The sequence below is a fragment of the Equus caballus genome, chromosome 1, assembly GCF_041296265.1.
Source record: "Equus caballus isolate H_3958 breed thoroughbred chromosome 1, TB-T2T, whole genome shotgun sequence".
Classification (NCBI taxonomy): Eukaryota; Metazoa; Chordata; class Mammalia; order Perissodactyla; family Equidae; genus Equus; species Equus caballus.
In genome coordinates this window covers 83179274-83245175 of record NC_091684.1, presented here as the reverse complement: position 1 = coordinate 83245175, position 65902 = coordinate 83179274, and the positions used below count along the sequence as shown (strand labels likewise).

The window sequence follows — 65902 nt, the reverse complement described above, 5'->3', positions numbered from 1 at the left end:
TCAAAGAAAAGCCTGGTGAACTGGTAAGTGATCCAAATTTTAAAATACAAAAAAACTTTAAAAAAAAATAAAACACAAAATGAAGGCAAAAGGTCCATGGCACAATACCTAGTAGTCGAAAATATACTAACTTAAGTCCTAGAAGGAGAGAAAAGAGAAACAGAAAAATATTTTTAAAATAATAGGCAAACTGATAAAAACTATGACCCAAGAACTTCAAAGAACACTAAATCTGATAAATGCAAAGAAAAACCACACTAAGGCACATGACAATCAAATTCCTGAAAACGTTATGAACAAAAAAAATGTTTAAAGGAGCCTAAGAAAAAATCACAACACATATAGAGGAGCAAATATAAAAAAATACCTCAGATTTCTCATTACAAACTATCCCAGCCAAGACAATGGGAGGACAGCTTTATGGTATTAGAAGAAAACTACCTACCAACATACAATTCTCTACCCAGCTAAAATAGCCTTCACAAAATAATTCCCCCTCACAAACAAACAAAACCTGTGAGAATTCATCACCAGAAAGACTGTATTACAAGAAATATTAAATGGATTTCTCTTAGGCAATATGAAAATGATACCAGATGAAAATTTGAATATATACAAAGTAATGCAGAGTATCAGAAATGGTAAATAAGAAGACAAACATATAATACTTTTCATTTATAAATTTCTTTAAAAAGGAAGTTTAAAGCAAGTATAATAGTATATTTTGAGACGAACAAGGAACAAAGAAATGGAAATTATGATAAAAATAGTGAATAGGAGAGGAATAATTTACATACTTTCTTGTATACTGTAAATGTTAAATGTTCTGTTATTACTCAAAAGTAGACTTGATAAATTAAAGTACATTACAACATTTAAACAGACAGCTACACGATAATTTTAAAAAGAGGTAAAGTTAAGAAGACAATAGCGCTGATAAAATGGACTAAGAAAAATATACATTCAAAAAGAAGGCAGGAAAAGAGGACTGAAGAATAGATAAGATAAATGAAAACAAAAAGCAAACTAGTGGTCTAGACAATATGGTGGACATTCACGTCTCCCTGCTCCTCCCTGCAAAACTCTTCCTCTGAAATAACACAAGACAAATAAGAGTGAACTCTGAAAAGTGTTTAGAAAAAGGGTCACTGGCTGTGACCCCAGGACTGGAGGAACACCACTGTAACACGTCATCTTATGTTCCTCCACTCAACAGAAGGAGGTGACCCAGACTCAGCATTTCCCAAACCCTGATGTAGCAACAGAAAGAAGCCCTGACAGGCTCATTTCTCAATCCAAATTTTAAAAAAGTCCCTTTGACAACTGCAGGCAAGCCCGAAATCACCAGCAAAGGGGACTAACCTGGAGGATCTCACCCAATAGGCAGCCCAGGGAAGTGCTCCCCTCCCCAACCAAGAGACAGAGGCAGGTGAGCAGAAATGGCAGGAAAGACCCAGCCAGCACAGTACCTGGTCCAGGAAGCCTCTTAGCTTCCACAGACCAAGACTTCTCTCCTCACCAAGAGACCCTGATGCCCTTGCCTGGCAAAACACCTTTTGCCCTCTCAAGCAGTAGTGAAGAAACCAGTAAGAGCACCAGCAGCAGTAGATAAAATAGGCAGACCAGAAAGACTGTGAAAATTAAACTATCTTTAGAACCACAGCCCATACAAGTAATGCAGGACCCGTACACTAAGCCTAAAGATGTTTGCTGCAAAAATAAAAGATTTAAATAGGACTCACAATCTCCTAACATAAAAAGAAAAAACACACAGGATACATTTGAGAATCATCCATTATACTAAGAACCAAGAACACAACTTGAAAGAGAAAAGATAATCAAATGACACCAACACTAATGAATCAGATGTTGGAATCATCTGACAAATATTTAAAGCAGACATCAAAAATAATGCTTCAACAATCAATTATAAATTCTCTTAAAAGAAATGGAAAAATAGAAAATCACAGCAAAAATATGAAGTTAAAAAAATCAAATAGAAATTATAGAATTAAAAATTACAACTGAAAAAAAAACCTTGGTAGATGGGCTCAATAGCAGACATGACAGAAAATGGATCAATCAGTCCTCTTAAGGAAAGATCAACAGAATCCACCCAATTTGACTAAGAAAAAGGAAATAGACTGGTAAAAAAAAAAAAGAACATAGCCTCAGGGACCCGTTAGGCAAGAATAGAAGATTCATATATTTAGAGTCCTAGAAGAGTAAATAGAGAGAGGGGATGAAAGAGCATTTGAAGAAAAAACAGCTGAAAAGTCTCCGAATGTGGCAAAAGGCACAAACCTACAGATTCAATAATTTGAGTGAACCCCAAGTAGAATCAAGACAAAGAAATCCCAGCCAAGACACATCATAATTAAACTTCTGAAACTCAAAAACAAAGAAGAAAACCTTAAAAGCAGGCAGACAGAAATGGCAAATTTCCTACAGAGAAACACTAATTTGAATTACAGTGAATTTCTTATTTGAAACCTTGGAGGTCAGGAAAAAAAGAGCAAAACCGGTGTTGAACTGCAACTACGATATGCAGTGAATCTATCCTTCAGGAATGAAGGGAAATAAAAATATTCTCAGAAGACAGAAAACAGATGCTTAAAGAACTAACACTTCAGAAAACAGAAGAGGAAGGAACACTTTCATTTTATATTACCAGCATTATACTGATACCAAAACCAGACAGTAACATTTCAAAAAATTAAAACTACAGACTATATCTCATAAACTTAGTTACAAAAATCCTCAACAAAATACAACCAAATCCAATAATCTACAAAATGAATTATATATCATGACCAAATGAGATTTATTGCATGTACATAAGGCTAGTTCAACATTTAAAATAAATCAATGCAAACCACCAAGTTTAAGAAGAAAAATCACAGGAACTGGAACAACTGATGTAGAAAAAGCAGGCAACAAAATCCAATAGTCATTCATGATAAAACACTCAGAAAACTAGGGATAGGAAAGAATTCCTATAGATAAAGAGTATACACACACCCACAAAAGTTAACAGGTAAGATCATACTTAACAATGAAAGGTATTTTCCTTAAAATGGGGGAAAATATAAGGATGTCTGCTCTGAACACTCTTATTCAACATAGTAGAGGTTCTAGCCAGCACAATAAAGCAAGAAAAGGCATACCATTTGAAAGGAAGAAAGAAAACTGCCCTTATTGCAGATAACATGATTGTCTATGTAGAAAATCTCAAGAAACACATTAAAAATTCCTAGAATTAATAAGTGAATCAGACAGACTGTAGAACACTAGACCAACACAAAAATATTAATCACATTTCTATATATATGTGCAAAAACAAAATTTGAAAATACACCATTTACAATTACTCAAAAAAAACAAAGTTATACATTTAATAAAACACGTATAAGATCTGTATGCAGAAAAATAGAAACTACTGAGGGAAATTTAAGAAAGCCTAAATAAATGTATGCATACATACTGTAAAAAACAACATAGTAAATATGTCAATTTTTTACAAAGTGACATAAAAGTTTAATTCAATTCTTACTAAAATGCCAGCTGTAGACAGTATTGTTCTAAAATTTATATACAATTGCAAAGGAGGAAACACTGGTCAAGATGGCGCCGTGAGCAGACATTGAACTCGCCTCCTCCCACAAACACAACCAGGTTACAACAATTTTGGGAAGAATCACCCTGGATTGAAAACTGAAAACTGGAAAAAAAGAATCCCCACGACAAGGGACAGTCCTGACGAAGGCAGAAGAGGCAGTAACTCTGGCCAGAGAGGAAAAAAGCCACCTTTGGGAGGAGCGGAGTTTCTCAGCTGGCCAGGCGGGAGCCACCCTAAGGTACGAGCCCTCCCTGGAGGAGTGAGGTCTGGAGCAGGGGCAATACTGCTATAAACATCCTTTGGACTCTGCCCAATTGAGATGGGGGTCTTACTGCCTGGCTTTGCTGGCTATTAACTGCAGAGAGGACACCCCAGAAAAGCTATCGGCCAAAAGCCAAAAAGATCCAGGTCTTAAAGGGCCCAAGCACAAACTTAATCATTGCAGCAACCTAAAATCACCAGAGAGAAGGCTGACTGTCCTTTGGTGAAATGAGACTCACCTGGTGGGCTCTGGGGGCATCTTGGTGAGAGGAGGGTCCTCTCTGGAGACTGAGACATTGGTGGGGGCCATTGTTCTGAGCTGGTCCAGGCGTGCTGATACGGACACCAGTGGGGGCCATTGAGGTTCATCCCTTGGCCTGTTAGCCCGGGGTCTGCCACACCCACTAGAGCACAGATTTAATCCAGTTCAGCCAGGGCAGGCAACCCACCCTAGGGACTGGCCCCACCTAACAGCAAGCCCTCAGGCTACTTTTCAGCCTGCATTGACTGAGTGCCTTGATCCTCTACAGGCAGGCAAGGGTGTCTGCCTCTGTGGGGCAGGGCCTGTGTGAGGACCAGGTGAACTGTGGGGGGCATTGGGGGAGAAGGGGGGCCTCTGCAGTGTGGCATTGGGGTACACTCCAGGGGGTTGAGAAGTGTGCACGGACCAGGACTGTGTGGACAGTGTATGTGGTCCAGTGGGGGGTGAGGCTTATCAGCGGCAGAAGACTTGTGCTTCACAAATAACCATAAAAAGGATCAGCCCCATCTTCCAAAGCCTGAAACAATTGAGTGCCCCCATGCCAAGGGCTAGCCCCACTCAGCTGCACTCCTAAGAGAACTGACAACAGCCTTGTTGGCCTCAGGCCTATCACAACTGTAGCCCCTGAGCGTAGCAATCAGCTACACTGGGTACCAACCCAATAAAGAGGACAATTGCAATAAGAGTGTGCTGATAGACTTTGTAGCCAACAGTGCTGAGCCCCCCCCAACCAGATTTACAAACAGCTGGCCAGGGAAGGAAAGATCAGACTCCCTGTGGACCTGCAGTGGGCGCAACCCTGCCACAGCAGAAGAACACAAGTAAGGGGTCACTCCTGGTTCTTATGGTCTGGTGACGAGAGGGAGCGCACTGCTGGGCCTCATAAGGCATCTGATACATAAGGCCACTTCTCCAAGATCAGGAGACATAGCCAACTCACCTAATACATAGAAATAAGCACAGAGAAAGAGGCATAATGAGGAGACAAAGGAATACTTTCCAAGCAAGGGAACAGTACAAAACTCCAGAAAAAGAACTAAGTGAAACAGAAACTAGTGACCTACTGGACAAAGAATTCAAACAAAATATAATGAGGATGCTCATAGATATGTGGAGAAGAATGGATGAACACAGTGAGCACATCAGCAAAGAACTGGAAAATATTTAAAAAAAAAACAATCAGAAATGAAGAATACAATACTCGAAATGAGAAATTCACTAGAGGGACTCAATAGCAGAGTAGAGGAAGCAGAAGAACGGATCAGCAAGCTAGACGAAAGCCTAGAGGAAATCACCGAAGCAGAACAGAAAAGAGAAAAAAGAATTAGAATGAGAACAGTGTAAGGGAACTCTGGGACAATATCAAGCATGATAACATTCGGATTATAGGGGTCCCAGAAGGAGAAGAGAGAGACAAAGGGGCAGAAAACTTATTTGTTGAAATAATAGAGGAAAATTTTCCTCACCTGAGGAAGGAAACAGACATCCAAGTTCAGGAAGCACAGAGAGCTCCAAACAAGAGAAGCCCAAAGAGGCCCACACCAAGACATATTATAATCAAAATGTCTAAAATTAAAGACAGAGAGAATCCCAAAAGCAGCAAGAGAAAGGCCACAAGTGACATATAAAGGGAAACCCATCAAGCTATCAGCGGACTTCTCAGCCGAGAACCTACAGGCGAGAAGAGAATGGCACGACATATTTAAAGTGCTAAAAGGAAAAAACCCACAACCAAGAATACTCTATCCATCAAGGTTGTCATTCAGAATGGAAGGAGAGATAAAGAGCTTCCCAGACAAGCAAAAATTAAAGGAGTTTATCACCAATAAACCAGTTCTGCAAGAAATGCTGAAGGGACTTATTTAAGTGGGAAAGCAATGACCACAAATAGAGATGAAAGAAAAAAATTATCAAAAAAACCCAAAACAACAACAACAAAAAACAGGCAATAAAATTACTTGTAAGGTAAAAGTATAGTAAAGGCAGCAGACCAACTACCTGTGAAGATAATATAAAGGTTAAAAGACAAATGTACTAAAATCATCTATTTCAACGATAAGAGGGTAATGGATAGACACACACTAAACAAAACACAATATATGATGTGAAAAACATGTAATGTGGGAGGAGGGGAGTGAAAAAGTAGAGCTTTTAGAAAAAGGTCAAGCTAAAGAGTCTATCTACTCAATATAGACTGTTATATGCATAGTATATTAAATAGGATCCTCATGGTAACCACAAACCAGAAACCTACAACAAGCAGGAAAAAAAGTAAGACAAAAGAAATCAAACATATTACTAAAGATAGCCATCAAACCATGAGGGAAGAGAGGAAGAGAAAATGAAAGGAACTGAGAAGAACTACTAAAACACCTCAAAAAAAGAAAAAGTGACAAAATGGCAATAAATACATATTTATCAATAGCTAATTTAAATGCCAATGGACTAAATGCTTGAATCAAATGCCATAGGGTGGCCAACTGGATAAAAAAACAAGATCCATGTATATGCTGCATACAAGAGACACACTTCAGACCTACCGACACAAACTGAAAGTGAAAGGACAGAAAAGACCAGATGGACTTAGTAGATATATACAGAACATTCCATCCAAAAACCACAGAATACACATGCTTTTCACATGCCCATGGAACATTCTCCACAAATTACATATTAGGCCACAAAACAAGTCTCAATAAATTTAAGAAGATTGAAATAATACCATGCATCTTTTCTGATCACAAAGGTATAAAACTGGAAATCAACTACAGAAAGAAAACCAGAAAAGCCACAAAATGTGGAGATTGAACAAAATGCTACTGAATAATGACTGGGTCAATGAATAAATCAAAGAAGAAATCAAAAAATTCCTGGAGACAAATGAAAATGAAAACACGACATGCCAAAATCTGTGGGATACAGCAAAAGCAGTTCTACGAGGGAAGTTTATAGCAATTCAGGCCTACCTCAACAAAGAAGAAAAATCCCAAATAGACAATCTAAAAGTGCACCTAAAGGTACTGGAAAAAGAACAACAAACAAAGCCCAAAATCAGCAGAAGGAAGGAAATAATAAAAATCAGAGCAGAAATAACGAAATAGAGACTAAAAAAACAATAGAAAAAATCAATGAAACCAAGAGCTGGTTCTTTGAAAAGATAAACAAAATTGACAAACCCTTAGCTAGACTCACCAAGAAAAAAAGAGAGAAGGCTCAAATAAATAAAATCAGAAATGAAAGAGGAGAGATTACAACGGATACCTCAGAAATACAAAAGATAATAAGAGAATACTATGAAAAGCTATACGCCAACAAATTGGATAATCTAGAAGAAATGGATAAATTCTTAGAAACATACAACCTTCCAAAACTGGACCAAGAAGATGTAGAAAATTTGAATAGACTGATCACCAGTAAGGAGATCGAAACAGCAATCAAAAACCTCCCAAAAAATAAAAGTCCAGGACCAGATGGATTCCCTGGTGAATTCAAAGAAGACTTAATACCTATCCTTCTCAAACTCTTCCAAAAAATTGAAGAGGAGGGGAGGCTTCCTAACTCCTTCTACAAAGCAAATATTATCCTGATACCAAAACCAGACAAGGACAACACAAAAAAAGAAAATTACAGGCCAATATCACTGATGAACATCGATGCAAAAATCTTCAACAAAATACTAGCAAATTGAATACAACAATACATTAAAAAGATCATACATCATGATCAAGTGGGTTTCATTCCAGGGATGCAGGGATGGTTCAACATCTGCAAATCTATCAACGTGATACACCACATTAACAAAATGAAGAATAAAATCACATGATCATCTCAATAGATGCAGAGAAAGCATTTGACAAGATACAGCATCCATTTATGATAAAAACTCTAAATAAAATGGGTATAGAAGGAAAATACCTCAACATAATAAAGGCCATATATGACAAACCCACAGCAAATATCATTCTCAATGGAGAAAAACTGAAAGCTATCCCTCTAAGAACAGGAACCAGACAAGGATGCCCACTGTCACCATTCTTATTTAACATAATATTGGAAGTCCTAGCCAGAGCAATCAGGTAAGAAAAAGAAATAAAAGGGATCCACATTGGAAAAGACGAAGTGAAACTGTCACTCTTTACAGATGACATGATTTTATATCTAGAAAACCCTAAAGAGTCCACTAACAAACTTTTAGAAATAATAAAGGAATACAGTCAAGTTGTGGGATACAAAATCAATGTACAAAAATCGGTTGCATTTCTATACACTAACAACGAAGTAGCAGAAAGAGAAATTAAGAATACAATCCCATTTACAATTGCAACAAAAAGAATAAAATACCTAGGAATTAACGAAAGACGTGAAAGATCTGTACACTGAAAACTATAAAACACTGTTGAAAGAAATCGAAGAAAACACAAAGAAATGGAAAGATATTCCGTGCTCTTGGATTGGAAGAATTAACATCGATAAAATGTCCATACTTCCTAAAGCAATCTATAGATTCAACGAAATCCCTATCAAAGTTCCAACAACATTTTTCACAGAAGTAGAACAAAGAATCCTAAAATTTATATGGAACAACAAAAGACCCCAAATAGCCAAAGGATTCCTGAGAAAAAAGAACAAAGCTGGAGGCATCACCCTCCCTGATTTCAAATTATACTACAAAGCCATAGTAACCAAAACAGCATGATACTGGCACAAAAACAGACAACAGATCAATAGAACAAAATTGAGAGCCCAGAAGTAAACCCACACGTTTATGGACAGCTAATATTTGACAAGCGAGCCAAGAGCATACGATGGAGAAAGAAGAGTCTCTTCAATAAATGGTTTTGGGAAAACTGGACAGCCACATGCAAAAGAATGAAAGTAGACTATTCCCTTACACCATGCACAAAAATCAACTCAAAATGGATTAAAGACTTGAATGTAAGACCCGAAACCATGAGACTTCTAGAAGAAAACATAGGCAGTATGCTCTATGACATTGGTCTGAGCAGCATATTTTCAAGTCTCATGTCTGACCGGGCAAGGGAAACAAAAGAAAAAATGAACAAATGGGACTACAGCAAACTAAAAAGCTTCTGTACAGCAAAGGAAACCATCAACAAAACGAAAAGACAACCTAACAATTGGGAACAGATATTTGCAAACCATATATCAGATAAGGGGTTAATATCCAAAACATACAAAGAACTCATACAGCTCAACAACAAAAAAACCAACAATCCAATTAGAAAATAGGCAAAAGATCTGAACAGAGATTTCTCCAAAGAAGATATGCAGATGGCCAACAGGCATATGAAAAGATGCTCAACATCATTAGCTATCGGGGAAATGCAAATCCAAACTACAATGAGGTATCACCTCACTCTGGTCAGAATGGCTATAATTAACAAGACAGGAAACAACAAATGTTGGAGAGGGTGTGGAGAGAAGGGAACCCTTGTTCACTGCTGGTGGCAGTGCAAACTGGTGCAGCCACTATGGAAAGCAGTATGGAGTATCCTCAGAAAATTAAGGATAGATCTATCATATGATCCAGCGATTCCACCGGTGGGTATTTATCCAAAGAACTTGAAAACACAAAGGCATAAAGATACTTGCACCCCTATGTTCACTGCGGCATTATACACAATAGCCAAGACATGGAAGCAACCTAGGTGCCCATCAAGGGACGAATGGATAAAGAAGATGTGGTATTTATACACGATGGACTACTACTCAGCCACAAGAAATGACGAAATCCGGCCATTTGTGACAACATGGATGGAGCTTGAGTGTATTATGCTGAGTGAAACAAGTCAGAGGGAGAAAGTCAAATACCATATGATCTCACTCATAAGTAGAAGATAAAAATGACAAAAAAAAAAAAACCCACACAGCATTGGAGATTGGACTGTTGGTTACCTTTGGGGGAGGGGGGAGGGCAAAAGGGGTAATTAGGCTCACATGTGAGGGGATGGACTATAATTAATGTTTGGGTGGTGAACATGATGTAATGCATACAGAATTCGAAATGTGATGCACATCTGAAAAAAATAAAAATTAAAAAAAAGAATTGCAAAGGAAACAGAATAGCTAAAAACAATTATTTAAAAAAGTATATCAAGTGGGAGGAATCACTGAACTTTATTCAAAAATTTATGATATAGCTACAGTAATCAAGACAGTGAGGTATTGTCAATGGAACAGACACATAGATCAATGAAACACAACAGAGTTTCCAGAAACAGACCCACGCAAATAACACCAAATGATTTTTGACAAAGGTGGAAAATCCATTCAACGGAGGAAGGATAGCATTTTCAACAAACGATGCTGAAATAATTGGACATCATAGGCAAAAAAAATGAACCTCAACCTAAACCTTACAAAAAATTAACTCAAAATAGATAATAAAATAAAATGTAAAATAAATTACAAAACTTTCAGGAAAATATCTTTAGGATCCAGGGCTAGGCAAAGAGTTCTTAACTTGACAGAAAAAATATGAAGAAAAATTGATAAATTGGACCTCATCAAAATTAGAAACTTTTGTTCTGTGAAAGACCCTGTGAAGAAGATGAAAAGACAAATTACAGATTGGGAGAAAATATCTGTAAATCATATACCTGACAAAGAGCTACAATCCAGAATATACAAAGTACTCTCAAAAGTTAACAGTAGCAACAAAATACAATTAGAGTATGGGAAAAAGACACAAAGAACTGTTTCAACAAAGAGAATAAACAGCAAAAACACACATGAAAATATTTTCAACATCATCAGGGAAATGCAAATTTAAGTGACAATGAGATATCACTACACACCTATTAGAATTGTTAAAACAAAGCATAGCGATAACATAAATGAAAGTGAAGATGTGGAGAAATTATCACTCATACATAACTGGTGGGAATGTAAAATGGTACATTCATAGCAGGTTATTTGTTAACAGTCAAAAACTGGAAGAAACTCAACATGTCCATCAATGAATGGGTGAATGGTTAAACAAACTGTGGCCTGTATTTAATATGCAGTACTATTCAGCAACAACGACAAACTACTAATATACATAACAACTTGGATAAATATTCAGGGAACTAGGTTTGGTGCAAATAGCCAATCCCAAAAAGTTACGCACATATACATCTCTACAACATTTTTGAATGCACAGTGGAGGAGCACATAGGGGTAAGGAGGGTGTGGTTATAAAAGGGTAATACAAGAGGTCCTTGTGATGATGGAACTATTCAGTATTTTGACTATGATAGTAGATATACAAACCTACACAAGTGACAAAATTGTATTAAATACATACACACAAACAAATGTGTACAAGAAAAACCAGAGAAGTCTGTATAAGGTCCGAGGATTGTATCAACCTCAATATCCTGGTTGTGATATTTATACTACAGTTTTGTAAAATGTTACCAATAGGGAAAACTGGCTAAAGAGTACACAGGACTTCTCTGTATTGTTTCTTAAAACTGCATGTGAATCTGTAACCATCACATAAAAATTTCAACTGAAAAACTTGGCAAGATGGTAGATGTTAAAATAAAAATTTACTCCAATTAAAAGTACTCCAGTAGAGGGCAGAGATTATCAGACAGGATAAGAAGCAAGAGCTAATTCTATGCTCTTGAGAGCACAGAAAAAAAGTGAGCCAAAAAGAAAACTCACTTTAAATATAAAGACAAACATAGGTAAAAGAAAAAGATGGAATTAGCTACACCATGCAGACACTGATCATGAGAAGCTGAAGTGGTTATATCTAACCAGAAAAAGCAGATTTGAGAAAAAGGAATTTTGGCAGGAATAAACAGGAAAATCACACAATGAAAAAAAGACATAATTTTAATGTGAATGCTCTGAAATTAGAGCTTCAAGTTACATGAAAATCTGACAGAACAGAAAAACACAAAATCACAATTACAGTCGTAGACTTTAACACTCCTTTCTTAAAAATTGATAAAAAATTGAGAGAAAATCAGCACAAATATACAAAATTTGCAAAACATTATCAACCAACTCGACCTGACATTTTAGAACATCTTACCCAGTAACAGCAGAATACCTAATCTTTGCAAGTGCCCATGGAACATTCACCAAGAAAGAGAATGTACTGAGCCATAAGAGAAGCCTTGAACTTAAAACAAATGTAGTCATAAAGATTTATATTCTCTGAACACAAAGAAGCTAAATGAGAAATGAAAAACAGAAAAATATCTGAAAAATCTAATATTTGGAAATTACACAAGGCTTTTCTAAAGAATCCATATCAAAAAAAATCTCAAGGGGGCTGGCCCGGTGACACAGTGGTTAAGTTCATGTGCTCCGTTTCAGAGGCCCAGGGTTGGCAGTTTCGGATCCTAGGCGAGAACCTACACACCGCTCATGAAGCCATGCTGTGGTGGTGACCCACATACAAAATAGGGAGAGATTGGCACAGATGTTAGCTCAAGGCCAATCCTTTACACCAAAAAAAAAAAAAAGAAAAAGAAAAAGAAAAAGAGATCTCAAGATAAATTGGAAAATATTTTGAACTAAATGAAAATGAACACGTAACTTACAAAATTTCTAGATGCTGGAGCGAAATTCAGATTTTAAAAGCTTACAGTAGAATAAAAATAACTTCAAAATTAATGACCTACATTTCTATTTTTAAAAGTTAGGAAAAGTACAAACTAATCTCACAATAAGTGAAAGGATAAAAATACAAAGAAATGAACAGAAGTCCATGAAAAGAAAAATGACAAACAATAGAGAAAATCAATGAAACCAAAACCTCATTCTTTTGAAAAACACAATCAGTAAAACTGATAAAGTTACAGCAAGACTGATTAAGAAAAAGAGAAAACAAACTACCAATATTAAGAACGAGATGGGTGACATCAGTACAGATTTAGCTCATAGGCTTACTCTTCATGAACATTGACACAAGTCTTTAACACAATATTTGCAAATCAAACTCAGCAATATACAAACGATACATCACAATCAAGTGGATTTTATCCCAGAAATACAAGGCTGTCTGAACATTCAAAAATATATAAATGCAATTAATCACACTAGAAAAGTAAAAGAAAAAATCACGTGATTATTAGATTTTATGTTTAAAAGACCAATTGACAAAAATCAACATCTACTCATGATAAAACTCTCAGAGAACCCAAATAGAAAAAAAAAAAAAACCCCTAAATCTGAAAAACCTACAAGTGACATGAAATATGGTGAAAGATTCAATGCTCCCCTCTAAGATTGAGAGTGAGACAAGGATATCTTTTGTCACCATTTCTCTTCAGCATTGTAGTAAAAATGCAATAAGGCAAGAAAAAAGATGTAAAAAGCACGAAAATTAGAAAGGAAGAAGCAAGTGCAAGAGACATGATCATAGACAGAGAAAACCTTAAGGAATCAAAAAAGCTACCCAAGCTAAGTTTGCTAATCAAGGTTAAAGGAATTAACGTCAATACACAGGGATCAATTGTATTTTTATTTACTAACAAAACACAATAAGAAATCACAATTAAATAAACAATACTATTTATAATAGCATTCAAAACCAAGATATACTTAGAGGGAAATTTAATAAAACGTGCAATTTCCGTACTCCAGCAGCTATGAAACACTATTGAAAGAAATTAAAGATCCAATTGAAAAGAGAGATATATTCATGGATCAGAAGTGTCAAAACTAAGAAGTCAGTTTTCTCCAAACTGACTTACAAAGTCAATGAAATTCTAAAACAATATTAAAGGCAGCCTTTATCTTTTTTTTTTTAGAAATTGACAAGTTCATTCTAAAATGTAAGTGGAAATGAACAGGCCTGGGAATAGGCAAAACAATTTTGAAACAGGAGAACAAAGTTGAAGAATTTATACTATGTCATAGACTTACTAAATGTAAGGGAATACAGGTAGTGTAAAGAAGATATATAGGTCAGCGGAACAGAATAAAGGGTCTATAGGTAACCCCCACACACACGTACAAATACAAAGAATCAACTGGATTTCAAAAATGGTGGCAAAGTAATTCAATGGGGAAAGTATAATCTTCTGAACAAATGGTATTGAAATGATTGAATATGCAAGTGGAATAACATAAATCTCAACCCTTACCACATACTACACACAAAGATGTACTCAAAATAGGTCATATACTTAAACACAGAGTTAAAGCATTTAGAAAATGTGAAAAAAATCTTTGATATCATTGGATCTGCAAATATTTCTTTGATAAGAAAAAAAATAAGCTGGCCTTTATCAAAATGAAAAGCTTCTTTGGAAAAGCCACAGACTGGGGGAAAACATTCATAATTAATAAAGAATTCTTAGAACTCAGTAATAAGAAGACAAAAAACCCAACTAAGAAGTGTGGCAAAGGATTTGAACAGATGCTTCACAAAATAAGATACACGAATGGCCAAGAAGTAAGTGAAAGATGCATAACATCATTATCCATCAGGGAAATACTAATGAAAACCACAGTGAAATAGCAAAATACAATCATTAGAATGGCTACATTCAAAAGGGACCATACCAAGTATTCGGAAAAATGTGGAACAATCGATTTGGAAAAACGTGGAACAATCAGAACTGTTACACATTGCTGACATAAATGTAAAATGGAACAACCACTTCAGAAAAGTTTGACATTACACATACTAACCCTACAAACCCTGAAATTTTACTAAGTATTTATTCAAAAGGAATAGAAACATGTCAACACAAAAATGCACATGAATATTCACTGCAGCTATATTCATAATAATCAATAACTGTGAACAGGTGAATCAATGAACTGTAATATATGCATACAATGGAATACTACTCAGCAATAAAAATGCTACTGACACATGCTAAAACAGGGGTGAATCTCAAAATCATGCTAAACGAAAGAAGAAAGACAAAAGGGAACATCTTGTACAACCCCATTTATATGAAAGGAGATTTTTAAAAATTAATCTAACCCAGGGATAGAAAGAAGATTATCAGTTGCTAGGGGCCAGGAGGGAGAGGGAGGTGTCAGGAGTGACTTGGAAAGGAGCTAGAAAACTTTCTGGATAATGGGTATGTTGTCTATCTTAATTGTAGGAGTGATTACATGTGGGTATACTCTTCTTAAAACTCATCAAATTGGCTGCTTAAATAGTGCATATTTTATCATGTTTAAATAATACCTCAGAACTGATTTTTAAAAAACTTTCAAGCATTACCATTTTAAGAGTAAAACTGAAAAATCTGAAAACTTTGATAACAGGAAAATAGACAATATCGTTATACTTACTCATATATGCTTTATTAAAATGAATTGACTAGAACTAAATATATAAACACATACATATATCAAAACTATTCATTTGAAGAAAATAGCAAGTTGCGGAACACAGGTCCCCACTGATATAAATACTTACAAAACAGTGTAATTATGCACACACACACATGCAATAATGTATGTATGTTATTACTGTAAAAGTAATGAGATGCGGGATCAATATAAACCAAACTTAGTAAAGTATTGAATGTGGTAAAGGTTATAGGACGTGGAATGCGTTTGGGGATGTTATGCAGATGCTTCAACTATTCTTCTAATACCTTACTTCCAACATGCAATAGGTATACTGATGGTTATGTTATTGCTCATAATTTGACACACATATGAAGTATTTCACCAAAACAATACCAAGTTTCTGTCCCCTGAAAGGGTGGGCTATAATTGGGTCAACAGGCTTGGAGTCAAGAAAGTAAGCTATGATGAGCTTCCCGTAAATTTGAATATATGACCTCAGTATTGAGATCATATATCCTAGAATATTCTAGGCATTACTCTAGCTTTATTCACACATTCAATGGTGTTTGCGGTTCCTGAACCTAAGAAGAGGAGGCAGATGCAGCCTCAAGGCTGTCTGTGGCTGGTCTGGTGTTTACTCTGGTGTGGGGCTGGCCCATCCTGAGATCCCCTAGAAGTACATCCCAGGATGAATCAGACCATTAGGCATTATTTGCAGAGGTAATAGCGTAGTTGGGGGACAGACTAGGCCAAAACATGTGATGGTTCATGATAGGGAGGGTCATGCTGATATGTGTTTCTCCAAAAGTGGAATCAGAGGCTGAGAAAATTATTCAATTTATTTGTTTTTAAAAAGAAGGTTCAAATTCCACAGTTAACATTTTTATGTCTATTTTTTTTATTTCTACTGAAACATTTGAGATCAGAGCAAAACAAAACTTTAGAATAACATCATATCTAAAGGAAAATTTCTGTCCATATTTCTTAAACTGACAGACCTCCTTCAATACACTCTTCAGACATAATAAAGTCTGAATTTTGTTACATTCAAAACATCTTTACGAATTCATCTCAATATCAATTGTCTTGTTCAGTAAAATGGCATTTCTTGATATAGGCTCAACTACATTTGCTGCATCCTTTGGGTATCTTCTCTATTATTTCTCTGACATACAGTGAATACAACTTGTGTATGAGGGTCTCAAAAAACACAAGACGTTAACAATTTTTCCCAGGTTCTGGTTTATCTGATTGTTATTAATGGCCAAATTCTGGAGGAAGAATTTCCTACATCCATTTGGGTCACAGAGATTATCTCCTATGTAAATTTTTCATTTAATAAGCTCTAACTATAATAAAACTATTTCCCCACATTCCATACATGCATTAGGAGGGTTTCTTCTACATGTTTTCAGTAATTTTTAGTGGTCCTATTTATAATAGATTTTCAAACATTCACCACATTCATAGTATTTTCCCCTATGTGTATTCTCTTATTTAGTTTGGAATATGACTTATGGTAAAAGATTTGTCACATTCTTTACATTCATAGGGGTCATGTTCTGTGTGACTTCTCCATAGTATTTTGAGGTGAATGAATCACTAGAGAAAGATTTCTCTCATTGCTGTAAGAGTCTTTCCCCTGTAATTTTGGATGTGCAGTGAGAACTGATTTCTTAGAGGTTTTTCCCACACTCAATACATTCCTAGGGTTTCCCCCTGTGTGTCTTCTCTGATGTACTTTCAGGCCTGAGTTGCAACTGAAGGTTTTCCCACAATGATTACATTCATAGGGTTTCTCCCCTGTGTGTGTTCTCCTATGTTTAGTGAGATCTGACTTATGATAGAAGGACCTTCCACATTCAGTACACTTATAAGGCTTTTCCCCTGTGTGTATTCTCTGATGTACAGTGAGGACTGACTTCTCAGAGAATGCTTTCCCACATTCATTACATCCATAGGGCTTCTCCCCTGTGTGAGTTCTCTGATGTGATCTGAGGACTGAATTGCAAGTGAAGGTTTTCTCACACTGACTACAGTGATAAGCTTTCTCCCCTCTGTGTGTTCTCTTATGTACTGCATAGTCTGACTTATAATAGAAAATTTTCCCACATTTCTTACATACATAGGGTTTCACCCTTGTGTGAATTTTCTGGTGTACAGTAAGGTATGAATTTCTAGAGAAGAATTTCCCACACTCCTTACATTCATATGGTTTCTCACCTGTGTGAGTTCTGTGGTGTTTAGTGAGGTCTGATTTATTGTAGAAGGTTTTTCCACATTCATTACACTTATAAGGTTTTTCTCCTGTGTGGATTCTCTGATGCACTGTGAGGACTGATTTCTCAGAGAAAGATTTCCCACACTCATTACATTCATAGGGTTTCTCCTTTGTGTGAATTCTCTGATGTACTTTTAGGCCTGAGTTGCGACTAAAGGTTTTCCCACATTGAATACATGCATAGGGTTTTCCTCCTATGTGAGTTTTCTGATGTTTATTGACATCTGACTTGTGACAGAAGGTTTTGCCACATACCTTACACTCATAGGGTTTCTCGCCTGTGTGAGTTCTCTGATGTATTGTAAGGTATGAATTCCTAGAAAAAAATTTCCCACATTGATTACACTCAAAAGGTTTCTCACCTGTGTGTATTTTCTGATGTATTGTGAGGACTGAGTTGCTTATGAAGGTTTTCCCACATTGATTACATTCATAGGGTTTCTCCCCTGTGTGAATTCTCTGGTGTACTGTGAGATAAGACTTATGGTAGAAGCTTTTTCTACATTCCTTACATTCATAGGGTTTCTCTCCTGTGTGAGTTCTCTGATGTATTATGAGGTGTGAATTCCTAGAGAAGGATTTCCCACATTCATTACATCTATAGGGTTTCTCTCCTGTGTGGACTCTCTGATGTAAAGTGAGGAGGGATTTCCTAGAGAAGCATTTCCCACATGCATTACATTCAAAGGGTTTCTCTCCTGTATGTATTCTCTGATGTTTGGTGAGTTTTGACTTTTCGCAGAATGCTTTTCCACATTCATTACATTCATAGACTTTGTCTTGTGCATGTGTTCTCTGAGTTACATTAAGAACTGACTTCTCCCAGAGAGGTTCTCTCAAGTTGTTACATTCAAATGTTCTCTCTCCTCTGTCAGGAAAGTTTGATCTCCTGCTGAAATTACCCACTCTTTCAATACAATCATAACCTTTCACCTTCAAATGAGCTCTATGTTTCAAGAGACATGACTTCTCAAAGGTTTTCCCATATTCATTAAACTCATAAAGATTTTCTCTTTTTTCTGTTATCTTATGGACCATGTAGGTTGAACAATTACAGAATGTTTTATCACATTCCTTATGTTCGCAAGGACTCTCTCCTATGTGAGCTTGTTTATAGGTGATGACAACTGCTTTCTCATGGAAATCTTTCCCACTTTCCTTGTATTCAAAAGATTGCTCTACGTTTTTACTTTTCTGATATGGAAAGAAGTCTTCATTTTGACTGAGGTATTTCTGATTTTGAATGAATTCAAAAGGTGTCTCTCCCATATGAGTTTTTTCACGGTTAATATGAAGGAACAATTTCCCAAATGCACTGAGGTCATCAGGCTTCTTTCTTAAATAATTTTTCTTATTAATAATTAATTCTGAAATGTGTCTCAAACTCATACCACATAAATCACATTTACTGGGTATTTTTATGGAAGGAACTAGGTCTGTGCTAAAATTAAACATATTTCCTAATACATTACCTCTCACTATAGTCAGTGTTTTGTTGTTGAGAAATGGAGCTTGCCAGAAATGTCTGTCCTGGATTTTGTGACTCTGTTCCAGTTGGTTATCAACTTTGCAGACTTCTAGAAAGGAGAAAAATAACCATAAGTTAAGAATCATATTATAATTATGATGAAATTACACATATATACAAATGCCCTTTTATATAGTTGATTTAGTTTCTTAAAATAAGAATAATCCACCATGTTCACTTCCCCCATTCTTTTGACTTAGAAAAAAACAAACAAAACCTGATAAGAGTGAAAAAAGGTGACAGAAACTCAGAACACACACATCTACATTTGGTAACTTACAAATATTTACCTCAAGACTTAATATAGAGGTTACAAATAAATACAAAGCACAATGAATACAGTAAAACAGATTTTGAAGGAGGAAAAAAACCCAGCTGATCCAGTGAGATGAAAGACAGAACTAAAGAGACAACAAGATTTGTAGTTATGAGAGCCCTGGAAAAATATCAGAGGAATGATTCAATTTTTTGAAGGAAGCAGCTCAGACTTTACATAATTTTCTCCTTATACTTACATTATTGCAGCTAAATTCTATGATTTACATTTCCAGTTTCATTCTCCTCTTCTAAAAATCACTTTTATTTTTTATTATGTATTGTTTATTTTGTATAGTGTTAATATCAAATTAAATTTCTGAAACCACCAATTTTTCATGCCTAAGGAGTCCTGTAGCCTAGTTTCTAACTCTCCCTCTACTCATGTGACTTACAAAGAATACAAATGTCTACCAGGAAATGTAAAATCAAAGAGAAAAGAAAGAAGACTGCAATAGGACCAGATCTGTTAGTTGTTTTTAGTTGTGGTACATTCAGCTTATTCTCTCAGAGATTGTTCAAAAGTGAACCTATTCTACCACCAGATGCTAACTTTTCCTCATTTTAAACTTGCTTTGACACAATATTAATACTTTTTTTTCTTTTACACTCATATTTCCACTTTTCTGGGTTTTCTTGATATTTAAAACCATGGAAGACCTGACCTAAAACAGTCATTGATACTTATATTTGTTTACCCTAAGAATTCTCAGGAATAATTCATGTTGTTGTCTTCCTGCTCAGCATATAGACTACAACAACACCAACTGTGTTAGAAAATCTGTCCAGAAACCACTGTTTCCAAGCACCATTAGACAAAACAGACCAAAGTTACGATTCTGGGGAAAAGAAGACTTTATGCCAACTACATTCATACTCAGTGTCAAAGCTGTTATCACTCCACAAGTCCACAATAAGTGTCTTTCTTTCTAGACATGCCAGACCATAAACTTGCCATAAAATTGTTCAAGTTCAAGCTAGAATTTCACTCAGCTGGCTGACATTACCATTTTAGCTTTCTCAGAACTCATGCATTCTTCAGGGAAATGACATTGTCTCATTTCTTCTTCCAAATAAGTCTTCACCAACATCTCTAGAATTTCCATTTCTATTTACTTTGAAATTTAAAATTACATTCTACACATCTCATTCTATCTCAACATTAGATAATAGTCCTTTGTATCATAAACATTCCCTGTCAACTACAGAAATTTAAAACACTTCAGTTTCTTTTTCCTATTTCCAACTACAACCTATGGCCTTACAAGTGTTTATCTCTGATTTCCTTTGAATACCTCACAGTGGCTATGAAATTAATGCTCCTTAACAAGTAGTATGTTTTTTCAAAATACAAACCTCAAGTTTTATATATACTTGTAATTTCTGAATAAGAAGCTAGAGGTTTACAACCCAACATGTGCATTTAAAAGTTAATTCCTTGGAAGCGACGTCAGCGTCATGGTGAATGAGCTTGCCCAGCACTCTTTCCCCTCCAACATACAACAAAACGAAGCATTCAAATTTCAACAAAAAATATCCTAATAGCACAGGAATCCTCAGAGACCCACAGCAGCCAAATGACAGAGGGCGGAGAGGCTGGAGCCCCCCTCAGAGGATCTGGAATGGGGTAAGAGAGAACTTCGCTTCCCCCTCTCCCCAAAGACTGGGATGCTCCTGCAGGAAGCTCTGTGAGGGGAGGAGTGGGGAAGGGGCTGTAAATCCCCAGGATCACCCAGGACCCCCTAGGGTCCTTGCAGCCCAGACAGAAGCCCCCTAATGGGGCAAAAGCTTTCACATGTGGTGACCTCCTCAAGCCAAGACCCCACGAGAGCAGATAGTGAGAGCTGATCAAGAAACCAGGGTCTGCAGACAAGAGAAAGTGTACCCCCTCCCCCAACATGCACTGTGCCGGCCATCTTGGCTGAAGGTGGAGGTCTCAGAATACATGGCTCTCCACCTCCATCTAGTGGCAACACGCTGTAACTGCAACCGAATAATATCAATGGACAAGACCAGTAGTTCCAGCATCTGTCCATCTTCCAGCATCTGTCAATTCATCAAATCTCCAGACCAGAGGGAAAGCAAGCACCCAGAATTATGTCCTGAGAATTCAGAAATAAGTAAACTAAACAACAATGAATTCAGAATAGCTATCGTCAAAAAACTCAATGAGGTAAAGGAAAATATAGAGGAACAAGTCAACGAGTTCTGGAGTTACTTCACAAAAGAGATTGAAAGTATAAAGAAGAATCAATCAGAAATACTAGAGATGAAAAATACAATGGAAGAAATATAACATAATATGGATTCCCTGAATGCCCGTGTGGACGCCATAGAGGAGAAAATCAGCATAATCGAAGATAGACAGGTTGAATGGTTCCAGACAGAGGAAGAGAGAGAACTAAGACTAAAAATGAATGAAGAAAATCTCCAAGAAATAGCCGACTCAATGAGGAAGTGCAATATAAGAATAATTGGTATCCCGGAGGGCAAAGAAAAGGAGAATGGAGCAGAAAGCATGCTCAAAGAAATAATAGCAGAGAACTTCCCAAATCTAGGGAATGAGAGAGAAACGTGTGTGGAGGAAACTTTCAGGTCTCCTAGATATGTCAATGTAAAAAGACCTACTGCAAGGCATACAGTAGTAACACTGGCAAAAGTGAATGACAAAGAAAGAATACTCAGGGCAGCAAGGCAGAAGAAAATAACCTACAAAGGAACCCCTATCAGACTTTCAGCAGATTTCTCTGCAGAAACCTTACAAGCTAGGAAAGATTGGAATGACATGTTCAAAACTTTAAAAGATAACAATCTTCGGCCAAGAATACTCTATCCAGCAAAAATATCCTTCATATATGAGGGAGAAATTAAATCTTTTCCAGACAAACAAAAGCTAAGGGACTTTGTAGCCACAAGACTCCCCCTACAAGAAATCCTAAAGGAGGCCCTCACACCTAAAGAAAGAAAAAAAGGGAGAAAGGGGTCACAAAACACAGAGTAAGGAGACAAACAATCAGAATAGAACAGCAAATATACAACTATAGCATTAGGGTAAAGGGAAGGAAAACACCAAAAACAAAGACAATTTTAGCACACTAACCACAAACACACAACACAAGTTGGAATGAGAGATGACAGTAATAACTTAGGAGGGGAGGAGGAAAGGGACTGAATCAGTTTAGGCTAAGGAAATAAGAGGCCACCAGAAAGTGAACTATGTTATACATGAGATTCTGAATACAAACTTCAGGGTAGCCACTAAACTTAAAAACAGAACAGAGACACAAAAATAAATAAGGAAATAAGAAACTGCAGAAGTCAATGGGTAGGCCAAAACACAGAGGACTCTTACAATCTCCCAAAGCTAAGTCAAGAAGAAGCAGACAGTCTGAACAGACCAATCACAAGGAAAGAGATTGAAACAGTAATCAAAAACATCCCAAAGAATAAAACCCCAGGACCAGACGGCTTTCCTGGGGAATTCTACCAAAGTTTCAAAGAGGATTTCATACCTGTACTTTTCAAGCTATTCCAAAAAACTAGGGAGGATGGAACACTTCCTAACACATTCTACAAGGCCAACATCACGCTGATACCAAAGCATGACAAGGACAGCATGAAAAAGGAGAACTACAGGCCAATATTGCTGATGAACATAGATGCCAAAATCCTCAACAAGATTTTGGCAACTTGAATTCAGCATTACATCAAAAGGATCATAAATCATGATCAAGTGGGATTCATACCAGTGACACAGGGATGGTTCAACATCCACAAGTCAATCAATGTGATACACCACATCAACAAATTGAGGGATAAAAACCACATCATCATCTCGATAGGTCCAGGGAAAGCATTTGACAAGATCCAACAGCCATTTATGATAAAAACTCTGAACAAAATGGGGATAGAAGGAAATTACCTCAACATAATAAAGGCCATATATGACAAACCCAAAGCCAACATCATACTCAATGGGCAAAAACTGAGCATCATCCCCCTGAAAACATGAACAAGACAAGGATGCCCTCTATCACCACTCTTATTCAACAGAGTGTTGGAGGTTTTGGCCAGAGCAATTAGGCAAGAGGAAGGAATGAAAGGAATGCAAATAGGGAGGGAAGAAGTCAAACTCTCACTGTTTGCAGATGGCATGATCTTATATATAGAACCCCAAAGAATCCACTGGAAAACTTTTAGAAATAGTCAACAACTGAAGCAAAGTTGCAGGATATAAAAATCAACTTACAGAAATCAGTAGCATTTGGGAAAAAATATTTGCAAGTCATATATCCGACAAAGAGTTAATCTCCATAATATATAAAGAACTCACACAGCTCAACAAAAAATCAAACAACCTGATCAAAATATGGGCAGGAGACATGAATAGACATTTCTCCAAAGAAGATATACGGATGGCCAATAGGCACATGAAAAGATGTTCATCATCACTGATCATCAGGGAAATGCAAATCAAAACTACACTAAGATATCACCTTGCACCCATTAGAATGGCAAAAATAACCAAAACAAAAAGTAACAAGTGTTGGAGAGGTTGTGGAGAAAAAGGAACCCTCATACACTGCTGGTGGGAATGCAAACTGGTGCAGCCACTATGGAAAACAGTACGGAGATTTCTCAAAAAATTAAAAATAGAAATACCATATGACCCAGCCATCCCACTACTGGGTATCTAGCCAAAGAGCTTGAAGTCAGCAATTCCAAAAGTCTCATGCACCCCTATGTTCATTGCAACATTATTCACAATAGCCAAGATGTGGAAACAATCTAAGTGCCCATCAACTGATGATTGGATAAAGAAGATATGGTATATATATACAAGGAAATACTACTCAGCCATAAAAAAAGAATAAGATCATCCCATTCACAACAACATGGACGGACCTTGAGGGAATTAATGTTAAGTGAAATAAGCCAGATAGAGAAGGACAATCTCTGTATGACTCCACTCATACGCGGAATTTAAACATGTAGACAAAGAGAACAGATTAGTGGCTACCAGGGGAAAGGGGGGGTGGGGGCGGGCACAAAGGGTGAAGGGTGCACCTACAACACGAACGACAAACAATAATGTAAAACTGAAATTTCACAAGATTGTAAACTATCATAAACTCAATAAAAATTAACATAAAAAAATTCAATTCCTTGTAGAATTTTCTGAATGAATAAACATAAAGGCTCTCTCATTCATCAAGAGTCACAGTTAATTATGTAATGATCCAACATCCATTATATGTTACACAGCAAAGTAAGATATGCTCTCTTTGGAGAAAGCATAATTCAAATAACATCTGGAACTTTGAATTTAAACTTAGAAATGTGCTCAAAAATAATAATGATGATGATAACAATAGGAAGAATAGCAAATCATCATCATGAGCTAGGCACTGTTCCATGTACTTTTCACATATGAATTTACAAGAATCAAGTACCTAGGAATCCAATGTGAAGTTGTAGGGAAGGAAAGCACATGTATGAGTGATACTTAGGAAGGGGGATTAAATGGGAATTTAGTACCAGTTTTTGTGCCACAGAGATGAGAGGTAGCCACACTTAAGGGTCATTAAGGGAGAAAAACTTAAATTTCACCTATTACATATTTTAAAAATATAAGTCACATTACTAACCTTGGAGAAGGTCTTTTTACATTGATGTAGTTAGGAGAGCTAATGGCTTTTTTCACTCATATTTCCAGCTCCTTCCCCAGGTTTTGGAAGTTCTCAGCTATTATTTCTTTGAACAAGCTTTCTGCTCCATTCTCCTTCTCTTCTCCCTCTGGAATACCTATGAGCCTTAGGTTCCATTTCCTAATTGATTTGGATATCTCAAATAATTTCTTCATTTCTTTTTAGTTTTAGTTCTCTCTCCTCTGCCATCTGAAGCATTTCTATATTCCTATCCTCTAAATTGCTAATTTTATCCTCCATGATATCAGCTCTGTTATTTAAGGACTCCAGATTTTTCTTTATCTCATTCATTGTGTTTTCACCTCCAACATTTCCGACTGATTTTTTGTTATAGTTCCAATCTCTTTTGTGAAGAATTCCCTCTGTATTAATTTTGTTCCTGATTTCACTTAAGTGTCTGAGTTCTCTTGTAAGTTGTTGAGTTTTTTACTGATAGCTGTTTTGAATTCTCTGTCATTTATATTGTAGATTTCTGTGCCTTCAGGATTGATTTCTGGATGTTTGTCTTTTTCCTTCTGGTCTAGAACATTAACAACTTCTTCATACTATTTGATAGGGTGGATGTGTGCCTTTGCATAGTGATAGTATCTTGTCGCAGATTTCACCTGCCATCATTGTGGGGGGTGTGGGGACAGGAGCTATGTATTCTGAGCCCACCATGATCTCTGTCAGCTGTGCCCATCCAAACCTGGGCCACTCTTTGAGACTGCAGCAGCCCTGTGGGCTCTCCCACCAACTAGGAAAGTGATCACGGAGGGGCTCAGGGCTGCTGCCGCCTGCTCCCACAGTGCCACCAAGATACACTCCCCTCTTCGAGTCCACAGTAGTACTATGGGTATCTGAGACAGCCAAGAACTTGTTCGCCTGGGCATGCAGATCTGCTGCCATCTGCTCTTAGGTCACACCAGCTGATGCGCATAGTAGGATGGGCTTCTCCACTGGATCCAAACCTGAGCCACTTGCTGGGACCATGGTGGGGCTGTGGGCTCTTCCACTGGACAAGAAAGTGATCATTCAGGGGCTCAAGACTGCTTCCACTTGTTCCCACGGTCCTGCCAAGACACGCTCCCCTCTTCTGGGCCACAGTGGTACTATGGGCATTCACAGCACCCTGGAACTCTTTTGCCCAGGTGCACAGACCTGCCACCATCTCCTCCTAGGTCACACCACCCATTGTGCTTGGTGGGCGGGGCCTCCCCACTGGGCCTGAGCCTGGGCTGCTCCCTGAGGACCACAGCGGCACTGTGGCCTCTCCCACCAGACAGCAAAGCAATCACCTGGGGATTCATGGCTGCCATCATCTGTTTCCACAGTTGTGCTGATGCACATTCCCACCCTCGGGACCACAGAGGTGCTATGGTTGTTCTAGCTGGGAGAGCAGTCGCACATGTGCACAGGGCTGCCGGGGGGCTGGAGAGTGCTCATCTATCTCACCACCTCCCCAGGGGTAGTGCATCCACCTTCTGACATATAGCTACATGGGTCTATCAGGCATCCTGATGTGCTGTGTGGGTATCCTCCACTGATCAATGAATGCCCATTTAGTTGTAGTTTGAAGAGAGAGAGACAAAGCGAACAGCTCACCCCACCATGTTGCTGATGTCACTTTTTGGGTTTTTTTACACACATATTTTATTGAACTTTGTAAGTGAGAATCCTAATGCCCTGAATTGGGGGTACTTTTTTCCTTAAAAGAGGACTCGTTTTCTTTTGCTTATAGCAAGCTACTAATCTGAGATGGATTTAGCCAACAATCTGGATACCGTTATGTGGGGTATAGAGAAGAAAGAGTAAAAGATGAACACTCTATCCCTAGGGGAGGAGCACAGAACCATCTTGGGCCTAGAAGCCTTTACTGATATAAAGTAGACGTCTCTTACCACTCAAGAAGAGGCAGGCACACTGAGAAAGCCCTACTGCTGAGGCCCAGGCACATACCTCAGAATGAGGATGGATCAGAACAACAAAGAACATCCCTGCCACCACCACAAGTGAAGCACAGAGTAACAAGTAGCAGAAGCCTGCTGCAGGAGAAGGAGAAAGGGCAGGAGATAAACTTTTTGTGACACAGGCTTGGAAAGATAACTAACAGCTGAAAATGGAGCACAAACATCGAGAAAATTCTCCTGATACAAAAGATCCAAGAATTATGGAATAACATCAGACAGAGCCACAGATAATTAACTGGAGTCCAAACGGGGGAGAGGGGGAGGAGATGAAAGACATCAAAGCACAGAGTTGAGAAGTGAAGAGAACAACAAGAAAGAAAAATCAAAGGGAAAAAAAAAGAGCTTAACCTAGAAACATCAAAGCCAAACAGCTGAAAACCACAGATAAAAAAAATTCTTTAAGGCAGCTAGAGAAAACAGAACATTAAATACAGTGGGACAACGATTTAAAAATTAAAGGAGGAAGTAAGTACTTAAGCCAGAAGACAACGGAGTGACATCTTTAAAGGACGAACAGAAAAAAGTGTCAATCCAGAATTCTACACCCAGAGAAAACATCTTTCACTAGTGAAGATGAAATAAATTCTTCTGAGGACAAATAAAAGCTGAGAGAATTCACTGCCAACAGAGCTGTGTTACAAGAAATACTAAAGGAAGCATTAGAAGGAGTAAGATACACAAAGAAATACAGTCGTGTTGCTTAATGATGGTGATACATTCTGAGAAATGCATGGTAGGTGATTTTGTCGTTATACGAACATCATAGAATATATTTACATAAACCTAAGAGTACAGCCTAGGCTATATGGTACTAATCTTACGGGACCACTATCGTACACGCGATTGACTGAAATGTTATGTGACACACGACCGTAAGGAGTACCGAAAACGGTTACAAAAAAAAAGACGGTAAAATGAAGACTTTTTAATAACTTTACAAGACGATTGTCTAAAGCAAAAATATTAATAATGCATTACGAGGTTTCTAAGTAAAAATGTTTGACTACAATATCACAGAGTGGGAGAGAGGAATAGAAGTATACTCTTATAAGATTGTAAGGCTACATGTAAAATAGTATAATGTCATTTGAATTAGACTGTGATAAGCTGAAGACGTATAATGTGTACTTGACAGAGATTGCATTGCCCAAGTGGCTGAACTGGACCCACGGAGGCTCTGGCTTCCCCAGTAGCAGTCTGATGCAATAGGGCAACCACTTAAAACATAAACTAAAATGGAGGTGATACTAACAAGTAAATAGTAGAGATAAAGCAAAATAAAAATTCTCCACTAATCAAAAAGAGATAAAAAGAAGAAAAAAGGGAAAAAAAGAACAGATAGGACAAATAGGAAACAAGCAGCAAAATAACAAATTTGAGTCCAAACATATAAAAATTATGTTAAATTTAAGTGATTGAAATATTCCAATTAACAAGTAGAGGTTTTCACATTAGACAAAAAAGACCCAACCAAGTGTTATCTGTAATAATTCCACTTTAAATATAAATAGGTTAAAACTAAAAAGATGGAAAAAGATATACCATGAAAACATTAATTAAAAGAAAGCTGGAGTAGCTATATTATCAAAGTAGACTTCGCAACAAAGAGTACTACCAGGTATAGAGAGAGACATTACATAATCATAAACGGGTCAGTTCATCAAGAGGACATAAAGATCCCAATATATGTGCACTTAACAATTCTTCAAAATTCATAAAGCAAAAACCAATAGAACTGAAAGGAGTAAAAAACAAACGCGACAGTATAGCTGGAGACTTCAACACTGCTTTCTTACTGTGTCAATGACAAAGCTTTTAAATATTATACCCCCACCTGATTTTCCCATTAGCCCTGAGATTTTCAATACACTATTTTGTATAGAGCAGTGATTTTTTAGGAATGCACATATTTTTCTAACAGAATTCACTGTATCAGTATACCTTCACTTCTTTCCACTTGTTTTTAGCCTGTCATCAAAACAGATAGAACCTTTCTGTGTTGCCTAGATTTGTAACTGTTACGTTCTCTTCTGTTATCTAATTTCCACCTTTGCTTTAAAATTAGTTCTTCAGTTAAATTCAGAGTTCACCACCAATCTTTTTACTGTGCTTTTTTTGTCACTTCTTGACTATCTGATATTCATCCTCTAACTGAGGCTTCTGGGAACAAAGGTTCAGAGTTCCTACCTATTCGAAATAGATTTGCTCTTTTTTAAAAAAAAAAAAACATCTTTTCAACTGGGTATAAAATTCTTAATCTGACTCCCTGAGGATTTTGTAGGAATTGCTCTGTTGATTTTTAGCAGCAAATTTTGCTATGGAAAAGACTGAAGCTAGTTGGACTTTTTCTTCTTTACTGGCTGTCAAAATGATCCTTTGTCTTTGAAATCTAGTAACTTTGAAATCTTTATTTTACTAGGCTACATTATGATGTTCACTATTTTAGCTCCATTACCCTGACTGAAGGTTTGCCCTCTTAAGTAGATTCAATTGTACTGGTTTTTCTCCCTCCAAAAAAGAGTTCTTGGAATATTTAAAATACTTGTCCTATTTCTTTGATTTCCTATTTTGGGGAATGAATTGTAAGTATGATATTTATATGGAATCTCTTTTATTCTTTTTTATGTAATCTTCAAGTTTTATTTATCTCAGTTTCTCCTTGCTCACTTTCCTCATTTATTTTTGAATTTCAGCAGTCCCTATTCTTCCTTGGGATTCTTCCACTTTGCCTTCTTTACTATGATTTTATTTCCTGTTACAATTCTTTTCTGAGTTTGACATCCCACAATTCATTTTCTACCATTGCCTTATTAACATCTTTCTTGTATCACAGAGGTAAACAATTCAATTAGTTCTCCTTTTTGAAATTCATGGTTTAACATTTGGTCACATTATTTATATACTTTATGACCACTTTGATCAGATGACAACTCAATCACCTACTATTTTTTTTCTGAATTTTTTCATTCCTTTTTTTCTTGAGAGTTTGTATGCATTTTGTGCTGGCATGAGCTAAGGGACAGCTCACTGCATGAGGTTTACCTGGGAGAGAGAATAGAGCCATGTCTTTACGCTAACAGGATAATTCCTCTTGAACAAGTGTTTTGCCCATGTACCAGACTCAGTTTATAGATCAACCCAGATCTGCCTTCCTATCTCACCAGAGTAGCTTCAGCAATGGCTTGTTCTGTTGGTAAACATGAAGCCAGGTCACTGGGGTTGGCACTGCTGCAGCTACCGACTGAGGAACACCAAGTATTGTGCTGAGTTCACAGAGACTACACATTGCCCCAGTGGCTGAACTGGACCCAAGGAGGCTCTGGCATCTCCAGCAGGTGCCAAGAGAGTCTGATGTAATTGAGAAATGAGAGGGAGTTAAAACTGTACAGAACAGCCTTATCTAATGGGAGAGACGAACAAGAAGACAGCAGATACATCATTTTCCCTTCCACCTTTCTGACAGGCTGTTCCGGAACGCAGTGGCTCACATGAAGACTCTGAAGATATCTCGCTAGACTGAGCAATCAGATATGCTTATTAGAGTGCTAACTAAGCTCTTTATAGCTAACTAAGTAATTGCCCCCTTGTACTTTCCCTTCCTCCTAACCAGCCTTACTCCCCCATGCCCTCATTTTTGTAGGTCTGCACATCCTGACCAATTGTTATCAAGTAAGATTTTGCTTCAGAGTCTGCATTCTAGGAATACCCACTAGGATAGCATGTAAGTTTATTTCTCTGTATATAGGCGTCCGTGAGGTTTTTTTCCCCAAATGGAAAGTCTCTTTTCTTGTACTGTCATAGAAACAGAGTGCTACTGAAAAATATGGCTTGCATATCTGTTTCCACACTTAACCCTAATATATCTGCTTTGCAAAACTCAAGTGTATCCAAGGAAGGTCCAGCTATCCTGTGCACAGCATCGCTGTTACTCTAAAGATTTAGCTTCCCACAGCTCAGACTACGTACTTTGTCCCTGAAAAGTACTTTGCCAGTTCCTTTGAGTATCAGAAATGCTCTTATTTTCTATCCATCTGCTGATACATACACTCCTGCTTGATTTTTTCAGTGATTTTGCAGCTTTTACACTTGTATTGATTTGGGATTTCAGATATCCTCTAGTGTCATAAAATGGAGTCTCTGTTGCTCATTTTCCTTAATGTTTCTGAATGATTTGCAGGCACAGAGAGAGAAAATGCTGACTTACACCTCCTCCTTCAAAGAAGTTCACTCTCCTTGAAACACTACCCTCACTTGACTCCAGGATACCGCATTCCCTGTCTCCCCCTCACCCCTAAATTGCTTCTTCTCTGCTCTTTGCTGAGTTTCCTCACTTTCACGACTTCTGAAAGATAGTGTCCTCAGGGAGCAACCTTAAGACCTCTCAAATCTGTCCCTTCCTTCCCCTAAGGAGAGGATATCTAATCCCTTAGCTTTAAATACTAAATTTAAAAACTTTAAATATACCATAAGCTGGTAATTTACATCTACATATACCAAATATAATTTATATATCTAATTTATAATTTTTATTTACCCAATAAATTACCTCCAACCTAGACTCTTTCCCTAACCACCTCTGCTTATACATCCAAATGCTTATTCACATGTAAACTTAGATATTTTATAGTCATCTGGAACTTGGTATGTGCAACTGAAACTCCTAATATCCCTGCAAAACTGTTACTCCCCAAAATTCCATCTTGGCAACTGGAACCTATTCATCCAATTGCTGGACAAGGTCTTTGCAGTCAGTCTTTACTCCTCTCTTTCTCTCACATCCTTTAACTAATTCAACAGCAAATCTTATAGGCCCCACTTTCAAAACAGGTCCAGAAGCCAATTGCTTTTAATCTTTGTCACCACTTCCACCCAAGGGTAAGCTACCATCACCTTCTCATAGATTGAAATACTGTCCTGACTGATGTTCCTGCCTTCATCCCTCTGCCCCCTATATTATTTTCTTTGCCCACCAGCCAGAGAAATCAATTTAAAAGATAAAACAGCACATGATGCTTATCAGGTAAAATTATACTAACTGCTTCTCATTTCACTCAGAATAAAATCAAAGTCCTTATCATGGCCCAATGGCCCTATATAATTTGAGCTCCCATTACCTCTATAATGCCAACTCTTACCACTCTTCACACACTCATTTCCCCCAATCCACACTGACACTTGTGAGTGCTCAAAAACATTAAATACATTCCTGCCTCGGTGGACTGACATTTCATGTTACTTCTGCCATCAAGACTCCCCATGATTCTCACCCTCATTTCAATCAAGTTGATATCATCAAAAAGGCCTTTCTGAAGCTCCTTTCAAATGTATAACACTGCATCATATTTAACCTTCTTTAATTTCCTTGCTATTTTATTGGCATATTATATGTGTGTATATGTGTTCTTGTTTCTTTTTTATCTTTCTCTCCTTATCAGAACATAAGTTCCATGAAGTCAAAGACAAAATGTAGTTCACTGATGTATTTCCAGCACCTAAAACTTTAGTGACACACAGTAGGTACTCAATATTTGCTGAATGGAAAATGAACATACGAGCAAACACTTGAGAATAAAAAGACTGCGCACCATGTCACCCAGTGTCCATCTGTTTAATACTCACTAACTCACCTGGGTGGCTCTGGCTTGAGGACTCTTCCTCTAATATCCAGAGCTGTTCTCCCCGTTCCAACTTGAAGATCACTTCCGGTTTAGGGATGCAATATCCTGTAAATGGGAAATGACATGAATTAGGCTAGGCTCATGGACCTCAGGGCCTCTGAAGAAGACAGAAAATGAAGCTTCAGGGGCCAATTTCAATCTTGAAAAAGAAAACATTCTTCATGGAGTCTCAACAGTCCTTCTGCTTAACACCCTGAATCTCAAACTTAAATATCATTAAATTCAACAAAGTTCCCACAGTTTTCAGCAACCAAGAAAGGATGTGCACACTAGGAGTCTACATGGAAAACAGTCCCTACCCACTGAGACGAGGTGGCTGTAGTTCTCCAGCATCACGTCCCTGTACAGGGTCCTCTGAGCAGGGTCCAGGTGCTGCCACTCCTCCTGGGTGAAGCCCACAGTCACATCCTCAATTGATAAGGATCCCTGAAACAGCATATTTACGTTCCAATTTAAGTAATCAGAACTGGAAGACATGAAAAAGCTGTATGAGAACTGTTATGATGCTCACTATTTAGAGGTACCAGAAACTGTGTTTTTGGGATGTTGACTTTTATACTATACTTGCTTAGAGAAGAAGAAATCATAAAAGATATTCCCCACCACTGTAATAAGTTATCAGTATCCCACTATGTGCCTATGTGCCATAAAGAACTCTCCTACTTTGGGAGAATTTGAAGACAAATAAAACAATGTTACCGTTCTTAAGGAGCATTAGTTTGATAAACAGACACAAATAAGCATACAACACAATAAGATATTACTATTGCGAAAAGATGTGCAAAGGTGACTGAGGTTACAAAGGGGCAAAAAGTTCTATTCCTGCTATTTGGGTGGTTTTGTTCACTGAAGAGGTAAAGCTTTGAGTTGTTAAACAATAACAGAGTAACATTCATGAACCTGGGGCAACAGTATAACCACAGACACATCTCAAATATGTAGTTAAAGGAAAAGCAATCAGCACATAGGAGGGTACTTTATGGGACTATGACAAGATAAAGAGCTAAAGAGGTATTCAGGCAATAAGTTACTGAATAATTTTGGACACAACTCCTATAGAATATGGGTGTCCAAAATATTCAGTTACTCTTCCATCTGGGAAAAGTTTTTATTTATAAATTGTAAACTTATATTGTCAATTTATATATTAAATTTCATTCTTATGTTTTTAGATTAAAATAAATGTAAGTAGGCATCTGAACATTTTCTTCTCAAATGCGAATGGACTATCTTACAGCTCCTACATTACATATCCCTCACTTAGGAGATGACTACTGTGGATAATCATGAGCCAACAGACATAAGCAGAGACAGAGAAGAAGTATCATTCCCAGGTTATCAAAACAAATAGCTTGTAAATACTCATGGCATATACTGAGAATTGCAAAAGAAGAAGTCAAATATTAGGTAAAAAAAACTGGTCAATTGGAAATAATAGGTCAAATAGAGTAAAAATGAACTAGTGCAATAAAGCAAGAAAATGATATAAAAATTATAAAGATTAGAAAAGAATAAATAAAGCTGTTATTTGAAGATGTCATAACTCTTTATGAAGAAACTGCAGAGACATCTACAGACTAATTACTAGAACTAAGAAGTGAGCCTAGCAAGTTTTTGGATGCAAGGTCAATATATAAAAATCAACAGGATTTCTGGATACCATCAACTAATTGATAGTTTTAAAGTACCACTTACAGTAATATCAAAAACATGAAATACTTAAGTCTAACAAAACATTGTCCAAGACTATTACACAGAAATTATAAAGGATTATTGACAAAAACAAACAAATGAAGGGATATACTATATTCATGGATTGGACAACTCAATATTATAAAAATCTCAATTCTCCCCAAATGCGTTTATAAAGTCAAGACAATCCTTATCAAAAACTTAGCAGACGTTTTTGTAGAAACTGACAAGTTGATTCTCAAACTTATATAGAAATTCAAAAGTTCAAGAATAGACAAAGCAATCTTGGAGAAGAAAAATTAACTGGGTAAATTCACACTAATTATGGTAGGCAGAATTCTAAAATGACCTCCAATGACCCACACCCTTATATAATCTCCTCCTTTCTAGTATGGGAGAGACTTGTGTTCCTGTGATTATGTTACATTCTAAGGCAAAACAAATTTTGCAAGTATAATTAAGATCTCTTAATCAGCTGGCTTTGAGTCAATTAAAAGGGAGATTGCCTTGGGTGGGCCCAACCTAATTAGGTGAGTTTTTTTAAAGAACGTAAAATATCAGAGATGCTTCTACTGGCCTCAAAGAAGCAGCAAACTACTGTGGGTTCTACAGCTACATAGAAATGAATTCTGTGACATGTATGGAAGGGACCACAAGCCTCAGATAAGGAGTCCCTGGTGACACCCTGATAGCAGACTTATGCCTAAGGAGAGGACCTTGCTAACCTAGTCCCAGAATCCTAACCCACAGAAACTATGAGATAATAAATTTCTGTTGTTTTAGACTGCAAAGTTTGTGGTAACTTATTATGAAGTAGTAGAAAACTGACATACTAGTGGATATAAAGATTTATATAAAGTTAAGAGTAATAAGAGAAGTTGGTATTGGTGAAAGAATAAACCGAAAGACCAATGGAACCAAATTTATAGTCTAGAAACAGACTCACAAATATGGACACCTAGTTTATAAAAAAAAGTGTCACAGTAGAACAATGAGAAAAGGACTGTCTTTTCAATAAACCATGAAGGATTAAATGGTTATCCATATGGAAAAAAACAAACGACTTCAATCTCACATAATATGTGAAAATTAATTCCATATGGATTTTAGATTGAAATGTGATCAGTAAAACAAGAGAACTTTTAGGTAATAACACAGAAAACTATCTTCATGACCTTTAGACAAGCAAAGATCTTTTAAGCAATACACCAAAAATACTAACCATTAAGGAGAAGATTGAAATACAGTGGACCACATTAACATTAAGAACTTCTATTAATCAAAGGGAAACCATAAATTAAAAAAAAAAAGTAAATCAGACAGTAGGAAATTTGGCAACACACTGAACTGATAAAGGGATTATTCCAGAATATATAAAATACTCCTAAAATAAATAACAACAAGACAACCTAATAGAAAAACGAGAAAAGGACTTGAACAGTCACTTCACAAAAGAAGACATTCACATGACCAATAAACATGCCAAAACGTGCTCAACCTAAATAGCCAACCACTGGATGAAAGGTTACTGGGAAAGAGGACATTCATATAGTCTCAAAGTTTCACCTGACAAACTATTAGTTTACTAAAGGGTGGAAAGAACATCTACTTTTCAGATGGAGATGTTTGATGGCATTACCAATAATGGTACAATCTGACCTTATAAGAAGCATGTAATAAATGGAAATAATAAAAATATATAATCTGAATCTAATCATGAGGAAAAACATATAAGTCAAATACAGATGTGAGGAGCATTCTACAACAGTGCTTCTCAACATGGTTGCACTGCCTGGGTGTCACCCCTGGGTTTCTGACTTAACTGATATGGAGTATAGCCTGGGTATAGGAATATTTAAAGAGCTCCAGATGATTCTAAAGCATAGTTAAGTTCAAGAATAACTACTCAACAGGACATGTGACCAGGACTTTTTAAAAACATCCATATTATGAAAGAATACAAAGGCATGATCTTTGATTGAATCTTGAACCCAATAAAGTCATAAAGAACACTTTGGGAACGAATGGGGATATCACAGATAAAGAGAGAGAGAATATGTGGTTAAAAGGCTTATAACAGTTAAATCTAGGTGAATGAGCATTTTTTAATTTTTTTAACTATAAATACTTAGGCATGAAGTTGTAACAAGAAATAAACAAAATCTACATAAAGAAAACTATCAAATCACTCCTTAAAAAAATTATATTTGAAGAAACTCAAAGCTAGCCCATGTTCTCAGACAGGAAATCTTAGCATCAAAAAGATTTCAGTTCATAATGTTACTAGAGCAATTTAATACAGTCTCAAAAAAATACCATCAAGCTTTTAACCCAGAGAAACACAAGCTGAGTAGATATTTTAACTGGAAGAATAAGCAAGGAAAGCCAAGAAAAACGTGAAAAAGGAGCAATGAGAGATAACCTATCAGATATAAACATATTACAAAGCTCCCATAATTAAAATAATGTGGTACAGGCAGATAAATAGAAAGAGATATCAAAGGAAAGAAGCTCAAATGCACCTGGAATTTAGTAATGATACAGACAGTGTCATAAAGTAGGAAAAAGAATTTTCATTAAGAAATGGTAGGGTAACTGAACAGATAGGTTAAAAAGGATAAAATAAGATACATTCTCATCTACACATCAGGAAAACTCCAAATGGATTAATCAATGTTAAATGTAAAAAAGAGATCCTACAAAATTAGAAAAAAAGTTGGGTGAATTCCCCTATAATTAAAAATGAATAAAACTTCCCTAACCATGACTAAAACTCTAGATTCAATAAAAGAAAATATCAATAAATTTGACTACATAAAATTAGAAATTAAAAAAGTAAAACCCTCTGCATAATTAAATAAATAAACAAAACTAAACCAAAAAAGACAACCTAGGAATAAGTATTTGCAACTTACATGACAAAGAAGGGTTAATATCCCTATATAAACAGTTCCTAAAAATATAGAAGGGGAAAACCCAACAACCTGATAGAAGTATGACTAAGAATCATAAACAGAAAATTCACAGAACAGAAAAGCAAACACCACCAAAACTTAGGAAATCAAGCTCATTCTTTAAAATAAAAAGAAAAATGTAAATAAAAATTACAGCAAACCATTTCACTCCTAGGGGACCGGCAGAAATCCAAAAGAATAACAATACAAATACTTAAGTTTAATTTGCTATAGGCATAAAAACACCCTCATATCTTGTGGTTGAGAAGACAAAATGATCAACTACAATGGCAATATTTAGCTAAATTACCTATGCATTTACCACTTGATCCAGAAATCCCACTTCTGGGAATCAACCACAAGGACATACTGGCCAAAAAAGCAAAGATGTAGGCACAAGGCTACCTCACCACTTATATTTGCAAAAGTCTAGAAATGACCCAAATGTTGATTAATAAAGAACTGGTTGAATCTATTATGTTGTACTCACACAATGGACTGCTAAACAACTGAAAAAAGAACTAAGGAATATCTCTACATAGTGCCACAGAATGAACTCCATAATGTATCATTATGTAACAAAATGAAGTTTGAGAAAATCAAGTATAACATGCTAGTTTTTATATAAAAAAGGGACAAAGAAAGATCTACAGATGGATCTGCTTATATTAAAAATAACAATACAGGGACTGGCCCAGTGGTGTAGTGGTTAAGTTCACCTACTCTGCTTCAGTAGCCCAGGGTTCGCAGGTTTGGATCCCGAACATGGACCTACAGAATTGCTCATCAAGCCATGCTGTGGCAGCATCCCACAGACAAAATAGAGGAAGAGTAGGACAGATGTTAGCTCAGGGCCAATCTTCCTCAACAACAACAAAAATAAATAAATAACAATACAAAATGAATGGTCACCAGCATAGGGTGAGGGAAGAAACAAGAAACAGGATGGAGGGGACAGGGATAGAAGTTAGACCTATCTCTGAATATATCTTGCTATAATTTATAGTTCATCTTTGGAAATACAAATGTTTTTTATGATTATAAAAAATAATTTTCAGAATGAAAACAAAACCCAAAAAATAAATAGCAAATGAAATAAATGAAATCTAATTGTGTCACAATTTAATGTCATACCACTTAGGATTATCTGTGCTAAATTTAAAACAGGAATGCGACTGTACATCATAATGGAAATATACCCTAAGGACAAAAGAACTGCAAAAAAAAAAACCCCCACACACAAAAATAATCCTGAAATAAAAAGCAAAGACTATGAAAAAAAGATCCATAAATCTGACCACATAAATATGTAAAACTTTCATACAACCAAGGATACCATAAAGTTAAAAGATAAGACAGACCTGGAGAAGATATCTGCCACAAATATAACAAAGGATTACTACATAAAACTCATGAAGGATATCTGTAAATTAGTAAGAAATACAGAACAAAATCAACAGGAAAATATGTACAAATATATAAACAAACATTTCACAGAAGAAAACCAAAAGGCCCAATTTTACTCATAATCAAAATGCAAATCAAAGACAAATCAAAACAATGAGGTTTTCATCATCCACCAGATTGGCCATAATTTTTAAATGACAGTACCGATTGCTAGCAAGGAGGTAAAGAAAGATGTATTATCATATAACAGCTGGTGAGAGTGGTACGGTCACTTAAGAGACCACTTCGGCAGTACTAAATAACATCAGAAGTTCTTACTTTTTATGATCCAACAATTTAATCATGTGTATATGCTCTGGAGAACTGCTTACTCTTATACAGAGAGAGAAAATGTTAAGACATGTTCACTGAAGTTTATACATAAGAATGAAAAATGGAAATGACATAAATGTCTTCCAGTGAAGAAATGGACAAATAAAATGTGATATGGTCTCATTATATTATATTATACCATATACGCCATATACGTATTAGACAGCATTAAAAAGAATAAAATATTAGTCAATTTGGATAGATCTAAATTTAGTGCAACATTAAATTTAAAAAAAGAGCTGTAATAACATATGTATCAAATGAGATGGTCTACATAATTCTAAAAAGCAAATAAAACAAAAATACATACTCTTCCATGATACATATATACATTTCTGTCCACTTACACAAACAGAAGGAGAAGTCAATGTATAGACACAAATAGAACAGAACAGTGAGTCGAGGATGAAAGCCCAGGTGTGGTGGGCTGAACAATGGCCCTGAAGATGTCCATGACCTAATCCCCGGAACCTGTGAATATTACTGCATATGGCAAAGGGACTCTGCAGATGTGATTAAGAACCCTAAAAAGAGGAGATTATCCTGGATTATCCAGGTGGACCCTAAACATAATCATAAACATCCTATAAGGAAGAGGCAGAGAGAGATCCTACTACAGAAGGAAGAGGAGATGGCACTGTAAAGACAGAGGCAGAGACTGAAGTGACGCACTTTGAAAATGGAGGAAGGTGGTACAACAGCTGAAAAATGTAAGGAAATAGAATCGTCCCTCAGAATCTCCAGAAGGTACCAGTCCCGCCACCACCTGGATTTTAGCCCCAGAAGACTAATTTCAGACTTCTGACTTCCAGATCCATAAGAGGATAAATTTGTGTTGGTTTAAGCCACTAAATTTGTGTTAATTTATTAGCTATAACAGGAAACTAATATACAGGGAATACATTATTTACCAAGAGTCAAAAAGACTCCATGAAGAAGACATCACTAGAAGGGTAGGAAGGGGGCTGCGTGAAGTGACAGGGGCCACCCGTCCAGGCTTTGCAGAAGAGCACAGGCTTCAAATGCTCAAATGCTGCAGAAAGGTCCAGTAACTCAAAAACTGCAAAATATCATTGGTAACAGACCTCGGTCAGGGAAAACGGCAGAGTAGGGAAGTACGAGGGCCCCACTCCTCCACAGAAACACAAAAGAACTGGCAAAAACTATCAGAATCAATTTCATCAGAACTCCGGAAAACAAAGGTTTACAACAACCAAGCAAATGATTAATTAAAACAAATGCAACTGAAACCTGGTAGGAGAGATGTGTGCTGTTTTAACTCACCCTTGCTTCCTGTCACCCTCAAGCTGTATTAGTTAGCTATGGCTGCCATAACAAAGTACATAGATTGAGTGGTTTAAACAACATAAATTTGTTATCTTGCAAATCTGGAGGCTAGAAGTCCAAGATTGAGGTGTCAGCAGGGTTTGTTCCTTCTGAGGGCTGTGAGAGAAGAATCTGTTCGAGGCCTTTCTCTTTGGCTTGCAGACGGCTATCTTCTCCCTGTGTCTTCACATCATCTTCCCTCTGTAAGTAACTGTGTTCAAATTTTCCTTTTATAAGGACACTAATCATACGGGATTAGGGCCCACTCTAATGACTTCAGGAGACACAATTAAACTCATTTCACTGGCTCAGCAGCAGTCTTGAGGATGGAATCCTATATTCTTGGTGTGGATTCCTGGTGCCAGAGAGAGCAGACTGGAGCTGGTTGTCAAAGAGTTGGGATTGCCTGTTTTGACCTGTCTGGTGAAGACCTGAAAGACTAACACAGAATGCTCAGAACTCTCTCATACAGGAAAAATGACTACATGGAGAGCATCTATTGAAAACATGCAAAGACAAATGAACCAGTTGCTGCCACTGGTGCAAAGGATATAAGTTGGAGCAAACAACAGATATGCCACAAAAACGTCTGTGGAAGAAAAGCTGGGGAGTGAAATGCTTTGGGGCTTTGAAAAGTTTCCATATATTCCTGGAAATCTAGACAACACACACATATCCAGGACAAGGTACATGTTCAAAAAAATGCAAAAAGATCCTAAGCTCTCACTTCTGGAGGACCAAGTTCTGCACCAGCAGGACATGAGGGTGAGGAAAGACTTGTAAACAGTGTGGTGTTGAAGGTATGCTCTAATTCACCCAGACCCAACAGCAAGTAGTGGGAGACTTTTGGCTTTGTTGGCTCTGGGTTTAAGGAAATCTCTGGTAAATCACTAATTGACACCAGGCAAATGGAATAGAGACTTAGGTAATGACATGCGACAAAGAATACAGTCTTCACAAAAATATTTTAGAAATTCACTAAACAACAACAAAAACTTCACCTCACACAATAGTAACAACTCTAAGGGAGAGTGGGGGAAGATCCAATTTCTGAGTTACCGCATTATAATATTAAAAATGTCCAGTTTTCACCAAAAAATTACAAGGAACTTAAATGAGAAAGTACAGCACATTCATAAGAAAGAAAAAAATTAATACTTTCTCTGGGGAGGCCTAGACTTTGGACTTACGAGACAAAGATTAGAAATCAACTGTCTTAGACAAGCTTAAAGAGGTAAAAGACAACATGGACAAAAAACCAGAAGAGTGAAGTTCCACCAAAGAGAATATCAACAAAGACACACGAAGTATAAAAAGGAACCAAATAGAAATCCTGACGTTGAAAAGTACAATAACTGAAATAAAAAATTCACTAAAGAGTTCAACAGCAGATGTGGACAGAAAAAAAAAATCAGCAAACTAGAAGATAGGTAAATTGAAATTATATAGTTTGAGAAGCAGAAAGAAAAAAGAATGAAGAAAGACAAACAGAGCCTAAGAGACCTGTGGGACACCACCAAGCGTATCAACATTTGCATACTTGGAGTCCCAGAAGTAGGGGAAGGGGCTGAAAGAACATTTGAAAAATAATGGCTGAAAACCTCCCAAATTCGATGAAAGACATGAATCTACACATCAAAGAAGCTCAAGAAACTTCACAGGATAAACACAAAGAGATCCACACTGAGACACAGTATAATCAACAAAGATAAAAACAAAAAGAGAATCTTGAAAGAAGAGAGAAGTGATTCATCATGTGGAGGAGATCCTCAAAAAGATTAATAGCCAATTTCTCATTGGAAACCATGGAGGAAAAGAGGCAGTGGGATGACATATTAAAGTGCTAAAAGAAAAAACTTGCAGTGAAGAATTCTATATTTAGAAAAACTCTTCTTCAAAATAAAGAAATTAAACCATTCTCAGATAAACAAAAGCTGAGGGAGTTCCTTGCCAACAGATCTGTCCTAATAGAAATGCTAAAAGGAGTCTTCAGGCTAAAATGAATGGAAAACAACCCAAAGCCATTAGTAGAAATAAAGAGCACTGTTAAAGCAAACCATAAAGGTAAATATAAAAGCCAGTATTATTATATTTTTGATTAATAAGTCCTCTTTTCTTCCTACCTGACTTGAAAGACATAAGCATAAAACAATGATGACAAATCTATGTTAAATGGGCACACATATTCCTAGGTCTTCTCTAACAAATTCCCACAAGCTGGTGGTTTATAAAGAGAAATTTATTCTCTCACAGTTCTGGAGGCTAGAAGTCTGAAAGCAAGGTGTCACCAAGACCATGCCCCCTCTGGGACTCTGGATAGAAGCTTTCCTTGCCTCCTCCTAGCTTCGGATGGTGGCCAGCAATACCTGGCACTCCTTGGCTTGCAGGTGCATTACTCCAATCTCTGCTTCTGTCATCACATGGTGTTTTCCCTGTTTGTCTCTATCTTTTTGACATTGTAATATGGTAAGAAAGATATATTTTGGTCTTTGTCTCTGGCAGGAGAAAGGAAATAATAAAGATTAGAACAGAGATAAATGAATAGAATAGAAAAATAGAATTAACAAAATGAAAAGTTGTTTCTATGAAAAAAAAAAACCCAACAAAATTAATGAACCTTTAGCTAGATTGACCAAAAAAAGGAGACAAGACTCAAAATATTAAAATCAAAAATGAAGTGGAGATGTTACTACCGACCTAATAGAAATAAAATGGGTTATAGGAGAATACTACACACAATTATATGGTGAAAATTTAGATGAAATGAATAAACTCCTAGAAACACACAAGTTACCCACTGACTCTGGAAGAAATACAAAATGTGACTAGTAAGCAAAGAGATAATCTTTTCAGGATAAAATCACTCAGTAAACTAGGAATAGAAGGGAACACCACCACATGATAAAAAGCATTTAAGAAAAACCCACAGCTAACATATTTAATGGTAAAAGACTGAAAGCTTTCCCACTAAGATCAGGAACAAGACAAGAATACCCACTCGGGCCACTTCTATTCAAAACTCTAAAAGAAGACCTTGCCAGAGCAAATAGATAAGAAAAAGAAATAAAGGCATCCATATTAGAAAGGGTGAAGTAAACTATCTCTATTTGTAGATGACATGATCTCATAAACAGAAAATCCTAAAGAATCCACAAAAACCTATTAGAGCTAATAAACAAATTCAATAAAATTGTAGAACACAAGATTAACACACAAAAATCAGTTACTTTTCTATACACTAATAACGAACAATTTAAAGTAAATAAAGAAAACAATTCTATTTCCAGTAGCGTCAAAAAGAATAAAATACTTAGGAATAGAGTTAACCAAGGAGGTCAAAGACTTGTACATTGAAAACTACAAAACTTTGCTGAAAGAAATTAAAGATCTAAATAAATGGAAAGACATTCCTTGTTCATAGAATGTAATACTTAATATAGTTAAGACTGCAACACCCCCTATGTTTACAGATGCGATGGAAAAGTCAATAGCCTTTTTTCCAGAAATGGACATGATCTTCAAATTCACATGGAATTGCAAGAAACTTCAAACCACCAAAACAATCTTGACAAAGAACAACCAATTGAAGGACTCATATGTCCTGACTTTGAAAGTTGCTACAAAGCAAAAGCATCAAAAAAGTATGGGACTGGCATAAAGATAGATAGATCAACCGACCAGAAAAGAAAGTTCAGAAATTTCCATGCATCTATGGTCAACTGATTTTCAACAAGGGTGCCAAAACCATTCATTGGGAGAAAAAATAGTCTCTTCAACAAATGGTGTTGGGACAACTGGATATCCACACGCAAACGAATGAAACTGGACCCATTCCTCACATTATACACAAAAATTAACTCAAATAGATCAAAGACCTAAATATAAGAGCTAAAACTATAACACTCTTACAAGAAAATATAGGAGTAAATCTTCATGATCTTAGATTTCACGATGAATTCTTAGCTATGACATCAAAAGCACATGCAACAAAACAAAAATAGATAAACCAGACTTCATCAAAACTAAAACCTTTTTCAAATCAAAGAATATACTATCGAGAGAATAAAAACTCAACTTACAGAATGGGAGGAAATATTTGAAAATCATATATCTGACAAAAGTCTAGTAACTGAAATACTCTTACAATACACAACCCAATTAAAAATGGACAAAGGACGTGAATAGACATGTCTGCAAAGGAAATAAAGAACTGCCCAGTAAGCACATGAAAAGGTGCTCATTAGTCATTAGGGAAGAGCAAATCAAAACCACAATGAGATACTACTTTATATGCATTACGATAGCTATAAGTAAAAAAAAAGACAATAACAAGTGTTGTTGAAGATGAGGAGATACTGGAACTCTCATACATTGCTGGTGGATGTGTAAAATTATGCAGCCATTGTGAAAAAGAGTTTGGTGGTTCCTCAATAAGTAAAGAATATAATTAACATATGACCCAGCATTTCTACTTCAAGGTAAATACCCAGAAGGATTCAAAGCAGATGTTCAAACAAAAACTTATACATGAATGTTGACAACAGGACTATTGACAACAGCCGTATGGAGGAAACAACCCAAATGTCCATCAACTAACAAAGAGATAAACAAAATATGGTACATCCATATAATGGAATATTATTCTGCTATAAAAAGAAAATGAAATCTTGGTGAAAGGGTACAAACTTTCAACTATAAAATGAATAAGGTCTGAGGATCTAATGTATAACATGCTGACTATAGTTGGTAACACTTGTATTGTATAATTGAAATATGCTAAAACACAATTTAAATATTCTTACCAAAAAAAGATAAATATGTAAGGTTATGGATCTGTTAATTAATTAGATGGCTAAAAGGGAGAAATCCTTTTATAATGTAAACATATATCAAATCATCATGATGGACACTTTAAATATCTTACAATTTAGTCAATTATAACTTAATAAGACTAAGAAAAAAGGAACGAAGTCTGATAAGACGCTACAGTATGGATGAACCTTGAAACATACTAAGTGCAAGAAGATGGAGAAAAACACACTGTATGATTACATTTATATAAAATATCCAAAAGAGGCCAGTCCAGTCCACAGAGATGGAGAGTAGATTAGTGGTTACCAGAGAGGTTAAGGGGGAATGGAGAATGACTTAAAAGGGTATTAGGTTTTCTTTTGGGATGATGAAAATGTTCTGGAACTAGATAGTGATGATGGTTGCACAACACTTTGAAGGTGCTAAATGCCACTGAATTGTACACTTTAAAATGATTCACTTTTTATGTGTATTTAACCACAATAAACATATATCATCGGTGACTTTTACAAACCAAATTCCAGCAAATGGTGAAGAAGAATTCATTTTGCGTGAAGCAGACTGAAATTTCATTAAGTACAGAAACATGTGCCAGAAAATCATGTCTTAACTGAACATTCTACCTACTGAGCAAAACTAAGAATTTTGGAAAGCTATTTTAAGGACATGCATTCAATTTATTCTCTAGATATTCTAGGTTTTATCCAGGAAAACAAACAAAACAAGACCATCAGAAAGTTGTCTACATGGGCTTCAGTAATATGGTCACTGAAAAACCTCATTAACCGAGTTCTGCTTGGTACCCTGTCTTTTGCTTCCACTGAAGAATAACTATAGTCATTTATTTCATGGTTGCCACCAGAAGGTTATTCATCATTTACATGAAAAAACACAAAAGGTTTTGTTTTAGCTTTCAGTGCCAGAAAGTCTTTAGGTTCCAAAAGGAAATCAGGTAGCTTTATTAATAATATCATCAATGAAAGCCATGTACCATACAGTCTTTTCTTTGGCCATGGCTACCAGAACAGTCAGAAATATACGCAACTCAAATTTGCTAACTGCCTAACTTCACACGATCTGTATTTATGTGCCTTGCCAACTCTGTCCTAGTGATCCGCTCTTCCAATGATACTGGCCTGTAGACCTCAACATCAGCATTACCTGCAATCTTGTCCAAAATGGAAATTCTCAGGCCCCATTCTGAAAGTTTTAACAACTTTCCAGGTGAGTTTAATACACACTAAGGTTTGAGAACCACCGTGCTATCCTGTTTCCCTCAGGTTCACTTTATCTATTTCTACTTTAACATTTCAAGTATAGGAGTCATTAACCTCAAAAATCCATTGTAAAAAAAGGGTAGAATGACTTTGACAACTCACATTGGATTTCTTCATATTTTGCTGGTCTTGGAAAAAGGCAGAAATTTCTGAAGGTACAGCTGGGATAGAAAAAAAGGAATGAAATCATTAGAGATACAGATTGCCTTGCAACCCCTGGATTTGCCTATTTAAAAAATTGCAGGGGCCGACCCCGTGGCCGAGCGGTTAAGTTCGCACACTCCACTTCAGCGTCCCAGGGTTTTGCTGGTTTGGATCCTGGGCACGGACATGATGCCGCTCATCAAGCCATGCTGAGGCAGTGTCTCACATGCCACAACTAGAAGGACCTACAACTAAAAATATACAACTATGCACTGGGGGCCTTTGGGGAGAAAAAGTGAAAATAAAATTTAAAAAAAAACAAAAACAAAACCCTGCAAACATCACCTGGGTAAAATATCTCTCTGTGGGAGAATATCCTTTTCAACCTTGGGAAGGGCAGGAAGGGACATATGAAGAAGTACTCGCATGTGCATGTGTGACTGTGATATGGTCAAGCAGAGCTTGGGCGTGTAACTTTTCATTGGGTGAATGTAATTATTTTCTCTTGATTTGTTAAACAATGTACATACCCCTTCATTTTATTTCAAAGAAAAAAAGCATTATGAGAAAACTGCTTAAACAAACTGTAACACACTAAGTGAAGGAACACCTAAGTCTTCATCAAAAGTCACACTGTACATGTATATTTCCTTGTTTCCTCCTTGAGGTAGAGAACTTACCCAAAGCTATGAAAAAAGGGATGGAGGCACTTTAACGTAAAGTTTTTAAATTGTTGTTCTAAAGCGTTGGCAGTTTCTCTAAAGGCTGCCTTTTAGGAAATGTGTTTTAACAGTGATGATGTGGTCAGCACTGGCCTGGGTTTCAGGAGGCTGAACATCTATTCTGGGCTCTGCCAGGGAATTAACACAAAGCCAGGGAAACTCACTTATACTCTCAGGACCTATTTTTCCCAACTTTCTGCAAGACAAATAGAAAACTATTCTTGTACTGCTGTGTATAAGGAAATCACCAGCATATCTTTAGATGCCAAATTCATTGTGTGAGAAGAGCTCAGAATCTGGGAAGAGTGAAAAATAAAGAGTGGGGGTTGAATTGGGATCGGTGAGAGAGAATTTATTCAGATCTAGTTTTAAAGGTCCTTTCTCCATACCACGTCCTCAAAACTCCTGCAATACACAGGAAGTTATATTTCCTGTGTAGCCTAACCTTTCTTCATTCATCTCAGCCCAGTTCCCCTCTCTTCTCAAACCTGGTCCAGACTTTCCTCCATTAGGCAACCTGTGATGGCTTCTGAATATGGCCACATTATTCAAATCTCACTCATTCTGAGCAGGCTGTGCAAACCCAAGATCTGCTCCTTTCTGGGAACTAGGGCCTCTGCTCAGAATCTTGCTCAAATGGTGGAGTGGTTCTCTCCCAAGTGAGATTCTGTTCCTAGAAACACCTCATCCTTACTTCACAAGAGGTGCTTTATTTCAAGGTAGATGTGAAATGCACCTAAGGGACAAATTCACTTTAATCGGATCCTTCATCCAGGCGCACAGTTCAATTCTGAGTATTCCTTATCCCATAAAATCCCAAGTCGGACCTTCAATAAAATCAAATCAAGGCTGCTCAGAACACAACGCTAGGCTGTTACAGAACTAACTCAGAAACAATTATACTGTCTTGTCCCAAGGACTGTGAAGACAGCCTGAAATCCCAGAAACAGAACTGCTCCAAGGTAAGATTCAACAGCTCAAATTATTTCTTCACAGGTCAAATTATTTCTGCCAGGTGCTGTGGAGGATGCAACGCTGGCTTTGATACCCAAGACAGCACATCAGAAAGACCATGACATTTCAAGAAACTTCTGAGTTTGTCTTCTAGCTTGTTTATCTGGTAGTTTTGTGACTTTGGGTATAAAACTGTCCTCTCAGTCTGTTTTCTCATTTTTTTACAGAGGGGAGAGTTATACTGACCTGAGTGATGAGCATAAACTAATGAGTAAGAAGAATGAAGTATTTCTATTAACAACAGTAGCTAATATTTCCTGCCAGGCACTGTGCTACACTATTTAATTCTCTGAAAAACTCCAGGAGCACGCCTTGTAAATATATTCGGTTACACAGACAAGGAAATCAAGTCTCACGTAGGTTAACCATCTTTCCCAGCAATTCTCTTACACCCACTTCTGCCCATCGCCAAACCCCTCCTCAACCCCGCCCGCTCCCGCTCCCGCTCCCCGCCCCCCGCCCCCCGCCCCCCCCCCCCCCCCCCGGGCTGAGCGCACCCATCGCGCATGCGCAAGTGCCCCACCCTCGCGGCCGCACAGAACACGCAGCCCGCGTCGTGGACGGTTCAGACCCACGCGACCGCTGCAGCCTTCCCGGGGTACCGCGTCGCCACGTCCAATGCCGGCCCCTTCCTCTGACAGGCTCTCCCCCGTCCCACTGTCCCTTTTCCGGGCCGAGACCGCCTCCACCCGCCCTTTCGGGTTCTTGCACCGCGGGTCCCGCACTGGTCCGCGAGGCTCCTCCTCACCGCCGGGCATCGCTGCCCCCCGCCACGCAGGGTCCCCCTCGGCTCTCGCCCAACCCTCCGGCCTCGCCTGCCGCTAGCACTCGGGCCGCACCAGCTCCCTGAGCATCGCGCAGTCCTGCAGGCTCCGAGACGGCTCTCACACTAGGCCCAGGAATCTTCCCAGGGGCAGCGCCTACGCGGTATTGCACATGCGCAAAAGGGGCCGCAGGAAACTCCCCGCCCTCTCCCGCTGCCCTTGGCCACGCGCGGCGAGCTCGCGGACTGCCCCGCTCCGTTTCTCGTAGACCTGCTTGCCCAGGGCCTTAGAGAATTTCGGAAACGTTACTGTTGCTTTAGCATTCGGAGACTGTGGCCCAGGGTTATCACTTTTGCTGAATGCAGCCCTGAATTTTTGCACTACCTCAGAGAAATAGCTTCTCAACCAGTGTGCCTTCGAACGCCACGCTACTCAAGGAAAGAAAGATGTAAATCCGTGTTGTTTATAAATAGCAAGGTTACTTTAAATACTGGGAAATCAAATGAATTAAATACTAGGAAATACTAGCAAGAAAATAAGAACAGTACTGTTTAAAAGTAAACAACAGCATTTTTCTCAGCAGTGAAGAAGGTAAACAAGTTCCTTCAAATATCAAATAAAAATAAATCCAGACTTAGGTAAGCAGAAACATTTCAAAAAGACTATTGCAAGAGGAAGAACCCTCCAATTTCAGCATCTCAAAGCATCTCAAAATCAAATAGAAAAAGACTTTTCTTTTGTAGGGAGGAAGAAGAAGGATTAGCAAGAACTTTTGAGAAGAAATTGGGCAAGTGAGTGGGGAAGGTGAGTGAACAGCATGATGGAGTAGTCTGACATGAAATATGTCTCGCTCTGGTCAGCGTTCCTACAATGAGAGGTGATGTTCTGTATTTCTGTGCTTGCTCAGACTTGGGGACAGCCAAAGTTCAGGGGCTTGTGAGGGGAAGAGAAGCCTGACTAAAATTTGGTCAAGCTACGTCTGTATAGACCCGACCTACGAGAAATTCTAAAGTCTCCTTTAGACTCCCTTTAGACACTACAAAGGATGGACAGTAGACTCTAGACAGTAACTTGAGGCCATGTTACACAAAAAGTACCAGTAAGGATAACTATGTGGGTAATATAAGAACCAGGATTGTTGTATTTTTTGTAGTAACTCTTTGGTTTGACATATAATTTAAAAGACAAATGCACCAACAATAGTTATAAAACAATGTTAATTCAAGAAACACAGAAATTACCAAAACTGACTCAAGGTGAAGTGGAAAATCTGAATAGATCCATAACATGTAAAGAGATTGAATCAGTAATCAATCCCTCCCCACTACAGCAAAGAAAGTCTAGGATCGAATGGCTGCTCTGGTGAATTCTACCAAATATTTAAAGAAGAATTAACACCAGTCTTTCCAAAACTCTTCCATAAAATAGAAGAGGAGAGAACACTAAACTCATTCTGTGATCCAGTTTTATCTCTATTTAAACAAAAACGGACATTACAAAGAAAAACTACAGATGAAAATTATTTCTCAGTATAGATATAAAAATTTTCCACAAAATACTAGCAAACTGAATCCAGCAGCATATAGAAAAAGATTATACACCATGACCAAGTGATATTTACTCCAGGAATGCAAGGGTGGTTTAATATACAAATGGAGTTGCTATCAATGTAATATAGCACCGTAATAGGACAAAGGCAAAAGAAAAAACAAAAAAACATGATCATCTCTGTTGACACAGAAAAAACAACTGAAAAACTCCACACCCTTTCACAACAAAAAACATGCAGCAAACTAGGAATTTAAGGAAACTTCTTCAACATTATTAAGAGCATTTAGGAAACAATCCACAGCTAACATCAGAGTCAATGACAGCAGACTGAAAACTTTCCCACTGACGTAAGGAACAAGACAAAAAGAAGAGCTTTCATGAGTTCTTTTCAACAACGTACTGGAAGTTTTAGCAAAAGCAGTAGGCAAAAAGAAATAAAAGACTAAAATATTGGAAAGGAAGAAGTAAAACTATTTCTATTCACAGATGACACGATCCTATATAAAGAAAATCCCAAATAATACACACACACACACACACACACACCACTGCTAGAGCTAATATACATATTAGGGTGAGTTTCAAGATACAAGATAAATCAATACTGAAAAATCAGTTGTGTTTCTATACAGTAGCAATGAATAATCTGAAAAGGATATTAAGAATTCCATTTCCAATAGCATTCAAAAAAATAAACACCTAGGAATAATTTTAAGAAAGAGATAAGGAACTTGTACACTGAAATCTGTAAAACATTGCTGAAAAATTAAAGTAGAATGAAATAAGTGGAAAGAGATCTGATGTTTATGCTGTGGAAGCCATAATATTGTTAAGATGGCAATACTACCCAAAGCCATCTACATATTCAATGCAATTCCTATCAAAATTCCAACAGCCAATTTGCAAAAGTGAAAAAGCCAATCCTCAAAATCATAAGGAAATCCAAGGTGTCCAGAATAGCAAAAGTGATGTTGAAAAAGAAGAACAAAGTTGGATGACATACTTTGTGATTTCCAATGTTACTACACAGCTACTTTAATGAGAACAGTGTGGTGCTGCTATAGGGAATGATATATAGAACAACAGAATAGAATTGAGAGTCCAGAAATAGCTGCATACATCCATGGTCAATTAATTTTTGACAACATGTACTGGCAAATGAAGACACATAGATCAATAAAACAGACTAGAGACCCACATAAATATAGTCAATATTTTGATTTTTGACAAAAGAACAAAGGCAACTTAATGGAAAAAGCATAGTTTTTTCAACAAATAATGCTGGAACAATAGGACAAACATATGGAAAAGAAATGAGTCTAGACACAGAACTTTCACTTTTCACAAAAATTAACTCAAAGTGAATCATAGATCTAAATGTAAAACCCCAAACTAAAAAACTTCTAGAAGATAACATAGGAGGAAATTTAGGAGACCTGAGGTTTGGTGGTGAAGTTTTAGATTCAACATCAACCATCATCCATGATACAAAAAATTTGGTAAGTTGGGCTTTATTAACACTAGAAATGTACTATGTGTAAGATACTGCTAAGAGAATGAAAAGACAAACCACAGACTAGGGAAATATTTACCAAACACATATCTGATAAAGAACTTATACCCAAAACATACAGTGTACTCCTAAAACTCAACAATAAGAAAATAAACAACCTAATTAAAAGTATGTTGTGAGAAATAAAAGAACTATCAATATTTAAAATATCACATAATATACCATTATGACATGTAATATTAGAAAACATTTAAAAAGTTATATGAAAAGTTTAAATACTAGGAAATATCTGGGGTTGATATGGATTTGGGAAAATATTTGCTCCCACCAAATTTTATTGTAAGGAATACAAATTTTCTAGAAGTTTCTTTATATCATACTTCAAAATGAGAATGCTCTTAATTAGCACTCCTACGTTTAGGACAATGCTAGTAGATAACTATCAAATGATGTACTGTATTAGTCAGGGTTTTCCAGAGAGATGAACCAACAGGATGAGAGAGACAGAAACAGAGATTTCATTTAAGGAACTGGCTCACACATGAATGTGAGGGTTGGTAAATCCAAAACCTGCAGGGCAGGACAGCAGGCTGGAGACCCAGGGAAGAATTTCAGTTTGAGTCCAAAGACAGCCTGCTAGCAGTATACTTTCTTGTTTAGTGGAGGTCAGTCTTTGTCCTACTAAGGCCTTCAACTGATTGGATGAGGCCCGTCTACATTATGGAGGGTATCTGCTTTACTCAAAGTCTACCAATTTAAATGTTAATCTTACCAAAAAAAACGCTTCACAGAAACATCCAGAATAATGTTTGATCAAATATTTGGGCACCATGACACAGCCAAGTTGACGCATAAAATTAACCATCACTTTGCAAATTAGTTCATGACAACAAACCATGAAAAGCAACTTAAAAATAAACTATGGTAATGTATAAGATGGAACAGTAGTTAGCGATTAAAAGTAATAATATAGATATACTAACTCACAAGTGGGAGTGATTTTACATGACATGTTTTTCAATTAAAATTGCAATTCATGCAAGAATATGTAAAGCATAGTTCCAATGTTTTTACAATTAATGCATGCAAGTCTTATTCTTTACAATTCTCTTTAATTCTTACTTTCAATCCTTAAATACTACAGTCTGTTGTTGTAATTAATAATTCCTTATATTCAAATTTCCTAGCTCAAAATACTAATTACCAAGTGCTGTGATTTGGCTCTGATCAATATAAAATTGCTACAGGAGAGATTTCAGGAGACTTGATACAGAATTGGTACCAGAGGTGATCTCAGGAGACAGACATGCAAAGATGGAATTTGGGGATTGGTTTGGTTGTGCCTTTCAGCATGAGTACAATGCTGATCTCCTTGCCAATGGTAAATAGGATGCTTGTAAGCTACAGCATGCAGAGGCTTCACAGTTAATTAACTATCATGTATGAAATACTAACTGAAGCATGTGCCTTGGAGGCCCAAGAGACTGCTGCACTTGACTGTTATGGCAGTAATGATGACTATAAGGATTGTGGTGTGGGAGAAATTATTTGAGTGCTCCTGAGCACTTATGAAGAGAAAATGACAAACTCAGGTCTGTCATCTCTCTTCAAAAATCATGGTTTGAGGGGGCTGGCCCCATGGCCAAGTGGTTAAGTTCGCGCGCTGTGCTGCAGGCGGCCCAGTGTTTCATCAGTTCAAATCCTGGGCATGGACATGGCACTGCTCATCAAACCACACTGAGGCGGCATCCCACATGCCACAACTGGAAGGGCCCACAACTAAGAATGTACAGCTATGTACCCGGGGGCTTTGGGGAGAAAAAGGAAAAAAATAAAATCTTTAAAAAAAAAAATTATGATTTGAGAACCAGACAACTTCCATGGCAGTCCTAAAAGAAGCTCTTATTCTTTGTTGCCATAAGGCTGACATTGTTAAATTCAAACACAAAATTTAATAGTCCAGGACTACTTGTTCTGGCTAAGATGTAGTAGTCCTATTCCTTACAATTATTCACTCTTACAATGAAAATACCCTGGAAATAACACAACAAACAAGCATAGAAAGACTGTGAAAGGTGAGAAGAAGGCTGACTGCCTATGGACTTTGATACTTCAGCAGTGGTGGTGATTTCCATTGGTTTTCTTATTACCTTGTTTATATCTCAGACAAGGTACTGCAGAAGCCTCCAATAAATTTTTTTTAAAAGTTTTTTTCCTCTAACCAAGACCAAGAGTGGCCTAAGAGAACCCCCCAACATTCCTCCTCCCCCCCCCCACCTGCCCCCGCACTGTGTGGTAGCAGATAGTAATGCTCTGATTGCCCCATTAATTCTCCATTCTCTTCCTAGTGGAAGTAGGTTGTGTTCCAAATTCCCCTGCTGGGTGATATTGACAACCCAAGCAGGGAGCTGATCTTCCATCCCGACTCAACAAGAAGCAGAAGGTTCTCTGATTAACCTACTAGGGTAGTGTCAATGGGGCTGAGCCAGGACTTGATCTTGCATCTCTCACCTGGTGGAAGCAGGTGGTGTTTTGACTTCCCACCTCTGGTGTCAGTAATGTCCAGTGGGTGGCTGAACCTACTTACCCACTTGGCAGTAATGAGATTAAACAAGGCAACAAGGCTGGTCAGCAATTTGGTGCCTCCAACCACCTATCAGGGGAGCCCAGTAAGCAGCTAAGCTTCTGCTCCCACTGGCAACAATGAGGCAAAACAAGCTTTTGCAAGAGAGAGCTAGTCCATTTCCCCCCTATTTAGTGTCAAGTGGAACAGTGGAAGTTGAGCTCCCACCTCTTGGAATCAGAGAAGCAGAGCTATGTGGTGGAAGGCAGGGCCAGTAGGGCCCTTGGTATCAGCAAAGTCCAGCAGGGAGCTGAGCTTGTATCCTCAGCTGGAGACGAGATGATGTGAATGAGCACTCCATTTTTGCAGGGAGGATGGTAACCTGACTAAGGAGGGGACAACAAGGCAGCATGAGTAGGAAACCCACTTTTGCCAAGGTAGTATCAGCAAAACCCAGCAAGAAGCACAACATATTCCCCCAACCCACATTTTATGCTGTAACTCAACAAGGGGACTGACTGTTAAAAAATAAATTTAAGTGGTTTCTAGAGTCCCAAAATATAACATCCAAATTTTCCAGGAAACAATTGAAAATCACTCATCATACCAAGAACTAGGGAAATTATGACTTGAATGAAAAAAGACAGACACCAACATTGAGATGAATTCGATATTGGAACTATCTGACTGGGATTTGAAATAAGCTATCATCAAAATTAAAAATATGCTTGAAACAAATGAAAAATAGAAAATCTCAGCAAAGAAATAGAAGTTATCAGAGAGAAAACAAAATGGAAATTAGAGAACTGAAAAAAATCCCTGAAATTTAAAAATGGCTAGATGGGATCAGTAGCATAGTGGAAATAAAAGAGGATAGAATCAGTGAACTTGAGGGCGGATCAGTAGAATTTACCCAATACAAACAACAGAGAGAAAAATGATGGGGGGGGGCGTGAGGGGAGGGAAGAGAGTCCCAGGGACCTGTGAGACAACAACAAAAGAGCTATCATTGGAGTCCCTGAATGGGAGGAGAGAGTAGAACTGAAAAAGTATTTGAAGAAATAATGGCTGAAAATTCTCCATATTTGGCAAAAAAAATTTTAAACCATAAACATACAAAAAGCTGAGCAAATCCCAAATAAAATAAACCCAAAGAAATTCACACCAAGACACATCATAATTAAACTTCTGGAAAATAAAGATAAAGAAAAAATCTTGAAAGCAGCCAGACAAAAGATACATTATTTGAGGGAAATATCGATTCAAATGACAGTGGATTTCCCATCTGAAAACATGAAGGCCAGAAGGAAGTGCACACATTTCATAAGTTAAGAGAAAATAATTGAAACACTGTCAGATGAAGGATAACAAATAAAATTTGTCACTAGCAAATCTACCCTGCCTGAAAGACTGACTAAAGGAAAGTATCTAAACAGAAAGACCTGAAACTTCAGAAAGGACAGAAGAACAACAGAACTGGGTCAAAAGAGTGGTAAATATAATTCACTATGCTTATACTAATGAATCTCAAATATAAAAGCAAGGTAAAAATTATAAAAATGGTATACTTAAGCTCTAACATATGAATGATTATCTTAAATATAAATGGTCTAAACACAACAATTAAAAGACAGAGATTGGCAGAGTGGATTTAAAAATGGCCCAACTATGCAGGGTATAAAATCAATTTACATAAATCGGTAGTATTTCTATACTCTAATAATGAACTAACAGAAAAAGAACTCAAGAACACAATACCATTCACAATCACAACAAAGAGAATAAAATACCTCAGGGTGAATTTAACTAAGGAAGTGAAAGATCTATACAAAGAAAACTACAAGGCTTTCCTGAAAGAAATAGATGACAACATAAAGAGATGGAAGGACATTCCATGTACATGGATTGGAAGAATAAACATAGTCAAATGTCCATTCTACCTAAAGCAATCTACAGATTCAATGCCATCCCAATCAGAATCCCAATGACATTCTTTACAGAAATAGAACAAAGAATCCCAAAATTCGTATAGAGCAACAAAAGACTGTGAATTGCTAAAGCAATCCTGAGAAACAAGAACAAAGCTGGAAGCATCACAATCCCTGACTACAAAACACACTACAAAGCTACAGTCATCAGAACAGCATGGTACTGGTACAAAAACAGGTGCACAGATCAATGGAACAGAATTGAAAGCCCAAAAATACAACCACACATCTATGGACAGCTGATCTTCAACAAAGGAGCTGAGGGCATACAATGGAGAAAAGAAAGTCTTTTCAACAAATGGTGCTGGGAAAACTGGAAAGCCACATGTAAAAGAATGAAAATTGACCATTCTTTTTCACCATTCACCAAAATAAACTCAAAATGGATCAAAGGCCTAAAGCTGAGACCTGAAACCATAAGGCTTCTAGAAGAAAACGTAGGCAGTACACTCTTTGACATCAGTATTAAAAGGATCTTTTCAGACACCTTGTCTTCTCAGACAAGGGAAACAATAGAAAGAATAAACAAATGGGTCTTCATCAGACTAAAGAGCTTCTTTAAGGCAAAGGAAAACAGGACTGAAACAAAAAAACAACCCACTAACTGGGAAAAAATATTTGCAAGTCATACATCTGACAAAGGCTTAATATCCATAATATATAAAGAACTCACACACTTAACAACAAAAAAATCAAACAACTCGATCAAAAAATGGGCTGGAGACATGAACAGAATTTCTCCAAAGATATATGGATGGCAAATAGGCACATGAAAAGATGTTCATCATCGCTGATCATCAGGGAAATGCAAATCAAAACTACACTGAGATATCACCTTACATCCATTAGAATGACAAAAATAAAACAAATAGTAACAAATGTTGGAGAGATTGTGGAGAAAAAGGAACCCTACACTGCTGGTGGGATTGCAAACTGGTGCAGCCACTATGGAAAACAGTATGGAGATTCCTCAAAAAATTAAAAATAGAACTATCGTATGATCCAGCCATCCCACTACTGGGTATCTATCCAAAGAGCTTGAAGTCAGCAATTCCAAAAGCCACATGCACCCCAATGTTTATTGCAGCATTATTTACAATAGCCAAGATGTGGAAGCAACCTAAGTGCCCATCAACAGATGATTGGATAAAGAAGACGTGGTATATATATATATATATATATATATATATATATATAATGGAATACTATTCAGCCATAAAAAAGAACAAAATCGTCCCATTTGCAACAACATGGATGGACCTTGAGGGAATTATGTTAAGTGAAATAAGCCAGATAGAGAAGGACAATCTCTGTATGACTCCACTCATATGAGGAATATAAAAATGTAGACAAAGAGAACAGATTAGTGGCTACCTGGGGAAAGGTGGGGTGGGGGTGGGCACAAAGGATGAAGGGGTGCACCTACAACACGACTGACAGACAATAATGTACAACTGAAATTTCACAAGATTGTAACCTATCATTAACTCAATTAAAAAAAATGGCCCAACAATATGCTATCTATAAGAAACTTACCTCAAATCAACAACTCAGGTGGGTTAAAAGTAAAAAAATGGAAAATATATATCATGCAAATATTAATCAAATAAAGCAGGAGTGACTATAGTAATATCATCTAAAGTAGACTTCAGAGCTAAGACAATTATTAAGGACAAATAGAGACATAATGATATAATGACAAAATGATAAAAAGATCATTCCACCAGGAAGACATAACAGTCCTAAATGTGTACACACCAAGTGGCAGAGCCTCAAAACACATGAAGTACATACTGATAGAGATGAAAGGAGAAATAGAAAAATCCATGATTAAGTTGGAGACTTCAACACGCACCTCTTAGCAATTGATAAAACTACTAACTAGTAAATCAGCAAGAGTAGAGAAGAAGTAAGCAACACAATCACCTAACAGGATCCAATTGACATATAGAACACTCCACCCCAAACCAACAGAATATATATATATTTTAAGTGCCAATAAAACATTCACTATGAGAGATCATACTCGGTTATAAAACAAGTCTCATCAAATTTAAAATGATTGAAATTGTAGAGAGTATCTTCTCTGATCACAATGGGATAAATCTTGAAATCAATAATAGAAAGACAACAGGAAAATCTCCAAGCTCTTGAAAATTTAACCATACAGATCTAAATAATCTGTTAGTAAAAGAAGTAGTCTTAAAGGAAATTTTAAAAATACATAGAACTGAATGAAAATGAGAATGCAGCATATTGAAATATGTGAGAAACAGCTAAAGCAGTATTGAGAGAAATTTATAGCTCTAAATGCTTACATTAGAAACAAGGAAAGATCTCAAATCAATTATGTAAGTTTCTAATCCAAAAAACTTAAGAAAAAGAAGAGCAAAATAGACTCAAAGCAAGCAGACAGAAGAAATAGTAAAGACTGAGTAGCAATCAATGAAATCAAAACCAAGAAAACAATAAAGAAAAATCAATGAAAGAAAAAACTACTTCCCCCCCCCCAAAAAAATCAACAGAACTGGTAAACCTCTAAAAAGACTGATGCAGCAAAAAAGAGAGAAGATACAAATCACCGATGTGATTAAAGAAACAGGGAATATCACTACAGATCCTTTAGCCATTAAAATGGTAATAAGGGAATGTTGGAAACAACTCTATATTCATAAATTCAAGGGCTTAGAGAAAATGAAATAATCTCTCAAAACCCACAAAATTCCAAAACTCAACCAACATGAAATAGACAATCTCTATAGTCCCACAACTATTTAAAAAAATTAATTTGTACATAAAAATATCCTAAAACAGAGAACTTCAGACCCAGATGATTTCACTGGAGAATTCTACCAAACATTTAAAGAAGAATTCATTTCAATTTTACACAATCTTGTCGAGAAAATAGAAGAGGGAACACTTCCCACCTCATTTTATGAGACTTGTTCTTACCCTGACACCAATATCAAACCAAGATAGTACAAAAATAAAACTACAGACAGAACCAATATTTCTCATGAACTTAGATGCAAAAATCATCAATAAAATACTAGCAAACTGAATCCAACAATATATAACAAGAACTATAGAAATATCAGCAACATGATGAAGTGAGCTGTTCCCTTTGTCTCTTTCCTTCTGAATTACAATTAAGCAGACATTGATTGACTGATAGAGGATAGCCACACAGCATAACAGGATCCTTGAGAGACTCTAACAGCTATACATCTAAAGGTGGATGGACTGGATCTGCAGGAAGCAGTGGAGATCCAGGAGCACACCCCTCCCCCTCCAAGGCAGCAGCAAGCCAGGTTGCAGAGCCTGACACAGCAACTCTAAGAGGAGGCAGGGGCAGTCCAGTCTCCATGCAAACTCTATCCTGGTCTTCAAGAGTGCCCACTGTGCTGTGGCATCCCCACCAGTGGGAACGTTCCCCACCGAGAGTCCATGGCTCAGCTCTTGTGAAGGAGCCCCACCCACCAAGCACAGCAGTCAGTACAACTGTAAGAGGAGGTGGGGGCAGCCCAGGATGCATGCACAAACACCTTCAGAAGGGTAGCCTGACCTGTGGGAGTGCCCACAATGCCCTAGTGGACCTGCCAGTGGGAATGCTCCCCACTGATTAGCTGTGGCTCAGCCCCTGTGGAGGTGCTCTGCCCACCAAGCACAGTGACTTGCCCACCAAACTACCAGGGAGCACATGCCAGCCTGCACCTACACAACCTACTCTCTAAGTATGGAGGCACAGACGCTGTTCCCCCATGAGAGTGATCTGCCAAGCAGATGTGGCCAGCCCATGCAAATGCAGTATTTGCACAACAACCAACAGATGAGGGGGGATCAGAAACATAGCTCCTGCTTCCTTTGAGTGATGGCAGGTAGAATCTGTGACCTGATACTACCACAAATGTGCTGGCAAAGGATCAGTTCATCAAACACCATGAAAAACTACAGTAACACTTCAGAGCAGAAGGAAAATGATAAATCTCCCAAAACCAATCCTGAAGTCACAAATATTTACAACCTAAATGACAGAGACTCCAAAATAGTTGTCACAAAGAAACTGAATGAGCTACAAGAAAACTCATAAAAACAGTTCAATGAGTTCAGGAATAAAATTAATGAGCAGAAGGAATAATTAACAAACGAGATTGAAACTGAAAAAAAAAACCAAACAGAAATTCAGGATATGAAGAATGCAATTAATGAGATTAAAAATAATCACGAATCCTTAAAAAATAGATCTGACATTATGGAGGACAGAATTACTGATTTAGAGGACAGAAATATAGAAATGTTTCAGGTGGAGAAGGAGAGAGAGCTAAGGTTTTTTAAAAATGAAGAAATGCTTTGAGAAATATCCTACTCAATCAGGAAAAGCAACATAAGGATTATAGATATTCTAGAGGGAGAAAAGGGGGAGAAAGGAGCAGAGAATTTGTTCAAAGAAATAATAGCTGACAACTCCCAAAACCTGGAGAAAGAAGTGGACTTACACGTACATTAAGCCAACAGAACTCCTAATTACATGAATGTAAAGTGATATTCTCCAAGGCATATAATAGTAAAACTGGCAAAAGTCAATGATAAAGAAAAAATATTAAGGGCAGCAAGGCAGAAGAAAATAATCTACAAAGGAACCCCTATCAGGCTTCCAGCAGATTTCCCAGCAGAAACTTTACAGGCTAGGAGAGAATGGAATGATGTATTCAAAATACTGAAAGACAAAAACTTCCAGCCAAGAATACTCTGTGCAGTGAAACTATCTTTCAGAAACAATGTAGAAATAAAAACTTTGGCAGATAAACAAAAACTGAGGGAGTTAATTGCCACTAGACCTCCCTTATAAGAAATGATAAAAGAAGGCCTCATACCTGAAACAAAAAGGCAAATGTCTACAAAGCTTTGAACAAGGAGACAAATAGACAGACAAAATCAGAAAACTGCAGCTCTTTATCAGAACAAGTTAGCACTTAATTATAACACAATTATAAAATATAGATATAAACACTTAATTATAACATAAAAGATAAAGGGAAGGAAAACATCAAAAATAACTATAAACACATCATCCTAATCACAAACTCACAACACAAAACAGAATAATTTGTGACAACAATACCTCAGAAGGGGAAGAGGAAAGGGACAGAACCTGCTTAGGCTAATGGAGATAAGAGGCTATCAGAAAATGGACTATCTCATCTACAAGATCTTTTATATAAACCTCACAATAACCACTAAACAAACAATCAGAGCAGAGCCACAATTCATAAATAAAGAGAAAACTGAGAAATCCATCACAGAAAAGCACCAAACTGAAATGGTAGTCAGAAATACAAGGGAAAAGAAATAATGGAAGTGAAGAACAACTGGAAAACAAGATATAAAATGGCAGCATTAAGCCATCATATATCAGTAATCACTCTAAATGTAAATGGATTGAATTCTCCAATCAAAAGACACAGAGTGGCTGAATGGATGAAAAAACAAGAACCAGCAATATTCAGCCTCCAGGAAACAGATCTCAGCTCTAAAGGCAAACATATGGTCAGAGTAAATGATGATACTCTGAGCTAATGAAAAACGAAAGAAAGCAGGTGTTGCTATACTTATATCAGACAAAGCAGACTTCAAGATAAAAAAGACAATGAGAGACAAAGAAGGGCAGTATACAATGAGGAAAGGGACATTCCACCAAGAGGACACAACACTTATGAATATACATGCACCTAATACAGCAGCACCAAAGTATATAAAGAGACTATTAACAGACCTAAAAGGAGAAATTAACAGCAATACAATAATAGTAGGGGACCTCAAAATTCCATTTACATCAACCGAGAGATCATCCAGATAGAAAGTCAACAAGGAAATAGTGGACTTAAATGAAAGACTAGACAAGATGGCCTTAATAGATATACATAAAACATTCCATCCAAAAACAGTAGACTACACATTCTTCTCAAGTGCACATGGAACATTCTCAAAGATAGACCATATGTTGGGAAATAAGGCAAGTCCCGATAAATTTAAGAAGATTGAAATCATATCAAGCATCTTTTCTGACCATAATGCTGTGAAACAAGAAATCAACTACAAGAAAAAAGCTGAGAAAGTGAGAAAGATGTGGAGACTAAACAACATGCTACTGAACAACCATTGGATCAATGAAAAAATCAAAGGAAAAATAAAAAGATCTCTGGAGACCAATGAAAATGACCATACACCATACTAACTCTTATGGGATGCAGCAAAAGTGGCTCTAAGAGAGAAATTCATAGCAATATAGGCCCACCTCAACAAACAAGAAAAATCTCAAATAAGTAATCTTAAACTGTACCTAACACAACTAGAAAAAGAAAAATAAATCCCGAAGTCAGCAGAGGGAAAATAATAATAAAAACTTGAGGCAAAATAAATGAAATAGAGACCAAAAAAAGAGTAGAAAGGGTAAATGATAAAAGCTGGTTCTTTGAGAAGATAAACAGAATTGACAAGTGCTGAGCCAGACTCACTAAGAAAAAAAGAGAGAAGGCTCAAATAAATAAAATTTGAAATGAAAGAGGAGAAATTACAACAGATACCACAGATATACAAAGGATTATAAGAGAATATTATGAAAAACTATATGCCAACAAATTGGATAACCTAGAAGAAATGGATAAATTCTTAGATTCATACAAACTTCCAAAACTGAATGAAGAAGAAACAGAATCTGAATAGAACAATCACAAGTAAAGAAATTGAAACTGTAATCAAACACCTCCCCAAACACAAAAGTCCAGGAACAGATGGCTTCTCTGGAGAATTGTACCAAACATTCAAAGATTTAAGACCTATTCTTCTCAAACTATTCCAAGAAACTGAAGAAGATGTAACACATCCTAACTCATTCTATGAGGCCAACATTACTCTGATACCAAAACCAGACAAGAAAACACAAAGAAGAAGAATTACAGGCCAATATTGCTGATGAACATAGATGCAAAAATCCTCAACAAAACATTGGCAAACCAAATACAGCAATACATTAAGAGGGTTATATACCATGATCAAGTGAGATTTATACCTGGGATGCAGGGATGGTTCAACATCTGCAAATCAAGCAACGTGATACACCAGATTAAATGAGGAATAAAAATCACATGATCATTTCAATAGACACTGAGAAAGCACTTGACAAGATCCAACATCCATTTAGATAAAAACTCTCAATAAAATTGGTATAGAAAGAAAGTATCTCAGTATAAATAAAGGCCATATATGACAAACCCACAGCCAACATCATACTTAGTGGTGAAAAACTGAAAGCCATCACCCTGAGAACAGGAAGAAGACAAGGGTGCTCACTCTTACCACTCCTATTCAGCATAGTACTAGAGGTTTTGGCTAGAGCAATTAGGCAAGAAAAAGAAATAAAAAGCATTCAAATTGGACAGGAAGAAGTGAAACTCTTGCTCTTTGTGGACAACATGACTCTATATATAGAAAATTCTAAAGAATCCACCATAAAACTATTAGAAATAATCAACAACTACAGCAAAGTTGCAGGGTACAAAATCAACGTACAAAAATCAGTTGCATTTCTACACACTATTAACAAACTAGCAGAAAGAGAAGTCAAGAATACAACAACATTTGAAATACTCTCATGTGATCCTTCTAAAAACAAGGACTGGATTCAAATACTCTGACCCTAAGGTAAACAATAGTTGTTTCCAGGGCACCATATAAGCCCTCTGGGTTTTAATTCTGGTGTGGAGATAAGCATTAGTTTGCCTCCCTCCCCAAAACATGGTGACTTGTGCCTTAGGAATGGTTATAAGAGAGTGTTTGCCTCAAGTATTTGAGAAAACACCTCCAGTAGATCAGGTAGCCCCCAGATGACTGCAGAGAATCAAGCTACCTTTGGTTACTTGGGTGAGATTATCAGAGGGTTAGCTGAGTCTTTACTCCTGTGTACAACATGGGCAGTATTACCTACAACGGGAATCATTCCATTAGAAAATATAGTGCCAAATTTGTCCCTGAGTTCAGGTGTAACAATCAATGATACTACTTTGGACATTGAAGGCATTCAGGTCAGCCTCATCACTGGACAGCGTTGTTATGGATGAAAGAATTGTCCTAGACCTCCTCTTTGCAGACCAAGGTGGTGTCTGCGTGATTGATAACATATCCTGCTGTGCATGGACCAATGCCTCGGGCCAAGTGTAAAGTTTAATATAGAACCTTTCCTTCAAACTTGGTTTGAAGGTGGACCCTGAGAATTCATGGTATTTGTGAGGCTGGCTAGATCCAGGACCTTTGGGAGCATGGCTGAGGTCCATACTTCAGGTTGGCCTCATCCTGCTTCTTGGAGTTCTATTGAAAATAATCTTAATTATGTTGTGTGTGAGAAACACTGAACAGATTTGGTCCCAGCTGGTGCCGACCAGATTAATAAAAGTGACTGATGGAGTGGCATACACATGGGAAAATTTGCCAGGATCCAAAACTATGTAGAAATGGATAAATGTTAGGGGAGACAATTCTCCCTGAATATCACATTTATGTATGGTCTGGATCCTTGAGCAAAGGCATTTACAGTCAATTTAAAGTGTTTGTATAAGAAAAAAATTCCAGGATTGTAAAGCTTAGAGACATCTCTCTCCCTGGAGATAGTCCAGGGTAATAAAGAAAAAGACTCTCCTTCCCCTCCTCAAAGAAAAGATGCTTATATTCCAGAGGAAAGAGATTCCCTCTCCACCCTCTGAAAGTCACCAACAGGCCTACATAAAATCTGTTTCCTAATTTCAGGATGCCTTTCCTTTAATGCACTCCATTGCATGTATAGGCATCATCTGGCCTTCATTGTGTTGCCCCCTGGGAGCTGAGGTTCAGTGAATCAGTGCTATGAAGTTACTCTGGCTGCTGCTT

General features: G+C 37.1%; 1 protein-coding gene across 4 annotated transcripts; it reads right to left on the bottom strand.

Annotated features, from left to right (window-relative positions):
- Nucleotides 1-16246: 16246 nt before the first annotated feature.
- Nucleotides 16247-49556, bottom strand: LOC100056282 (zinc finger protein 33B). Of its 4 annotated transcripts, none has more exons than XM_023646827.2 (5): nt 49444-49556; nt 46827-46885; nt 33184-33310; nt 32834-32929; nt 16247-19283 (listed from the first exon to the last, which is right to left on the bottom strand). In XM_023646827.2, the coding sequence occupies exons 2-5, from the start codon at nt 46839-46841 to the stop codon at nt 16981-16983; spliced, it is 2541 nt and encodes an 846-aa protein (XP_023502595.1). In that variant the 5' UTR covers nt 46842-46885; nt 49444-49556; the 3' UTR covers nt 16247-16980. The 4 variants fall into 4 exon arrangements, with proteins under 4 accessions (XP_023502595.1, XP_023502580.1, XP_023502586.2 ...); XM_023646812.2 differs by having other exon boundaries at nt 49353-49552; XM_023646818.2 differs by having other exon boundaries at nt 49128-49536.
- Nucleotides 49557-65902: the final 16346 nt, after the last annotated feature.

Bases quoted from the DNA above. Each gene is read 5' to 3' on its own strand.
- LOC100056282 (XM_023646818.2), bottom strand. From the start codon at position 49,362: ATGCCCGGCGGTGAGGAGGAGCCTCGCGGACCAGTGCGGGACCCGCGG. The intron at 33,311-46,826 runs GTGAGTTGTCAA...ATGCTGTTTCAG, and splicing joins AAAATATGAAGAAATCCAAT to GGATCCTTATCAATTGAGGA. The intron at 32,930-33,183 runs GTAGGGACTGTT...TCCCATTTACAG, and splicing joins CAGCCACCTCGTCTCAGTGG to GATATTGCATCCCTAAACCG.